Source organism: Pseudophryne corroboree, chromosome 1 (genome assembly GCF_028390025.1).
Source record: "Pseudophryne corroboree isolate aPseCor3 chromosome 1, aPseCor3.hap2, whole genome shotgun sequence".
NCBI lineage: Eukaryota > Metazoa > Chordata > Amphibia > Anura > Myobatrachidae > Pseudophryne > Pseudophryne corroboree.
In genome coordinates, this window is record NC_086444.1 from 597,294,136 (window position 1) to 597,355,083 (window position 60,948).

Below are 60,948 nucleotides of genomic sequence, written 5' to 3' on the forward strand. Positions count from 1 at the left end.
GAAATCCTGGCCTGCAAGACTACTAATAAACATAAAATAGGAATGAACCACTACCTGTGGTTCATAACAGTATCCCCTCCTTAAGGGTGAGCTCCGAGCACCCCATGACACCCACGGGGAACATGAACAGAAGAATAACATAAAATACCTAACTGACATGCAAAACAGGAATGAGCCACAGCCGTGGCTCATAACAATGATAGCTTCCAGCAGTAGTGCACTTTCTGCCTGAGAAGCTAGTAAGCCTGATTTGAATAATCAGTGAGGCGGGAATACTAGAAACTCTAGTCTACACCCCTGGACATTACTGAATCTCTTTAATCTCGCTCCCACCTGCCTGATCCCCAGGCAGTGAGGTCCACCGACAAACCGAAGGGTTTGAAAAAGGCCAAATTTGAAATCCGTCCCTGGGAACCTGGCGGCGCAGGTTTTCTGGATTCCCCCAACGTCCTCTAAAGGAAGTGGTGGAATATGTGGAATCATGTTCGAAGGAATTGCAGTGTATGTGTAGGATATAATTTCCTGGTCTGTGCAGCTGCGGAAGGAAGACATACCGACTTAACCGCAGTTGACATGGATAATCACATATCCCGTGCGTCCCAACAGGGTCTTCCCTGCGAAGGGCGGACCGGTCATACCTTACTCGGATTCTGTATCCGCAGTCCATTGGTGTAGCCACCGTCCCCTGTGTGTCGAAACTGCCAGAGCAGTGGTCTCTGCGTTAATCAGGTCAATCTCCTTCATGGCGTCTAGCCGTGAAGCCTGTAGAATCCTGTATGTGACATAGAAACAAGTACAAGTCACTTCTACACATAGAATCTAAATCATCAAGTGTCAGGATTCTGTAACTTTGCCTGTCCCCGGAGGGGGCACTAGTGGGTCAGTGTAGGAGTGATAGAGGAAACGGGGAGACTGACGAAAAGTTCCGCACATGTGCGCTTGATATTTATTATCACACAGGGATAACGGATGTCAGGAACAATGAATAATAACTTAATCCGATAAATGAAGATTTCAAAAGTCACTGGTAACAAATGAGCAATGAAGATGAACTTGTAACTGGATATAAATGATAAGGCAATAATGAAATCAGATGCCGCAAACGAAACTCCGATATATAACAAATAGCAATCAAAGCACAGTCTCTGTAGAAGCACAAGTCTTTAAGCCAAGCAAGGCCCTAGCAGGAGACAGTTCTAACACAGCAAGTTGTTAAGTGCTGAATGCAATGCACAATGCTAGATGCTGGTAATCAGGTGCACAGGCTGAGTAATGGAAGAACACCTGAAGAAAGTCTCTTACTGCAAGTTGTTGTGGCAAACTGTGGCTGGAGTTCATAGCAAACTGAAGACTGAAGAATGACAACAAGGAAACCACTGGAAACAGGAACACAGGAACCAGGAGAACTTGCACACCGAATGTGACTCGTAGGAAAGCTGGAATGGATGCTGGTACTTGTAGTTCCACAGGAACACTTGAACAGGGAAACAACTTGGAGATGCCAGAAATAGGAGATCGCTGGAAACAGGGGATTGCAGACTGGAACTGGAATGGAACTGCTGGAACCTGTAGTTCCACAGGTCCAATACACTGGGGAATCTCTGCAGACAGAGGACTGAAGACAGGAGCCGCCTGTTCAAAGGATGTGACGCGTTGTCCAAGGCGATGAGACTGAGCAAGGAACTGGAGTTTATACCCCTTGGTCTGTGATGATTGGATGTTGCATCTCTGTGAGAACACCCCCGCTGGATTGGGTGTTAAGATCAGCTGTGAGTTAACTGAAGCACTGTGTACTCCAGGCTGCAGTAGACTGAAAACTGGAACAGTACTGAACTGCTGGAACCTGTAGTTCCACAATAAGTGATGCGATGGAGAATGCAGATTCCTGACATCAAGTAAGGAGCCTGACCACGTTACAATAGCCCCAGAGATTTACGCAAAAGTGGGTCACCTAGTCACACCTGCAGCAGTGTACAGTATTAGAGATTAGTCTCAATAGGTGATCAGCCTTTATGGAGGTTGTACCAGGGACAGATAAGACAACCATATCTGACAATTTAGACACTCTATAGGGATGTAGATAATAACTCTGGGTGTACTCAGGTTTTCCCAAATAAGGAGTTCAACGCCCTACACAGTGGGAAGGCATTCATTATATACATATAATAATATTCCTCATCCCTAATAGCCTCAAACATATGTTGGACCCCTCATATATATGCATTATATTGGCAAGTGTACGCTTTCTAGGGTACGGAGTTGGGGTGAGAGGCACAGCAGTGGGATTTGAAACCCCACTTTTCTCAAAACTGCAGCTTCTTTCCAGTATGGGATATATTTGAAGCGCTATATACTTAAAGTACACCTTATGGAGGCCACCCCAGGGGGATTGGTCTGAGATGTGTACAGTTTTGAGCATGGTATAGACTCCCCAGGAGAAGATATACATTCTGCAGTAGAGGACAATGGGGGTAATTCTGAGATGATCGCAGCAGGATTTTTGTTAGCAGTTGGGCAAAACCATGCGCACTGCAGGGGGGACAGATATAACATGTGCAGAGAGAGTTAGATTTGGGTGTGGTGTGTTCAATCTGCAATCTAAATTGCAGTATAAAAATAAAGCAGCCAGTATTTACCCTGCACAGAAACAAAATAACCCACCCAAATCTAACTCTCTCTGCACATGTTATATCTGCCTCCCCTGCAGTGCACATGGTTTTGCCCAACTGCTAACAAAAATCCTGCTGCGATCAACTCAGAATTACCCCAAAGTCCCTTAAACATGGTAAAGTTGATTACACATACACAGGAAAAATAAGAATTTACTCACCGGTAATTCTATTTCTCGTAGTCCGTAGTGGATGCTGGGAACTCCGTAAGGACCATGGGGAATAGACAGGCTCCGCAGGAGACTGGGCACTCTAAAAGAAAGATTAGGTACTATCTGGTGTGCACTGGCTCCTCCCTCTATGCCCCTCCTCCAGACCTCAGTTAGGGAAACTGTGCCCGGAAGAGCTGACACAACAAAGAAAGGATTTGGAAGCCAGGGTAAGACTCATACCAGCCACACCAATCACACCGTACAACTTGTGATAACCTTACCCAGTTAACAGTATGAACAACAACTGAGCCTCACTAAACGGATGGCTCATAACAATAACCCTTAGTTAAGCAATAACTATATACACGTATTGCAGAGAGTCCGCACTTGGGACGGGCGCCCAGCATCCACTACGGACTACGAGAAATAGAATTACCGGTGAGTAAATTCTTATTTTCTCTGACGTCCTAGTGGATGCTGGGAACTCCGTAAGGACCATGGGGATTATACCAAAGCTCCCAAACGGGCGGGAGAGTGCGGATGTCTCTGCAGCACCGAATGAGCAAACTCAAGGTCCTCCTCAGCCAGGGTATCAAACTTGTAGAATTTAGCAAATGTGTTTGAACCCGACCAAGTAGCAGCTCGGCAAAGCTGTAAAGCCGAGACCCCTCGGGCAGCCGCCCAAGAAGAGCCCACCTTCCTTGTGGAATGGGCGTTTACTGATTTAGGATGCGGCAGTCCAGCCGCAGAATGTGCCAGCTGAATCGTGCAACAGATCCAGCGAGCAATTGTTTGCTTTGAAGCAGGAGCACCCAGCTTGTTGGGTGCATGCAGGATAAATAGCGAGTCAGTTTTTCTGACTCCAGCCGTCCTGGAAACATAAATTTTCAAAGCCCGGACTACGTCCAGCAACTTGGAATCCTCCAAGTCCAGAGTAGCCGCAGGCACCACAATAGGTTGGTTCAAATGAAACGCTGATACCACCTTTGGGAGAAAGTGGGGACGAGTCCTCAATTCTGCCCTGTCCATATGGAAGATCAGATATGGGCTTTTACATGACAAAGCCGCCAATTCTGACACACGCCTAGCCGAAGCTAAGGCCAACAGCATGACCACCTTCCACGTGAGATACTTTAGCTCCACGGTCTTAAGTGACTCAAACCAGTGTGATTTCAGGAAATCCAACACAACGTTAAGATTCCAAGGTGCCACTGGAGGCACAAAAGGGGGCTGAATATGCAGCACTCCCTTAACAAACGTCTGAACTTCAGGCAGTGAAGCCAGTTCTTTTTGAAAGAAAATAGATAGGGCCGAAATCTGGACCTTTATGGACCCCAATTTTAGGCCCATAGACACCCCTGACTGTAGGAAGTGCAGAAATCGACCCAGCTGGAATTCCTCTGTTGGTGCTTTCCTGGCCTCACACCAAGCGACATATTTCCGCCATATGCGGTGATAATGCTTTACTGTCACATCCTTCCTAGCTTTTATCAGCGTAGGAATCACTTCATCTGGAATGCCCTTTTCCGTCAGGATCCGGCGTTCAACCGCCATGCCGTCAAACGCAGCCGCGGTAAGTCTTGGAACAGACAGGGCCCCTGTTGTAACAGGTCCTGTCTGAGAGGCAGAGGCCATGGGTCCTCTGTGCGCATTTCTTGCAGTTCCGGGTACCAAGTCCTTCTTGGCCAATCCGGAACGATGAGTATAGTTTTTACTCCTCTCTTTCTTACTATCCTCAGCACCTTGGGTATGAGAGGAAGAGGAGGAAACACATAAACCGACTGGTACACCCACGGTGTCACTAGGGCGTCCACAGCTATCGCCTGAGGGTCCCTTGACCTGGCGCAATATTTTTTTAGCTTTTTGTTGAGGCGGGACGCCATCATGTCCACCTGTGGCAGTTCCCAGCGATTTACAATCAGTGTGAAGACTTCTTGATGAAGTCCCCACTCTCCCGGGTGGAGGTCGTGCCTGCTGAGGAAGTCTGCTTCCCAGTTGTCCACTCCCGGAATGAACACTGCTGACAGTGCTAGCACGTGATTCTCCGCCCATCAAAGAATCCTTGTGGCTTCTGCCATTGCCATCCTGCTTCTCGTGCCACCCTGGCGGTTTACATGGGCGACCGCCGTGATGTTGTCTGACTGAATCAGTACTGGGTGGTTTTGAAGCAGGGGCTCTGCTTGACTCAGGGCGTTGTAAATGGCCCTTAGTTCCAGTATATTTATGTGTAGTGAAGTCTCCAGACTTGACCACTGTCCTTGGAAGTTTCTTCCCTGAGTGACTGCCCCCCCATCCTCGGAGGCTTGCATCCGTGGTCACCAGGACCCAGTCCTGTATGCCGAACCTGCGGCCCTCGAGAAGATGAGCACTCTGCAGCCACCACAGCAGAGACACCCTGGCCCTTGGGGACAGGGTGATCAACCGATGCATCTGAAGATGCGATCCTGACCATTTGTCCAACAGATCCCACTGAAAGATCCTTGCATGGAACCTGCCGAAGGGAATTGCTTCGTAAGAAGCCACCATCTTTCCCAGGACTCGCGTGCAGTGATGCACCGACACCTGTTTTGGTTTCAGGAGGTCCCTGACCAGAGAGGACAATTCCTGGGCCTTCTCCACCGGGAGAAACACCTTCTTCTGTTCTGTGTCCAGAATCATGCCCAGGAAAAGCAAACGCGTCGCAGGAATCAGCTGCGACTTTGGGATATTCAGAATCCAGCCGTGCTGTTGCAACACTTCCTGAGAGAGTGCTACGCTGACCAACAACTGCTCTCTGGACCTCGCCTTTATGAGGAGATCGTCCAATTACGGGATAATTATAACTCCCTTCTTCCGAAGGAGTATCATCATTTCGGCCATTACCTTGGTAAATATTCTCGGTACCGTGGAGAGACCAAACGGCAACGTCTGGAATTGGTAATGACAGTCTTGTACCACAAACCTGAGGTATTCCTGGTGAGGTGGGTAAATGGGGACATGCAAGTAAGCATCCTTGATGTCCAGCGACACCATAAAATCCCCCTCTTCCAGGCTTGCAATAACCGCTCTGAGCGATTCCATTTTGAACTTGAACTTCTTTATATAAGTGTTCAAGGATTTTAAATTCAGGATGGGTCTCACCGAACCGTCCGGTTTCGGTACCACAAACAGTGTGGAATAGTAACCCCTGCCCTGTTGAAGGAGGGGGACCTTGATTATCACCTGCTGGAGGTACAGCTTGTGAATTGCCGCCAGTACTACCTCCCTTTCCCTGGGAGCAGCTGGCAAGGCTGATTTGAGGTAACGGCGAGGGGGAGTCGCCTCGAACTCCAGCTTGTAGCCCAGAGATCCACTTGTGAGCGAACCCACTGGTTGCTGAAGTTTCGGAGACGCGCCCCCACCGCACCTGGCTCCGCCTGTGGAGCCCCAACGTCATGCGGTGGACTTAGTGGAAGCAGGGGAGGATTTTTGTTCCTGGGAACTGGCTGCCTGGTGCAGCTTCTTTCCTCTACCCTTGCCTCTGGCCAGAAAGGATGCTCCTCTGACCCGCTTGCCTTTCTGAGGCCGAAAGGACTGCATTTGATAATACGGTGCTTTCTTAGGCTGTGAGGGAACCTGAGGTAAAAAAGTCGACTTCCCAGCAGTTGCTGTGGATACGAGGTCCGAGAGACCGTGCCCAAACAATTCCTCACCCTTATAAGGCAAAACCTCCATGTGTTTTTTAGAATCAGCATCACCTGTCCACTGCCGAGTCCATAATACTCTCCTGGCAGAAATGGACATTGCATTAATTCTAGATGCCAGCAGGCAAATGTCCCTCTGTGCATCCCGCATATATAAGACAACGTCTTTTATATGTTCGATGGTTAGCAAAACAGTATCCCTGTCGAGGGAATCAATGTTGTCTGACAGGGTATCAGTCCATGCTGCTGCAGCACTACACATCCAGGCTGAAACAATAGCAGGTCTCAGTAGAGTACCAGAGTGTGTATACACAGACTACAGGATAGCTTCCTGCTTTCTATCCGCAGGCTCCTTTAGGGCGGCCGTATACTGAGACGGCAGTGCCACCTTTTTAGATAAGCGTGTTAGCGCCTTGTCCACCCTAGGGGATGTTTCCCAACGTAACCTATCCGTTGGCGGGAAAGGGTACGCCATCAGTAACCTCTTAGAAATCACTAGTTTCTTATCAGGGGAACTCCACGCTTCTTCACACAAATCATTTAATTCATCAGATGGGGGAAAAGTCACTGGCTGCTTTTTCTCCCCAAACATAATACCCCTCTTGGTGGTAACCGGGTTAATATCAGAAATGTGCAATACATCTTTCATTGCAGTAATCATGCATCGGATGGCTTTTGTAGACTGTACATTTGTCTCATACTCATCTACACTGGAGTCAGACTCCGTGTCGACATCTGTGTCTAACATCAGAGCTAGCGGGCGTTTATGAGCCCCTGACGGCTTCTGAGTCGCCTGGGCAGGCGCGGGCTGAGACCCCGGCTGTCCCAAGGCTGCTGCGTCATCGAACCTTTTATGTAAGGAGTTGACACTGTTGGTTAAGACCTTCCACATATCCATCCAATCAGGTGTCGGCCCCGTCGGGGGCGACACCACACTTATCTGCCTCTGCTCCGCCTCCACGTAACCCTCATCAAACATGTCGACACAGCCGTACCGACACACCGCGCACACACAGGGAATGCTCAGACTGAGGACAGGACCCCACAAAGTCCTTTGGGGAGACAGAGAGAGAGTATGCCAGCACACACCACAGCGCTATATAACACAGGGATTTACACTGCTAATAAGTGATTTTCCCAATAGCTGCTTGTCTGTATCGATTTGCGCCTAAATTTATGTGCCCCCCCTCTCTTTTTAACCCGTCTTGTACCTGGATACTGCAGGGGAGAGCCTGGGGAGCGTGCTTCCAGCGGAGCTGTGAAGGGAAAATGGCGCTGGTGTGCTGAGGAAGAAGGCCCCGCCCCCTCAGTGGCGGGCTTCTGTCCCGCGTTTTCTGTAACTTAATGGCGGGGTTTTTTACACATATACAGTTAACTGACTGTATTATGTGTATTTTATGCCAAAAGGTATTATAATTGCTGCCCAGGGTGCCCCCCCCCCCTAGCGCCCTGCACCCTACAGTGACCGGAGTGTGTGGTGTGCTGTGGGAGCAATGGCGCACAGCTGCAGTGCTGTGCGCTACCTTAATGAAGACAGGAGTCTTCTGCCGCCGATTTCATCGCTTCTTCTTCTGTCTTCTGGCTCTGCAAGGGGGACGGCGGCGTGGCTCCGGGAACGGACGATCGAGGTCAGGCCCTGTGTTCGAACCCTCTGGAGCTAATGGTGTCCAGTAGCCTAAGAAGCACAAGCTAGCTGCAAGCAGGTAGGTTTGCTTCTCTCCCCTCAGTCCCACGTAGCAGTGAGTCTGTTGCCAGCAGATCTCACTGAAAATAAAAAACCTAACAAATACTTTCTTTTCTAGCAAGCTCAGGAGAGCCCACTAGGAGCGCCCAGCTCTGGCCGGGCACAGATTCTAACGGAGGTCTGGAGGAGGGGCATAGAGGGAGGAGCCAGTGCACACCAGATAGTACCTAATCTTTCTTTTAGAGTGCCCAGTCTCCTGCGGAGCCCGTCTATTCCCCATGATCCTTACAGAGTTCCCAGCATCCACTAGGACGTCAGAGAAATGTCAACACAGTCCCCCCCCCCCCCCCCCCGAATCTCTTCAGAGTCACAGAGCACAAGAAGCCAGACACAGCGCTTTTATAATGATAAAAACCCCGCTGACAGCGCCGTACACAGTGTGCCGCTGAGCCTTCCGGAGCGCAGCTCATCAGAGCTGTGCTCCCACCGTTGTGCCGCCATTCTCGCCAGGGACCCGCTTACCGGGACTCTGGCGTCAGATTCACCACTCTTCTTTCTTCTGGCTCTGTTAGGGGGTGACGGCATGCTGCAGGAGTGAGCGGTCGCCTCGGGCGGCCAACAATCATCACCCTCAGGAGCTCAGTGTCCTGTCAGCAGAGATAGGGGCCATTAACCTCAAGGGTTGGCTCCTACACCTCCCCTAAGTCCCATGAAGCAGGGAAGCTATTGCCAGCAGCCTGCCTGTACCTAACTAAACTCAAAAAATAAAACTAGAAAAACTCCTAAGAGCTTTCCTAGCTGTGACCAGCTCCTCCGGGCACATTTTCTAAACCGAGTCTGGCAGGAGGGGCATAGAGGGAGGAGCCAGCCCACATTGTTAAACTCTTAAAGTACCAGTGGCTCCCAAAGGACCCCTCTATACCCCATGGTACTAAATGGAATCCCAGAATCCACTAGGACGTAAGTGAAATTACATTTGCAGAGAGTGTTAGATTTGGGTGGGTTATTTTGTTTCTGTGCAGGGTGAATACTGGCTGCTTTATTTTTACACAGTAATTTAGATTTCAGTTTGTACACACCCCGCCCAAATCTAACTCCCCCCCTCCCCCCCCCCCCCACAGTGCACACGGTTTTGCCCAACTGCCAACAAATTTGCTGTTGTGATCACTGTCCAGCGATTTGGTTCAGCAGTAAAACATGATTTTGTTTTACCCCTGAGGCAGAAAATAACAAACAGTACTATAACTGTAATCAGTAAAGGAGGGGAGTTGAGCAAGGTAGCGGTGTGAAATACTCAGGGTTAATGTACAGAAATGGTGTAATGGTTAGCATTACTGCCTCACAGCATTAAGGCTGTGGGTTCGATTCCCACCACGGCCCTGTGTGGAGTTTGTATATTCTCCCCGTTCTTGTGTATGTTTCCTCCTACAATCCAAAAATATACTGGTAGGTTTAATTGGCTCCCAACAAAAAAATAAGAATTTACTCACCGGTAATTCTATTTCTCGTAATCCGTAGTGGATGCTGGGACTCCGTAAGGACCATGGGGAATAGCGGCTTCGCAGGAGCCTGGGCACAACTAAAAGAAAGCTTTAGACTACTGGTGTGCACTGGCTCCTCCCACTATGACCCTCCTCCAGACTTCAGTTAGGATACTGTGCCCGGAAGAGCTGACACAATAAGGAAGGATTTTGCATCCCGGGTAAGACTCATACCAGCCACACCAATCACACTGTATAACTCGTGATACAATACCCAGTTAACAGTATGATAACAACTGAGCCTCTCAACAGATGGCTCAACAATAACCCTTTAGTTAGGCAATAACTATATACAAGTATTGCAGACAATCCGCACTTGGGATGGGCGCCCAGCATCCACTACGGACTACGAGAAATAGAATTACCGGTGAGTAAATTCTTATTTTCTCTAACGTCCTAAGTGGATGCTGGGACTCCGTAAGGACCATGGGGATTATACCAAAGCTCCCAAACGGGCGGGAGAGTGCGGATGACTCTGCAGCACCGAATGGGCAAACTCTAGGTCCTCCTCAGCCAGGGTGTCAAACTTGTAGAATTTAGCAAACGTGTTTGACCCCGACCAAGTAGCTGCTCGGCAAAGTTGTAGAGCCGAGACCCCTCGGGCAGCCGCCCAAGAAGAGCCCACCTTCCTCGTGGAATGGGCTTTTACTGATTTAGGATGCGGCAGTCCAGCCGCAGAATGTGCAAGCTGAATCGTACTACAGATCCAGCGAGCAATAGTCTGCTTTGAAGCAGGTGCACCCAACTTGTTGGGCGCATACAGGATAAATAGCGAGTCAGTCTTTCTGACTGCAGCTGTCCTGGAAACATAGATTTTCAGGGCCCTGACTACGTCCAACAACTTGGAAGCCTCCAAGTCTGTAGTAGCCGCAGGCACCACGATAGGTTGGTTCAGATGAAAAGCTGATACCACTTTAGGAAGAAACTGGGGACGAGTCCTCAATTCTGCCCTATCCATATGGAAAATCAGATAAGGGCTTTTACATGACAAAGCCGCCAATTCTGATACACGCCTGGCCGAAGCCAAGGCCAACAACATGACCACTTTCCACGTGAGATACTTCAATTCCACGGTTTTAAGTGGCTCAAACCAATGTGACTTTAGGAAATCCAACACCACGTTGAGATCCCAAGGTGCCACTGGAGGCACAAAAAGGGGCTGAATATGCAGCACTCCCTTAACAAAAGTCTGAACTTCAGTTAGTGAAGCCAGTTCTCTCTGGAAGAAAATCGATAGAGCCGAAATCTGGACCTTAATTGAACCCAATTTTAGGCCCATAGTCACCCCTGACTGTAGGAAGTGCAGGAAACGGCCCAGCTGAAATTCCTCCGTTGGGGCCTTCCTGGCCTCACACCACGCAACATATTTTCGCCATATGCGGTGATAATGATTTGCGGTTACTTCTTTCCTAGCTTTAATCAGCGTAGGAATGACTTCCTCCGGAATGCCCTTTTCCTTCAGGATCCGGTGTTCAACCGCCATGCCGTCAAACGCAGCCGCGGTAAGTCTTGGAACAGACAGGGCCCCTGCTGCAGCAGGTCCTGTCTGAGCGGCAGAGGCCATGGGTCCTCTGACATCATTTCTTGAAGTTCCGGGTACCAAGCTCTTCTTGGCCAATCCGGAACAATGAGTATAGTTCTTACTCCTCTTCTCCTTATTATCATCAGTACCTTTGGTATGAGAGGAAGAGGAGGGAACACATAAACCGACCGGTACACCCACGGTGTCACTAGAGCGTCCACAGCTATCGCCTGCGGGTCTCTTGACCTGGCGCAATATCTTTCTAGCTTTTTGTTTAGGCGGGACGCCATCATGTCCACCTGTGGCCTTTCCCAACGGTTTACAATCAGTTGGAAGACTTCTGGATGAAGTCCCCACTCTCCCGGGTGGAGGTCGTGCTTGCTGAGGAAGTCTGCTTCCCAGTTGTCCACTCCCGGAATGAACACTGCTGACAGTGCTAACACGTGATTTTCCGCCCATCGGAGAATCCTTGTGGCTTCTGCCATCGCCGTCCTGCTTCTCGTGCCGCCCTGTCAGTTTAGATGGGCGACCGCCGTGATGTTGTCTGACTGGATCAGTACCGGCTGGTTTTGAAGCAGGGGTTTTGCCTGACTTAGGGCATTGTAAATGGCCCTCAGCTCCAGAATATTTATGTGCAGGGAAGTCTCCTGACTTGACCATAGTCCTTGGAAGTTTCTTCCCTGTGTGACTGCCCCCCAGCCTCGAAGGCTGGCATCCGTGGTCACCAGGACCCAGTCCTGTATGCCGAATCTGCGGCCCTCTTGAAGATGAGCACTCTGCAGCCACCACAGCAGAGACACCCTGGTCCTTGGAGACAGGGTTATCAGCCGATGCATCTGAAGATGCGATCCGGACCACTTGTCCAACAGGTCCCACTGAAAGGTTCTTGCATGGAACCTGCCGAATGGAATCGCTTCGTAGGAAGCTACCATCTTTCCCAGGATCCGCGTGCAGTGATGCACCGACACCTGTTTTGGTTTTAGGAGGCCTCTGACTAGAGATGACAGCTCCTTGGCCTTCTCCTCCGGGAGAAACACTTTTTTCTGTTCTGTGTCCAGAACCATCCCCAGGAACAGTAGACGTGTCGTAGGGACCAGCTGTGACTTTGGAATATTTAGAATCCAGCCATGCTGTTGTAGCACCTCCCGAGGTAGTGCTACCCCGACCAACAACTGCTCCCTGGACCTCGCCTTTATCAGGAGATCGTCCAAGTACTGGATAATTAAAACTCCCTTCTTTCGAAGGAGTATCATCATTTCGGCCATTACCTTGGTAAAGACCCTCGGAGCCGTGGATAGACCGAACGGCAACGTCTGGAATTGGTAATGACAATCCTGTACCACAAATCTGAGGTACTTCTGGTGAGGATGGTAAATGGGGACATGCAGGTAAGCATCCTTGATGTCCAGTGATACCATGTAATCCCCCTCGTCCAGGCTTGCAATAACCGCCCTGAGCGATTCCATCTTGAACTTGAATTTTTTTATATATGTGTTCAAGGATTTCAAATTTAAAATGGATCTCACCGAACCGTCCGGTTTCGGTACCACAAACATTGTGGAATAGTAACCCCGTCCTTGTTGAAGTAGGGGCACCTTTACTATCACCTGTTGTGAATACAGCTTGTGAATTGCCTGTAACACTGCCCCCCTGCCTGAGGGAGTGGTTGGTAAGGCAGATTTGAGGAAACGGTGGGGGGGGAGACGTCTCGAATTCCAGCTTGTTCCCCTTAGATACCACTTAAAGGATCCAGGGATCCACCCGTGAGCAAGCCCACTGATTGCTGAAATATTTGAGACGGGCCCCCACCGTACCTGGCTCCGCCTGTGGAGCCCCAGCGTCATGCTGTGGACTTAGAGGAAGCGGGGGAGGACTTTTGCTCCTGGGAACTGGCTGTATGCTGCAGCTTTTTTCCTCTACCTCTGCCTCTGGGCAGAAAGGACGCGCCCCTAACCCGCTTGCCCCTATTGGGCCGAAAGGACTGTACCTGATAATACGGTGCTTTCTTTGGCTGTGAGGTAACATGGGGTAAAAATGTAGACTTCCCAGCTGTTGCTGTGGAAACGAGGTCCGAGAGACCATCCCCGAACAACTCCTCACCCTTATAAGGCAGAACTTCCATGTGCCTTTTAGAATCTGCATCTCCTGTCTACTGCCGAGTCCATAACCCTCTCCTGGCAGAAATGGACATTGCACTTATTTTAGATGCCAGCCGGCAAATATCCCTCTGTGCATCCCTCGTGTATAAAAGTGCGTCTTTAATATGCTCTACGGTTAGCAATATAGTGTCCCTGTCTAGGGTGTCAATATTTTCCGACAGGGAATCTGACCACGCAGCTGCAGCACTACACATCCATGCTGAAGCAATAGCTGGTCTCAGTATAACACCTGTGTGTGTATATATAGACTTCAGGATAGCCTCCTGCTATCAGCAGATTTCTTCAGGGCGGCCGTATCCGGAGACGGTAGTGCCACCTTCTTTGACAAGCGTGTGAGCGCTTTATCCACCCTAGGGGATGTTTCCCAACGTGACCTATCCTCTGGCGGGAAAGGGTACGCCATTAGTAACCTCTTAGAAATTACCAGTTTCTTATCAGGGGAAGCCCACGCTTCTTCACACACTTCATTTAACTCTTCAGATGGAGGAAAATCTACTGGTAGTTTTTTCTCTCCAAACATAATACCCTTTTTTGTGGTACCGGGGGTAACATCAGAAATGTGCAACACATTTTTCATTGCCTCAATCATGTAACGTGTGGCCCTACTGGAAGTTACATTAGTCTCATCGTCGTCGACACTGTAGTCAGTATCCGTGTCGACATCTGTGTCTGCCATCTGAGGTAGCGGGCGTTTTAGAGCCCCTGATGGCTTTTGAGACGCCTGGGCAGGCACAGGCTGAGAAGCCGGCTGTCCCACGTTTGGTATGTCGTCAAACCTTTTATGCAAGGAGTCGACACTGTCGCGTAATTCCTTCCACAGCACCATCCACTCAGGTGTCGACCCCGCAGGGGGTGACATCACATTTATCGGCATTTGCTCCGCCTCCACAAAAGCCTCCTCATCAAACATGTCGACACAGCCGTACCGACACACCGCATACACACAGGGAATGCTCTGACAGAGGACAGGACCCCACGAAGCCCTTTGGGGAGACAGAGAGAGAGTATGCCAGCACACACCAGAGCGCTATATAACACAGGGATCCCACTATAAATGAGTGTTTTTCCCTTATAGCTGCTTATATAATATATACTGCGCATAAATTTAGTGCCCCCCCTCTCTTTTTTACCCTTCTGTAGCTTGTACACTGCAGGGGAGAGCCAGGGAGCGCCCTTCCAGCGGAGCTGTGAGGGAAAAATGGCGCCAGTGTGCTGAGGGAGATGGCCCCGCCCCTTTTCCGGCGGACTTCTCCCGCTTTTTCTGGAATTCTGGCAGGGGTATTTTTACACCTATATAGCCTTCCTGACTATATATGGTGTAGATTTGCCAGCCAAGGTGTCTTATATTGCCCTCAGGGCGCCCCCCCCCAGCGCCCTGCACCCATCAGTGACCGGAGTGTGAGGTGTGCATGAGGAACAATGGCGCACAGCTGCAGTGCTGTGCGCTACCTTGTTGAAGACTGCAGTCTTCTGCCGCCGATTTTCCGAAACACTTCTTGCTTCTGGCTCTGTAAGGGGGCCGGCGGCACGGCTCCGGGAACGAACACCAAGGTCGGGTCCTGCGGTCGATCCCTCTGGAGCTAATGGTGTCCAGTAGCCTAAGAAGCCCAAACTACCACCTGTTAGGTAGGTTTGCTTCTTCTCCCCTTAATCCCTCGTAGCAGTGAGTCTGTTGCCAGCAGATCTCACTGTAAAATAAAAAACCTAAATATACTTTCTTTCTAGGAGCTCAGGAGAGCCCCTAGTGTGCACCCAGCTCAGCCGGGCACAAGAATCTAACTGAGGTCTAGAGGAGGGTCATAGTGGGAAGAGCCAGTGCACACCAGTAGTCTAAAGCTTTCTTTTAGTTGTGCCCAGTCTCCTGCGGAGCCGCTATTCCCCATGGTCCTTACGGAGTCCCAGTATCCACTTAGGACGTTAGAGAAATTAACTGTAGTGCATATGCATCTACATGTGGTAGGGAATATAGAGGCAGATGTATGAAACTGGCACGTATTGTGCCAGTATGGCTCTTCCCGCTTCGCCTCTTTACCGAGGCGAAGCGGGAAGCACTAGCACTGAGATTTAAGGACATCTGGAGATCTCTCGCATGCCCAATGTACAAACAAAGCTCATGGCAAACAGAACTAAACAAAGATGAATCAGTACAACGGACTGAGTTGCATTAACAGGTGTTGCCATCAGATGGCAGTACAGGCCTGGAGAGAGTTGCTTTAATTGCTCACAATTGAAAGAAACTGGCAGAGATCAGGGGCACAGATGGGAGATGGGCTTTGGTCACTGTAGTAGGGCCATCAATGAATGTGGTAGAACCCTATGAAGCTGCAGTTGTGAAAATATGGGTCACAAACTCATGGTTGCGAGCGACATGCAATGAGGTCACAGGAGCGACTCAAAAGTGGAAGTGATTTCCTCTATGTGAAATCACAAAAAAATAAATTAGGTGCAGGTGTTCTAGTGTAGCAATGAGCTCAACAGAACACTGCTGTGACTGCCGACATTACATGTCCTTTCTGAACCTGCACTTTCTGGAGCACTGACTAGAAAGGTGCTTTAGTCCTCCTCTGATGGTGTGTGATCATCAGTGTGTAGAGCTCCGCCATTAACTAGTTTTTGCTCAGAGGAGACGGATTAGTCCCCTCAAGGTAGGATGTCACGCGTTGTGATCTAACAACATTGGGGAGGGAGTCATTATTTAATTTTGAATAGTAATGGGGACCTATGTCTGTTCTGGAAGAGAGGCAGATTGGCCAGTCCCCTCCCTTGTAGTGCAGATAATATAAAGCCAGGACATTTTTATTAGGGCCCTGTCAAAATTACCTATGCAGAAAAGAGCAGGTTTTTGAAATGAAATTGCTGGTGTTACAGAGATTTTACTTCCACCCTCTAAAGTACGGTGTCCGGACTATAGATCTACACTAAAAAGTCAACAGGTCTACCAGTAATGGTAGACATGCATTAGGTCGAAAGGGTTAAAATGTCGACATGTAATAGGTAGACCGTTCAAGAGGTCGACAGAGTAAAAAAGTCGACACATATGGTAGATGAGGTTTTTTTTAATACATTTTTTTCAACTTTTATATACTTTACCATCCACATGGACTACGATTGGGAATAGTAACTTGTGCCAAGTGCAGCGGTAGCGAATCCAGGCACCTTGCCCGAAGCATGGCCAGTGAAGAGAGCCATACGAGGGGGTAGGTGGTACATTAATGGGGCTTGTTTGTGGCAGAAAAGTGTCAAAACACCCCAAAAAAACTGAAAATTGTGTCTACCTTTTTTGTGTCAACAATTTACATGTCAAGCTTTTGACCGTCGACCCTTCCTTCTGTCTAGATATTCTATGTCGATCTTTTGATCCTGTCGACCTAATGCATGTCTACCATTATTGGTAGGCCTAATTACCGTAGATCTAATAACCCATAACCCTAAACTACTTCTTGGAAAATCAGACAAATTTCTCCTCAAATTTGTGGCGATTTATCATACAATAATAAATTGTATAATGTAAATTGTATCAGAAGACTTTATGGGATGCACCCTCATTTAAACCCAAAAGATAACTAAGCCGATAACATACAGTAAGAATTTTTTTTTTTGAAAAATATATACCTAGTGCAGGGAGAATTTCTTTTGTCTTGTAGAACAAAACTGCTGGTGATGTTACAATGTATCAGTGATCACAAAATGACTCCTTCTATACCCCTCGGGCTTATTGCTTGGTGAATATTTATCCTCATCTGACCACCTTCGAGAATGTGATGAGTTTATACTTTTTCTCCATCATGGCTTGAACAGGCATTTTCAACATCCACAAAGGAACATCTGTGTGTGACAATTTCATCGAGATCGGGATGATATGAAATTTGCGTATCTGAAATGCCATCACTTTGGAGAGTACCTTTCTTTTCTTCAGTGAAATTGCTTTTCTCTATAAAGTAACTTACAGTCAATACAATAAACTTGATATTAAATGGCTTCACAATACAGATAGGGCTTCAGGTAGTCTCACATTCCAATGCTTTCTTAGTCTTCCTGGGCACAACATTTTGTCTAAAGACAATGTAGCAACAATCCTGCCAACCTCATTAAAATACCCCCTCCACTCTCCTGCCCTCTCAGGAACACCAGATCTGTATGTTACCAACTCAGCCAGTAGGGCGTGGAGCACTGTGCCAAAACCCGGCACCTAGCTGGGAGCCTCATAAAAAAAGCAGTGTTCAGCTAAAGAGCAGAGTGTTGGCCATTTTCCACCTCTTCTGTATTCTTAGATATTTTAAATATAATCCAGCATTTCTTTTTTTACTACTACTATCATTTCAGTTATGTTGTTTATTACATGATCCTCCCCAGCGAACACCACATCTTATGAACAAGAGTGCAGCACATTACATACAGTACAAGTACACGTATTTACACAGAAAATATTTACATGCTGTAAAACACTCACTCATTTGTACAAACTGTCTACACCCACAACACATACTAAACAGATAATCTTAAGTGGCTAAGAACATTATATATATATATATATATATATATATAAAGGGGGTCATGCCGAGTTGATTGCATGCTGCAACTTTTTGCAGCCCGTGCGATCAGATAGCCGCCGCCTATGGGGGGGTGTATTTTAGCTGTGCAAGTGTGCGATCGCATGTGCAGGGGAGCTGTCCCAAGAAGTTTTGTGTAGTTTCTGAGTGGCTCTCAACTTACTCAGCCACTGCGATCACTTCAGCCTGTCAGGTCCCGGAATTGACGTCAGACACCCGCCCTGCAAACGCCTGGACACGCCTGCGTTTTCCTCACCACTCCCAGAGAAGCTGCCATCACCGGACAACGAGGCACCTCCGCATTTGCGACCGTGCACATGCGCAGTTTGAATCCGTTCGCACGGCTGCGGAAAAAAGCAGCGTGCGAACGGGTCGGAATGACCCCCAAAGTATGCACAATTAGGGAACACTGAAACAAAATGCTTTGTATAGTTCAGTGGCATCCTATTTTTTCTGCTCCTATTATCTATCCAAGCATAATGCACAGCTGGAACAGGAAGGCAGCCAAAGCTAACGCACCTTAAAAGTACAGAAACTGTACTGTTTTGTGTTAGCAGTATAAAATGATAGAATATATGGCATTCAAGGTTAAAAATAAACAAAATCATTTATATGTTAAAGACATACTCTACCAAAAAGAAACATTTTATTTTGGCAGCTTAAATAAACGAAGTATGCTTCCTGCATTTTGTTCATGCTAATGAGCCTTGTTACAGGTTATACATGTATTTCTGGATATCAGAGTATGCACTTGTCCTATTATTCAGTTCTTTTTTTTTTTTTTTTAAATGTACCAAACACACACAAATAATGTGTAGATTAGTAAAACGTGAAGCTGCAGCGTACTTCTGTGTTGCAAGCTGCTGGAAGATCCTTACTTCACTTTTTAACCATGTTCATTCCACAGTCAGTACACCAGTTTAGCTGAAGACTGCCTCCCCTTCCCTCCCAAAATACACATTTAATTTTCTTTTCCGTGCGTACAACAGCACAGTAATACAATTATTTAGAGATATTTTCTACCAGTGTCTGTAACTTATTATACATACAGCTCTGCAAACATCTGCTCAGAAACTGGATAAACCAGTATGTACAGCCAATAATCAGATATTACAATAACTTATTTAATAGGAAACAATAAATAAAATAATAAAAAAAAGGTAAAACAGTGGTATGACACAAGTTGTTGTATTACTATTTAAGAAGTTATATACATATATAAATATTTCCTGTAACTTACATTTTAATTTTTCCCAGCTACCATTTAAAAAAGACAAGTCCTGCAAGAACAGTGTATCCAAGAACCAGAAAAAGGACTTTCAGTAAACGGTCATTTTTATCCTCCAGTTCCTTCACCAAAATTTCAAAAAATGTAACAAAGAGAAAAGTACCCCCTGCGATGCCCTGCAACAGAGCAGAGGTGATACCGCTAGCAAGGTTTTGGGCACTCTGAATTGCCATTCCAATGGCAATGCCAATAGGAATCATTACACTCACTAAAACAGCCATCTTGGCAGCATCTTTTAGCATAATGTTTATTTTTGCCATGCTTACACCAAGTGCCACAGCAACTAACGTTTCATGAATGACAACACCAATGAAAAGACTTAGCACCTTATCACCTTGCTCCTGCAGGCCAAGTGCCAGTCCCTCAAAGATGGAGTGAGCAGAGAGTGCAAACACCAAACTGAAAAGCCGAAGAGGACTTGACTTGGAGAGTTCGTGGATGTTTAGACTGTGAGAGTGGTTGCTGTGACCAATTTCATATACATTGTGCCCTCTGTTGGAGGATATAAATGGGCTTTCATATTCAGAGTCACTGCCGGCATCGGATCCTGCATTAAATGTTTCCATGTCGATGAAAGAAGGCTTCTCTTTCCGGAATGTCAGGACAGCCTGTTCCACAAAGACAGTGAGGAAAAATCCAACCAGCATAATAGTCTCTGCCAGCGGGTAATCCGTGCTAACGTTTCCCATTTTCAGAATGTCATCAAACTGAAAAATAAAATAATTTATATATTTTTTTTTTTTAAATGCATACAAAATTGTGCTGTTAGAGCAGATTTCCACAGGTGATTTTTGTAAAGAATACAAGGCTACAGATGAATTATGATGCTATCAGCTGCAAATTCAGCAATTGAAAGAGATACCTCTACAGCAGTAATGGACAGCCACATACACTTCAGGGGCTGCATGGGACCACACATTTACCTTCATTTAATTGAAAAGGTAAAACAACACACTGAAATAAGCAAAAAAAACACCTATATGTAATACATCACAAATGTTACGGCAATAAAGCAGGAAAGAGTTTGGAGCAACATGTGACGGCTAGGAAGGCCTAGTGCAGGGGCGGATTGGCCATAGGGATCACCAGGAAGATAGGTAGGCTATACCTGGTAGGCCGACATGTCTGTGGGGCCTGTTTTGTGCGTTGTCATGTGGGGCCCCACACACCACATAACAGGCAGCCCACCCCACTCAGTACACTGCATTATCCCTATTCATTCTGTTATTTCATCTCTGTAGTACAGTAACTCTGACATCCAGTGATACTGCCATGGCTACACGGCATGTTATACCACTTGTGCTGCCCATGTCAGGCCACTTCTACAAAATTTTACAGGGTCACGTTTAGTCCCCAATTTGCCCCTGGTCTTAGACACAACAGCAGCATAAGACAAAAGGAAGACCACAACTGCATAAAATCAGGCCTATGAGGAGGGATCCCAGCCCCCTCAACAGACCGCACACCCTTATCAGTCCGCATCCCCATTAGCGCTGCTTCCATTCATTTCCCAGGTTGGTTTTCCATCCCAATCCGCCCCTTGTCTAGTGCCACCTGCTGACCATCACTGTTCTACAGATAACACCATAGGGAGGAAGAAGATCGCATTTACTTGCTACTTCGCAGCTGCAAAATTATATACAATTACAATTGATATTTAGATACATTGGGGTATATGCAATTAGCGGCGAATCGCGGCAATTTTTCGGACGTTTTTCAATTCGACACAATTCAACAGTCTAATTTCGGCAAGTGGCTGCCGAAATTGACCATATTCAATAAAAAACGGATTCGACAGTCCCGCTGACGAAAAACGGCCGATTTGACGGATTTTGTTCCGTTTTTGTAAAAACGGGTAAAAACGGGAAAAACCACGGGAAAAAATGGCGTGGGGTCCCCCCTCCAAAGCATAACCAGCCTCGGGCTCTTCGAGCTGGTCCTGGTTCTAAAAATACGGGGGGAAAATGGACAGGGGATCCCCCATATTTTTAAAACCAGCACCGGCCTCTACGCCTGGTGCTGGTGCAAAAAAATACGGGGGACAAAAAGAGTAGGGGTCCCCCGTATTTTTAACACCAGCATCGGGCTCCACTAGCTGGACAGATAATGCCACAGCCGGGGGTCACTTTTATACAGCGCCCTGCGGCCGTGGCATTAAATATCCAACTAGTCACCCCTGGCCGGGGTACCCTGGGGGAGTGGGGACCCCTTCAATCAAGGCCCCCCCCCCCCAGCCACCCAAGGGCCAGGGGTGAAGCCCGAGGCTGTCCCCCCCATCCAAGGGCTGCGGATGGGGGGCTGATAGCCTTGAGAAAATGACAAGAATATTGTTTTTTCCTGTAGTACTACAAGTCCCAGCAACCCTCCCCCGCAATCTGGTACTTGGAGAACCACAAGTACCAGCATGCGGGAGAAAAATGGGCCCGCTGGTACCTGTAGTACTACTGGAAAAAAAATACCCAAATAAAAACAGGAGACACACACCTTGAGAGTAAAACTTTATTGCACACCTGCCGACACACACATACTTACCTATGTTGACCCGCCGACTGCCACGTCTCCTGATCCGACGATCCGGGGTACCTGTGAATAAAATTATACTCACCTCAATCCAGTGTCCAGATATAAATCCTCGTACTTGGCAAAACAAATAAACGAACACCCGGACCAGCGGACTGAAAGGGGTCCCATGTTTTCACATGGGACCGCTTTCCCCGAATGCCGGGACCCCACGTGAGGTTCCTGCATTCAGATTAGCGGAACTCAGACCGTGGGTGGGATGTAATGCCCCCCGAGTTCATCAGTAGTGTGGAATGGCATCGGAAATCAGACATTTTTTTAAAGGGGCAATCACTTACAAGGCAAAACCCTTCCTAGCTAGTGATTGCCCCTTTAAAAAAAATGCCCGAGTTCGGCGGCCATGCGTGATGGCAGCCGAACTTGGGCATTTTTTTACATCCCGTCACGTCTTCTGTTACAGAAACAAACAGGAAGCGATCCTGTACGGTCAGAGGTAACCTATTGTGTTATTGCTACTTCTCCTCTAGTAAACTCTGGTTGGCTGATGACCGTCACAGCATGATAAGAAATAGATAATACTAGCAATATCAGACCACACATGTTCATATAGAGATGTGTCCTCATATAGTGTCCTCATGCACTTATCCTCAAATTACGGATTTTGCAATTAAGCCACGCCATGTGACTTATTACAATGCCTTTGCAACAGCAAAAAATAAAATACTAATCCTAAGTAATTAGTACACTATTAGTGACTTAGTACACTTTTCATGTAGGATGCAAAATGAAGGAATGCATACATAATCACGATAAAAAGGCAAGGAGTTAACAAGATTTGTTCCGTTATTCATTACATTGGGCTAGTGTGTACTGGCAGTCTGGCATAGTGTGGGGCAAAAGGAAATCGGCCACATCCTAATGTGTACCGACCCTAAGACGCGCTAGGTGACTCACACCACATGGCGCAAAAGGTTAGGTGTATGAGGACACACCTGTATAATCATTGCTAAGACAGCAGGTATGGCCCAATACCTACTATACTCAATGCAACAGTAGATAGTGGGTGATGGAGAGGGAACCGGGAGAGGTGGCCATGTGAAAAAGCCGTGAAACCATTACAGGTACAATCTTAATGAAGTGTAAACATGCTGTGTGCATTCCCACATACACAGATGGGTAGTCTTCTGCTTGCCGGCGGCCGGGCTCCCGACGACCAGCATACCGGCGCCGGAATCCCGACCGCCGGCATACTGACATCTTTTCTCCCTCTTGGGGGTCCAGCGTGGCGGGCGCAGCAACCCCACAAGGGGCTCATTTGCACTCGCCCAGCTGTCGGTATGCCGGCGGTCAGGATTCCGGCACCGGTATGCTGGTCGCCGGCATACCCTACTACATCCACACAGACATGCAGTGTGAAAACAAAGACTACATAACTGCACACAATCTACTTAAATAATGCCTACAAATAATAAAATAGCCAAAAAGAAACACTGATATACCTTTTCTCTCACTGCAGGAAGCAAGGCATTGAAACAAGTAGCCAAGAACACCCCTCCAGCAAATGAATTACACAAGGAAAGGATTCTCCGAGAACGAGAAGCTTTCTCACAGTCTGCCCCAATTATCTTGACAGGTAGAAGCGATCCCAACATCATTAAAACAAACACTGCCAGCAAGCACAAGATCTTTGCCAATACTAGATTCATGGTGATGTCTGAGGTGTTTGCAGAGGACGCAGAGAATGATGCCAATGTCAGGCTGGTTCAGATGAAGGACTGAAGTGGAGAGAGTAATTTCTCCTCATGCTTTTTAGATACCTACAGTGTAAACAGAAGAAGGGGAGTACAGGTTAAATTGACATAAAAAGTTCCATGTGTAGAATACTAGAATATTCGTGTAGTTATCACAATAAGCCAGATTCACAGAAGTAGCATGCATTTCTAAATCCATTTCTAAAAATCACAATGACAAATGCACATACTCACCCTACCTACTGAGGTGTACAGCACACACATTTTCCTACATCATATACTTATCTTGGGAATCCAGGGCTGTCATTTTCCAATAACCAGCACCAGGCTTAACCAGCCGGGAGGATAATGCTCCTGTATTGCAGGGAGACACACAGTGTGACCTGCCCTAAACTGGTCCCCCAGGGCTGTAATCCCTCGGAAAATCGGTACACTCCAAAAAATTGGGTCCTCCTTCCCGATGGACAACCAGCCCAGCTCATCCATGCACCCTGTGGGATTTGTGTACGTGGGTAATAGTGATTTAATAGTCAATAACACTGTTCTTTACAGGAAGACTATAAGTCCAAGCAAAACAGCCCTGGCATGATGGCACTTATAGAACCCCAAGTGTCTCCATGCTTGGACATTAAAGGCCGGCTAGCGCTTTCTGTAAAATAATAAGAATTTACTCACCGGTAATTCTATTTCTCGTATTCCGTAGTGGATTCTGGGGACTCCGTAAGGACCATGGGGAATAGCGGGCTCCGCAGGAGACTGGGCACTCTAAAGAAAGATTTAGTACTATCTGGTGTGCACTGGCTCCTCCCTCTATGCCCCTCCTCCAGACCTCAGTTAAGGAAACTGTGCCCGGAAGAGCTGACATTACAAGGAAAGGATTTTGGAATCCAGGGTAAGACTCATACCAGTCACACCAATCACACTGTACAACTTGTGATAAACTTACCCAGTTAACAGTATGAACAACAACTGAGCATCACTCATCCGATGCTACATAACCATAACCCTTTGTTAAGCAATAACTATATACACGTATTGCAGAAAGTCCGCACTTGGGACGGGCGCCCAGCATCCACTACGGACTACGAGAAATAGATTTACCGGTGAGTAAAATCTTATTTTCTCTAACGTCCTAGTGGATGCTGGGGACTCCGTAAGGACCATGGGGATTATACCAAAGCCCCCAAACGGGCGGGAGAGTGCGGATGACTCTGCAGCACCGAATGGGCAAACACCAGGTCCTCCTCAGCCAGGGTATCAAACTTGTAGAACTTTGCAAATGTGTTTGAACCCGACCAAGTAGCAGCTCGGCAAAGCTGTAATGCCGAGGCCCCTCGGGCAGCCGCCCAAGAAGAGCCCACCTTCCTTGTGGAATGGGCTTTCACTGATTTTAGATGCGGCAATCCAGCCGCAGAATGAGCCTGCTGAATCGTGTTACAGATCCAGCGAGCAATGGTTTGCTTTGAAGCAGGAGCACCCAGCTTGTTGGATGCATACAGGATAAACAGCGAGTCAGTTTTCCTGACTCCAGCCGTCCTGGCAACATAGATCTTCAAAGCCCTGACTACATCAAGCAACTTGGAATCCTCCAAGTCACGAGTAGCCGCAGGCACCACAATGGGTTGGTTCAAATGAAAAGATGACACCACCTTTGGCAGAAACTGCGGACGAGTTCGCAATTCTGCCCTATCCATATGGAAAACCAGATAGGGGCTTTTACATGACAAAGCCGCCAATTCTGACACACGTCTAGCTGAGGCTAGGGCCAACAGCATGACCACTTTCCACGTGAGATACTTTAGCTCCACTGTCTTAAGTGGCTCAAACCAGTGGGATTTCAGGAAAGCCAAGACCACGTTAAGATCCCTAGGTGCCACTGGTGGCACAAAAGGAGGCTGAATATGCAGCACTCCCTTAACAAACGTCTGAACCTCAGGCAGTGAAGCCAGTTCTTTTTGAAAGAAAATGGATAGGGCCGAAATCTGGACCTTTATGGACCCTAATTTTAGGCCCATAGTCACACCTGACTGTAGGAAGTGCAGGAATCGACCCAGCTGGAATTCCTCTGTAGGGGCCTTCCTGGCCTCACACCAAGCAACATATTTTCGCCATATACGGTGATAATGTTTTGCTGTCACGTCCTTCCTAGCCTTTATCAGCGTAGGAATAACTGCATCCGGAATGCCCTTTTCTGCTAGGATCCGGCGTTCAACCGCCATGCCGTCAAACGCAGCCGCGGTAAGTCTTGGAACAGACAGGGCCCCTGTTGCAACAGGTCCTGTCTGAGAGGCAGAAGCCATGGGTCCTCTGAGCATTTCTTGCAGTTCCGGGTACCAAGTCCTTCTTGGCCAATCCGGAACAATGAGTATTGTTCTCACTCCTCTTTTTCTTACGATTCTCAGTACCTTGGGTATGAGAGGAAGAGGAGGAAACACATAGACCGACTGGAAAACCCACGGTGTCACCAGTGCGTCCACAGCCATCGCCTGAGGGTCCCTTGACCTGGCGCAATACCTCCTTAATTTTTTGTTGAGGCGGGACGCCATCATGTCCACCTGTGGCAGTTCCCATCGATTTACAATCTGCGTGAAGATTTCTTGATTAAGTCCCCACTCTCCCGGGTGGAGGTCGTGTCTGCTGAGGAAGTCTGCTTCCCAGTTGTCCACTCCCGGAATGAACACTGCTGACAGTGCTTGCACGTGATTCTCCGCCCAACGAAGAATCCTGGTGGCTTCCGCCATTGCCACCCTGCTTCTTGTGCCGCCCTGGCGGTTTACATGAGCGACTGCCGTGATGTTGTCTGACTGACTCAGCACTGGTTGGTCTCGAAGCAGAGGCTCCGCTTGACTCAGTGCGTTGTATATGGCCCGTAGCTCCAGGATATTTATGTGCAGACAAGTCTCCTGACTTGACCACAGCCCTTGGAAGTTTCTTCCTTGAGTGACTGCCCCCACCCTCGGAGGCTTGCATCCGTGGTCACCAGGACCCAGTCCTGTATGCCGAATCTGCGGCCCTCGAGGAGGTGAGCACTTTGTAGCCACCACAGAAGAGACACCCTGGCCCTGGGGGACAGGGTGATCATCCGATGCATCTGAAGATGCGATCCGGACCACTTGTCCAGCAGATTTCACTGAAAGATCCTCGCATGGAACCTGCCGAAGGGAATGGCTTCGTATGACGCCACCATCTTTCCCAGGACTCGTGTGCAGTGATGCACCAACACCTGTTTTGGCTTTAGGAGGTCTCTGACCAGAGTCACGAGCTCCTGAGCCTTCTCCTCCGGGAGAAACACCTTCTTCTGGTCTGTGTCCAGAATCATGCCCAGGAAGGGCAGACGCGTCGCAGGAATCAGCTGCGACTTTGGAATGTTCAGAATCCAGCCGTGCTGACGCAACACTTCCTGAGAGCGTGCTACGCTGATCAGCAACTGCTCCCTGGACCTCGCCTTTATGAGAAGATCGTCATGGGATAATTGTAACCCCTTGCTTCCGAAGGAGCACCATCATTTCCGCCATCACCTTGGTAAAAACTCTCGGTGCCGTGGACAGGCCAAACGGCAACGTCTGGAATTGGTAATGACAGTCCCGTACCACAAACCTGAGGTACTCCTGATGAGGCGGATAAATGGGGACATGCAAGTAAGCATCCTTGATGTCCAGAGACACCATAAAATCCCCCTCTTCCAGGCTTGCAATGACCGCTCTGAGCGATTCCATTTTGAACTTGAATTTCTTCAGATAAATGTTCAGGGATTTTAAATTTAAAATGGGTCTTACCGAACCGTCCGGTTTCGGTACCACAAACATAGTGGAATAGTAGCCCCTTCCCCGTTGAAGGGGGGGAACCTCTACCACCACCTGCTGGAGAAAAAGTTTGTGAATTGCCGCCAACACTATCTCCCTTTCCATGGGGGAAGTTGGTAAGGCCGATTTTAGGTAACGGTGAGGGGGCGTCACCTCGAATTCCAGCTTGTATCCCTGAGACACAACTTGTATAGCCCAAGGATCCACCTGTGAGCGAACCCACTGGTGGCTGAAATGTCGGAGACGCGCCCCCACGGCTCCTGGCTCCGCCTGTGGAGCCCCAGCGTCATGCGGTGGATTTAGTGTAAGCCGGGGAAGACTTTTGTTCCTGGGAACTAGCTGCATGTTGCAGCTTTTTTCCTCTACCCCTGCCTCTGGCAAGAAAGGACACACCTCTGACCTTCTTGCTCCTCTGAGAACGAAAGGACTGCATTTGGTAATACGGTGCTTTCTTAGGTTGTGGAGGGACATAAGGCAAGAAATTTGACTTCCCAGCCGTAGCTGTGGAAACTAGGTCCGAGAGACCGTCCCCAAACAATTCCTCACCCTTATAAGGTAAAACCTCCATGTGTTTTTTAGAGTCGGTATCCCCTGTCCATTGCCGAGTCCATAAGACCCTTCTGGCAGAAATGGACATTGCGTTAACTCTAGAGCCCAGCAGGCAAATGTCCCTCTGGGCATCCCGCATATATAGGACCACGTCCTTGATATGTGCCAGGGTCAGTAGAACAGTGTCCCTGTCCAGGGTATCTATCTCCTCAGACAGAGTATCCGTCCATGCAGCTACCGCACTACACATCCAGGCCGAAGCAATTGCTGGCCTCAGCAGTGTGCCAGAATGTGTATAAACAGACTTCAGGATAGCTTCCTGCTTTCTATCCGCAGGATCCTTTAGGGTGGCCGTATCCGGAGACGGCAGGGCCACCTTCTTAGACAAGTGTGTCAACGCCTTGTCTACCCTAGGGGAGGATTCCCAGCGTAACCTGTCCGTTGGCGGGAAAGGATACGCCATAAGTAATCTCTTGGAAACTATCACCTTCCTGTCAGGGGAATCCCACGCTTTTTCACATAATTCATTTAATTCATGTGAAGGGGGAAAAGTCACTTCATGCTTTTTCTCCCCATACATATAAATCCTCTGTCAGGGACAGGATTTTCCTCAGAAATGTGTAATACATCCTTCATTGCTACAATCATGTAGCGGATGGCTTTAGTCATTTTAGGCTGCAACTTTGCCTCATCGTCATCGACACTGGAGTCAGATTCCGTGTCGACATCAGTGTCAACTATCTGGGATAGTGTGCGCTTTTGAGACCCTGACGGCCTCTGCGCTGTAGGATCAGGCATGGGTTGAGACCCTGACTGTCCCACGGTTACAGTTTTATCCAATCTGTTATGCAAGGAGTTTACATTATCATTTAACACCTTCCACATATCCATCCAATCAGGTGTCGGCACCGTTGGCAGCGACACCACACTCAGCTGCACTTGTTCTGCCTCCACGTATCCTTCCTCATCAAACATGTCGACACAGGCGTACCGACACAGCACACACACAGGGAATGCTCTGACTGAGGACAGGACCCCACAAAGGCTTTTGGGGAGACAGAGAGAGAGTATGCCAGCACACACCCCAGCGCTATATAACCCAGGGATTACACTGTACCTTAGTGTTTACCCTGTAGCTGCTGTTAATATATCTCTGCGCCTAAATTTATGTGCCCCCCCCCCTCTCTTTTTTACCCTCTAATGCACCTGTATACTGCAGGGGAGAGCCTGGGGAGCGTCCTTCCAGCGGAGCTGTGAAGAGAAAATGGCGCTGGTGTGCTGAGGAAGAAGGCCCCGCCCCCTCAGCGGCGGGCTTCTGTCCCGCTTTAATATGTAAAAAATGGCGGGGGCTCGGGCACATATACAGTCCCAGACTGTATATATGTCTCTTTTTGCCAAAAAGGTACTTAATTGCTGCCCAGGGCGCCCCCCCCTGCGCCCTGCACCCTACAGTGACCGGAGTGTGCGGTGTGCTGTGGGAGCAATGGCGCTACCTTAAGTGAAGACAGGAGTCTTCAGCCGCCGATTTCGACGTCTTCATGCTTCTGCTGCTTCTGTTCTTCTGGCTCTGCGAGGGGGACGGCGGCGCGGCTCCGGGAACGGACGATCAAGGTTAGGTACCTGTGTTCGATCCCTCTGGAGCTAATGGTGTCCAGTAGCCTAAGAAGCGCTACCTAGCTGCCGTGAGAAGGTTTGCTTCTCTCCCCTCAGTCCCTCGTAGCAGAGAGTCTGTTGCCAGCAGAAGCTCTCTGAAAATAAAAAACCTGACAAAATACTTTCTTTCTAGCAAGCTCAGGAGAGCCCACTAGGAGCACCCAGCTCTGGCCGGGCACAGATTCTAACTGAGGTCTGGAGGAGGGGCATAGAGGGAGGAGCCAGTGCACACCAGATAGTACTAAATCTTTCTTTAAAGTGCCCAGTCTCCTGCGGAGCCCGCTATTCCCCATGGTCCTTACGGAGTCCCCAGCATCCACTAGGACGTTAGAGAAAAACGAAAATTCTAATAATTGGCCCGTAAATCAATAATCTCCCCTCTTACCCATGATATCAACGAGTGATATGTGTGCAGACGGCCTATCGCACACCTTATATACCCACCAAGTTAGCACACGACACGTGATGTACTTCATGGGCTACGCACTGCAGACATCAAATGTAGTAGATGGTGTATATGACGACAGGTTACTGCCGGTCATGCCACAGAAATGAATGGGAAAGCACTGATTGGCTAAGAGAGGCAGCTCCCACACTCTCAGCCAGGGAGCATGAGGCTGGAGCAGTGGCGCTGAGAGGGGGGGGGGGGGGGGGGTTACTAATTACTCGGGAGTGGGCCTGATGGAGGTACCTGGGTTTGCCACTCGCCCTACCGCCTTTACCTGTCAGCTCCCTTTTGTGTGTCCCCAGTCTGGCTGCAGTGAGTGAAGGGAGGCTGCTACTGCCAAGCAGCAGCAATGACTTCCACTGTCTGTGAAGTCGGAAGGGTAACAATCACATTGTTCGCGCCCCCTCCTGATCTGCTCCTTGCTGAGGGGCACAACGGCATCCATCTATAGAGCGCACGGAGCCATAAATAAGATTTTACTTACCGGTAAATCTATTTCTCGTAGTCCGTAGTGGATGCTGGGGACTCCGTAAGGACCATGGGGAATAGACGGGCTCCGCAGGAGACAGGGCACTTTAAGAAAGAATTAGGACTACTGGTGTGCACTGGCTCCTCCCTCTATGTCCCTCCTCCAGACCTCAGTTAGAGAAACTGTGCCTGGAAGAGCTGACAGTACAAGGAAAGGATTTTGGAATCCAGGGTAAGACTCATACCAGCCACACCAATCACACCGTATAACTTGTGATAAACTTACCCAGTCAACAGTATGAACAACAACAGAGCATCAGTTCAACCCTGATGCAACAATAACATAGCCCTTATTGCAACAATAACTATATACAAGTATTGCAGAAGAAGTCCGCACTTGGGACGGGCGCCCAGCATCCACTATGGACTACGAGAAATAGATTTACCGGTAAGTTAAATCTCATTTTCTCTAACGTCCTAGTGGATGCTGGGGACTCCGTAAGGACCATGGGGATTATACCAAAGCTCCCAAACGGGCGGGAGAGTGCGGATGACTCTGCAACACCGAATGAGCCAACACAAGGTCCTCCTCAGCCAGGGTATCAAACTTATAGAACTTTGCAAAAGTGTTTGAACCTGACCAAGTAGCCGCTCGGCACAGCTGTAATGCCGAGACCCCTCGGGCAGCCGCTCAAGAAGAGCCCACCTTCCTAGTGGAATGGGCCTTAACTGATTTTGGCAGCGGCAATCCAGCCGCAGAATGAGCCTGCTGAATCGTGTTACAGATCCAGCGAGCAATAGTTTGCTTTGAAGCAGGCGCACCAAGCTTGTTGGAAGCATACAGGATAAACAAAGAGTTTGTTTTCCAAACTGTAGCCGTTCTGGCTATATAAACCTTCAAAGCCCTGACCACATCAAGCAACTCGGAATCCTCCAAGTCAGTAGTAGCCACAGGCACCACAATAGGTTGGTTTATATGAAAAGATGAAACCACTTTTGGCAGGAATTGTGGACGGGTCCGCAACTCTGCTCTATCCGCATGGAAAAACAGATAGGGGCTTTTATGTGACAAAGCCGCTAATTCTGACACACGCCTGGCCGAAGCCAATGCTAGTAGCATGACCACCTTCCATGTGAGATATTTCAATTCCACCATTTTGAGTGGTTCAAACCAGTGGGATTTCAGGAAACTCAACACCACGTTAAGATCCCAAGGTGCCACCGGGGGCACAAAAGGGGGCTGAATATGCAGCACTCCCTTCACAAACGTCTGAACTTCAGGTAGAGAAGACAGCTCTTTTTGAAAGAAAATGGATAGGGCCGAAATCTGGACCTTAATGGAACCCAATTTTAGGCCCAAAGTCACTCCTGACTGTAGGAAGTGAAGGAAACGGCCCAGCTGGAATTCCTCCGTAGGGGCATTCCTGGCCTCACACCAAGCAACATATTTTCGCCATATACGGTGATAATGTTGAGCTGTCACGTCCTTCCTAGCCTTTATCAGCGTAGGAATGACCTCATCCGGAATGCCTTTTTCCGCTAGGATTTGGCGTTCAACCGCCATGCCGTCAAACGCAGCCGCGGTAAGTCTTGGAACAGACAGGGCCCTTGTTGCGACAAGTCCTGTCTTAGAGGAAGAGGCCACGGGTCCTCTGTGAGCATTTCTTGCAGATCTGGATACCAAGTCCTTCTTGGCCAATCCGGAACAATGAGTATTGTTCTCACTCCTCTTTTTCTTATGATTCTCAACACCTTGGGTATGAGAGGAAGAGGAGGAAATACATAGACCGATTGGAACACCCACGGTGTCACCAGGGCGTCTACAGCTATCGCCTGAGGGTCTCTTGACCTGGCGCAATACCTCTGTAGTTTCTTGTTGAGGCGGGATGCCATCATGTCCACCTGTGGCAGTTCCCACCGACTTGCAACCTGTGCGAAGACTTCTTGATGAAGTCCCCACTCCCCCGGGTGGAGGTCGTGCCTGCTGAGGAAGTCTGCTTCCCGGTTGTCTACCCCCGGGATTAACACTGCTGACAGTGCGCTTACGTGATTCTCCGCCCAGCAAAGAATTCTGGTGTCTTCCGCCATCGCCACCCTGCTCCTTGTGCCGCCTTGTCGGTTTACATGAGCCACAGCAGTGATGTTGTCTGACTGAATCAGGACTGGTTGACCGCGAAGCAGGGTCTCTGCTTGACGTAGGGCGTTGTAAATGGCGCTTAGTTCCAGGATGTTGATGTGAAGGCAAGTCTCCTGACTTGACCACAGACCTTGGAAATTTCTTCCCTGTGTGACTGCTCCCCACCCTCGGAGGCTTGCATCCGTGGTCACCAGGACCCAGTCCTGAATGCCGAATCTGCGGCCCTCGAGAAGGTGAGCACTCTGCAGCCACCACAGGAGAGACACCCTGGCCCTGGGGGATAGGGTGATTAACCGATGCATCTGAAGATGTGATCCGGACCATTTGTCCAGTAAGTCCCATTGAAAGGTCCTCGCATGGAACCTGCCGAAGAGAATGGCCTCGTATGATGCCACCATCTTTCCCAGGACTCGAGTGCAGTGATGCACGGACACCTGTTTTGGTTTTAATAGGTCCCTGACCAGTGTCATGAGTTCCTGAACCTTCTCTATCGGGAGATAAACCCTTTTCTGGTCTGTGTCCAGAATCATGCCCAGGAAAGGCAGACGAGTCGTAGGAACCAACTGCGACTTTGGAATATTTAGAATCCAGCTGTGTTGCCGTAACACTTCCAGAGAACGTGCTACGCTGATCAGCAACTGCTCTCTTGAACTCGCTTTTATGAGGAGATCGTCCAAGTATGGGATAATTGTGACCCCTTGCTTCCGAAGGAGTACCAGCATTTCCGCCATTACCTTGGTAAATATTCTCGGAGCCGTGGAGAGACCAAACGGCAACGTCTGAAATTGGTAATGACAATCCTGTACCACAAATCTGAGGTACGCCTGATGAGGTGGATAAATGGGGACATGAAGGTATGCATCCTTTATGTCCAGAGACACCATAAAATCCCCCCCTTCCAGGCTTGCAATGACCGCTCTCAGCGATTCCATCTTGAACCGGAACCTTTTTAGGTACATGTTCAGGGATTTTAAATTCAATATGGGTCTGACCGAACCGTACGGTTTCGGTACCACAAACATGGTCGAATAATAACCCTTTCCTTGTTGAAGGAGGGGAACCTTGACCACCACCTGTTGAAGATACAACTTGTGAATTGCAGTTAACACTATTTCCCTCTCTAAGGGGGAAGCTGGCAGGGCCGATTTGAGGTATCGGTGAGGGGGCATCTCTTCGAATTCCAGCTTGTATCCCTGAGACACAATATCTATTGCCCAGGGATCCAACTGGGAGTGAACCCACTTGTGGCTGAAATTTCGGAGACGCGCCCCCACCGGGCCTAGCTCCGCCTGTGGAGCCCCAGCGTCATGCGGTGGATTTAGTGGAAGCCGGGGAGGACTTCTGTTCCTGGGAACTAGCTGTGTTGTGCAACTTCTTTCCTCTGCCCCTGCCCCTGGCAAGAAAGGACGCACCTCGGACTTTCTTGTTTTTCTGTGACTGCATTTGGTAATACGGTGCTTTCTTAGGCTGTGAGGAAACATATGGCAAAAAATGTGACTTTCCAGCCGTAGCTGTGGAGACCAGGTCTGAGAGACCCTCCCCAAACAATTCCTCACCCTTGTAAGGTAAAACCTCCATGTGCCTTTTTGAGTCGGCATCACCTGTCCATTGCCGAGTCCACAGGACCCTTCTGGCAGAAATCGACATAGCATTTATTCTAGAACCTAGTAGGCTAATGTCTCTCTGAGCATCTCTCATATAAAGGACAGCGTCTTTAATATACCCCAGGGTCATTAATATAGTATCCTTGTCTAAGGTATCAAGTTCCTCAGATAAGGTATCCGTCCATGCTGCTACAGCACTACACACCCAAGCCGACGCGATTGCCGGCCTCAGTAAGGTACCTGAATGTGTATAAATGGACTTCAGGGTACCCTCCTGTTTTCTATCTGCAGCATCTTTGAGGGTACCGTATCCTGTGACGGCAGGGCTACCTTCTTGGATAAGCGTGTCAAAGCTTTGTCCACCCTAGGGGAGGATTCCCAGCGTAACCTGTCCGTTGGCGGGAAAGGATACGCCATAAGAATCCTTTTGGAAATCTGCAGTTTTTTATCTGGAGATTACCAAGCCTTTTCACATAACTCATTGAGCTCGTGTGAGGGGGGAAAAGTTACCTGCGGCTTCTTTTCCCCATACATATGAACCCTCCTGTCAGGGACTGGGGTTTCCTCCGTGATGTGCAACACATCCTTAATAGCTATAATCATATAATGGATGGATTTAGCCAACTTTGGCTGTAACTTTGCATCATCATAATCAACACTGGAGTCAGGTATTGGTATCCGTGTCAAGCTTCTGAGACCCTGTCGGTCTCTGCGACATAGGATCAGGCATGGGTTGGGACCCTGACTGTCCTGAGGCTTCAGCTTTTTCCAACCTTTCATGTAAGGAATTAACATTATCATTTAAAACCTTCCACATATCCATCCAATCAGGTGTCGGTGCCGTCGGCAGAGACACAACATTCATTTGCTCCCGCTCTGCTTCCACATAGCCTTTTTCATCAGACATGTCGACACAAGCGTACCGACACACCACACACACAGGGAATGCCCTTTTTGAAGACAGTTCCCCCACAAGGTCCTTTGGTGAGACAGAGAGAGAGTATGCCAGCACACACCCCAGCGCTATATAACCCAGGAATAACACAGTAACTTAATGTTAACCCAGTAGCTGCTGTATATTGTGTTTTTAGCGCCTAATTATGTGCCCCCCCCCCCCCCCCTTTCCTTTTACCCTTTTCTACCGTGATCTGCAGGGGAGAGCCTGGGGAGCTTCTTCTCAGCGGAGCTGTGGAGAAAAAATGGCGCTGGTGAGTGCTGAGGGAGAAGCCCCGCCCCCTCGACGGCGGGCTTCTGTCCCGCTAAAATACATATCTTTTTGGCGGGGGCTCATACATATATACAGTGCCCAACTGTATATATGAGTACTTTTGCCAACAGAGGTCCATATGCTGCCCAGGCGCCCCCCCCCCACCCTGCACCCTTACAGTGACCGGAGTATGTGAGGTGTGTTTGGAGCAATGGCGCACAGCTGCAGTGCTGTGCGTTACCTCATGTAAAGAACGGAGTCTTCTGCCGCTGATTTCGAAGTCTTCTTGCTTCTCATACTCACCCGGCTTCTGTCTTCCGGCTCTGCGAGGGGGACGGCGGCGCGGCTCTGGGATCGGACGACGAGGGTGAGATCCTGTGTACGATCCCTCTGGAGCTAATGGTGTCCAGTAGCCTAAGAAGCAGGACCTAGCTTCAGAGAGTAAGGCTGCTTCTCTCCCCTCTGTCCCACGATGCAGGGAGTCTGTTGCCAGCAGAGCTCCCTGAAAATAAAAAACCTAACAAAATACTTTCTTACAGCAAGCTCAGGAGAGCTCACTGAACAGCACCCAGCTCGTCCGGGCACAGATTCAAACTGAGGTCTGGAGGAGGGACATAGAGGGAGGAGCCAGAGCACACCAGAATCTAAATTCTTTCTTAAAGTGCCCATGTCTCCTGCGGAGCCCGTCTATTCCCCATGGTCCTTACGGAGTCCCCAGCATCCACTAGGACGTTAGAGAAAATACTATTTTCAATTATATATTTTTTGTAAATAGGTGTAGCCACACCCCCTTACATTAGTCCACGCCCCTCCTTATTACCTGGTCCCGGCCGCGCTGTCTACGAGCATGGGCTAGAGAGAAACAGGGACACGAGGCTGGACAGACACAGTTGGGTGTGAGGAAGACGGGACGACATGAAGCTGGATATACACAGCCAGTGTTATGAGGCAGTAGAGACACGGGAGGAGGCATGTGGGATTCTATGGGCACTGTGGCAGAGGTGATCCCATGCTGTGAGTTTTCCTGTTAGAGGGGGTCATTCAGACCTGATCGCATACTAGATTATTTCGCTGCGATCAGGTCAGAACTGTGCATGCGTATGCACCGCAATGCGCAGGTGCGTCATATGGGTGCAAAGCGGATTGTTGCTGTGCGATTGGTTTTTCAAAGAAACCATTCGCACAGCAGATCGCAAGGAGATTGCCAGGAAGAGGGCGTTTGTGGGTGTCAACTGACCATTTTCTGGTAGTGGTTGGAAAAATGCAGGAGTGTCCAAGCATTTGCAGGGCGGGTGTCTGACGTCAATTCCGGGACCTGACAGACTGAAGTGATCCCAGCGGCTGAGTAAGTCTTGGGCTACTCAGAAACTGCACAAAACTTTTTTGTAGTGCTCGGCTGCACATGCGATCGCACACTTGCAAAGCAAACATACACTGCCCTATAGGCGGCGACAATCTGATCGCAGCGCTGCAAAACATAGCTAGCGAGTGATCAGGCCTGAATAAGGCCAAGTGTGCCACCAAAACTAGTGCTAGTAGCACCAATTTCAGCAGGAACCCACACCCTGATTCTGCCATTACGTCAAGAGACATCTCTGTTGTACCACATTCTTTTGGGGGGGTTTCAGCGACATGGACCTTCAACATTGAACAGAAAAAGGGGACGGTGACAAGATTTTGTGCAATTGGCGGGTTTCTGGCAATTTTATGGTGCCTCGCACTTTTTTTGTACTTTGTAGATCAGAGGAAACCTTACATTTTTACAAAATTGGACTTCCTTCCCAAAGAGAGCTTTGTTATATGGCACGTGATCCTGCTACAAGTAGCCTATAGAAAATAGGTAGACTGAGGTCATAAAGGGATGCACACAGTTAATACTTAGATATAATGTGACATTTAAACAATAATCATTCGGTGTTAGGGGGCCTAATGTGTGACAATAAAATATTCCCTACAACACTACATCACCACCAATAGCATGAATACAAGGCAGGATGGAACCATGGATTTATGTTGTTTATGCCAATTCCTGACCCTACCATCTGCAGAAATCTATCAGACCTGGCCACGTTTTTCCAATCTTCAACACTCCAGGTTTGGTAAGCCTGTGTACACTAGTTTTAGGGATTTACTAAAACTTCCCAAACAGACAAGTGGAGGTGTTGCACATTTTCTACATTGGAGTAGAGAAATTCTAGCTAAAATCTGATTGGTTGCTATGGGCAACACCCCACTTTAGAAGCTTCCGTAAATCAACCACTTAGTTTCCTGTTTAGCTGGCAGAAAGGTAACCTGGTGTGGTATTCTGCAGCTGTCACTTCAAGATTCAGCATGCAGTGCATTCAGAGATATTCTTCATTTCATACTACTGTTGTAATGCATGGTTATTGAGTTATAGGCCCTACACACTACACGATAACACGGATAGATATGAACGATCTCGTTCATTAATGAACGAGATATCATTCATATCGTTCAGTGTGTAGGCACCAATGAACGATGCGCGGCCCCAATCTCGTCCATATTAGCATGCAGGGCTATGGGGCCGGGTGACGGGGAGAGTGAAGAAACTTTGTTAATTTATGACACTGTGATAAACTGAGCTTATATTTTTGTGGATAAAAAAAACAAAAAAAACAACCACGTCAGAATAGCATTATGTGGTACTTACCTGTGTGCAATCCTCAGAAAAGTAGTTCCAGCTTACGCAATGCAGATGAAAGTGTTTACTGGCAATGGCTGGCATTAGTGACTCATATATGTCCAATCTGGAGACAAGTGCCACTGTTATTTGTGCATGCCCAGGCTCTCCTGCATGCACATGCACTATACTTGAAGATTCTCTGGGGTCTATTTACTAAGCCTTGGATGGAGATAAAGAGCACGGAGATAAAGCAACAGCTAATCACCTTCTAACTGCCATGTCACAGGCTGGGTTTGAAAAAATAAGATTTTACTCACCGGTAAATCTATTTCTCGTAGTCCGTAGTGGATGTTGGGAACTCCGTAAGGACCATGGGGAATAGCGGCTCCGCAGGAGACTGGGCACAACTAAAGAAAGCTTTAGGTCACCTGGTGTGCACTGGCTCCTCCCACTATGACCCTCCTCCAGACCTCAGTTAGGATACTGTGCCCGGACGAGCTGACATAATAAGGAAGGATTTAGAATCCCGGGTAAGACTCATACCAGCCACACCAATCACACCGTATAACTCGTGATACTATACCCAGTTTAACAGTATGAAAACAACTGAGCCTCTCAACAGATGGCTCAACCATAACCCTTTAGTTAACAGTAACTATGTACAAGTATTGCAGACAATCCGCACTTGGGATGGGCGCCCAGCATCCACTACGGACTATAAGAAATAGAATTATCGGTAAGTAAATTCTTATTTTCTCTAACGTCCTAGTGGATGCTGGGAACTCCGTAAGGACCATGGGGATTATACCAAAGCTCCCAAACGGGCGGGAGAGTGCGGATGACTCTGCAGCACCGAATGAGAGAACTCCAGGTCCTCCTCAGCCAGGGTATCAAATCTGTAGAATTTTGCAAACGTGTTTGCCCCTGACCAAGTAGCAGCTCGGCAAAGTTGTAAAGCCGAGACCCCTCGGGCAGCCGCCCAAGATGAGCCCACTTTCCTCGTGGAATGGGCTTTTACTGATTTAGGATGCGGCAGTCCAGCCGCAGAATGCGCCTGCTGAATTGTGCTACAAATCCAGCGAGCAATAGTCTGCATAGAAGCAGGAGCACCCAGCTTGTTGGGTGCATACAGGATAAATAGCGAGTCAGTTTTCCTGACTCCAGCCGTCCTGGAAACATAAATTTTCAAGGCCCTGACTACGTCCAGCAACTTGGACTCCTCCAAGTCCCTAGTAGCCGCAGGCACCACAATAGGTTGGTTCAAGTGAAAAGCTGATACCACCTTAGGGAGAAACTGAGGACGAGTCCTCAATTCTGCCCTATCCATATGGAAAATCAGATAAGGGCTTTTACATGACAAAGCCGCCAATTCTGACACACGCCTGGCCGAAGCCAAGGCCAATAACATGACCACTTTCCACGTGAGATATTTTAGATCCACGGTTTTAAGTGGCTCAAACCAATGTGATTTTAAGAAACTCAACACCACGTTGAGATCCCAAGGTGCCACTGGAGGCACAAACGGGGGCTGAATATGCAGCACTCCCTTCACAAACGTCTGAACTTCAGGCAATGAAGCCAGTTCTTTCTGGAAGAAAAATCGACAGAGCCGAGATCTGTACCTTAATGGAGCCTAATTTCAGGCCCATAGTCACTCCTGTATGTAGGAAATGCAGAAATCGACCTAGTTGAAATTCCTCTGTTGGGGCCTTTTCGGCCTCACACCAAGCAACATATTTCCGCCATATGCGGTGATAATGCTTTGCAGTTACATCTTTCCTGGCTTTAATCAGCGTAGGAATGACTTCCTCCGGAATGCCCTTTTCCTTCAGGATCCGGCGTTCAACCGCCATGCCGTCAAACGCAGCCGCGGTAAGCCTTGGAACAGACAGGGCCCCTGCTGCAGCAGGTCCTGTCTGAGTGGCAGAGGCCATGGGTCCTCTGAGATCATCTCTTGATGTTCCGGGTACCACGCTCGTCTTGGCCAATCCGGAACCACGAGTATTGTTCTTACTCCTCGTTTTCTTATTATTCTCAGTACCCTTGGTATGAGAGGCAGAGGAGGGAACACATAAACTGACTGGTACACCCACGGTGTCACCAGAGCGTCCACAGCTATCGCCTGAGGGTCCCTTGACCTGGCGCAATATCTCTCTAGTTTTTTGTTTAGGCGGGACGCCATCATGTCCACTTGTGGACATTCCCATCGATTTACAATCAGCGTGAAGACTTCTGGATGAAGTCCCCACTCTCCCGGGTGGAGGTCGTGCCCCGGAATGAACACTGCTGACAGTGCTAGTACGTGATTTTCCGCCCATCGGAGAATCCTTGTGGCTTCTGCCATTGCCATCCTGCTTCTTGTGCCGCCCTGTCGATTTACATGGGCGACTGCCGTGACGTTGTCTGACTGGATCAGTACCGGCTGGTTTTGAAGCAGAGGCCTTGCCTGACTTAGGGCGTTGTAAATGGCCCTTAGTTCCAGAATATTTATGTGTAGGGAAGTCTCCTGACTCGACCATAGTCCTTGGAAGTTTCTTCCCTGTGTGACTGCCCCCCAGCACCGAAGGCTGGCATCCGTGGTCACCAGGATCCAGTCCTGTATGCCGAATCTGCGGCCCTCTAGAAGATGGGCACTCTGCAGCCACCACAGCAGAGACACCCTGGTTCTTGGAGACAGGGTTATCAGGCGATGCATCTGAAGATGCGATCCGGACCACTGGTCCAACAGGTCCCACTGAAAGATTCTGGCATGGAACCTGCCGAAAGGAATTGCTTCGTAAGAAGCCACCATCTTTCCCAGGACCCGCGTGCAGTGATGCACCGATACCTGTTTCGGTTTCAGGAGGTCTCTGACTAGAGATGACAGCTCCTTGGCTTTCTCCTCCGGGAGAAACACTTTTTTCTGGACTGTGTCCAGGATCATACCCAGGAACAGTAGACGTGTCGTCGGAACCAGCTGTGATTTTGGAATATTCAGAATCCAACCGTGCTGGTGTAGCACCTCCTGAGATAGTGCTACTCCCACCAACAACTGCTCCTTGGACCTCGCCTTTATTAGGAGATCGTCCAAGTACGGGATAATTAAAACTCCCTTTCTTCGAAGGAGTATCAGCATTTCCGCCATTACTTTGGTAAACACCCTCGGTGCCGTGGAGAGTCCAAACGGCAGCGTCTGGAATTGGTAATGGCAATCCTGTACCACAAATCTGAGGTACTCCTGGTGAGGATAGTAAATGGGGACATGCAGGTAAGCATCCTTGATGTCCAGGGATACCATGTAATCCCCCTCGTCCAGGCTTGCAATAACCGCCCTGAGCGATTCCATCTTGAACTTGAATTTTTTTATGTATGTGTTCAAGGATTTCAAATTTAAAATGGGTCTCACCGAACCGTCCGGTTTCGGTACCACAAACAGTGTGGAATAGTAACCCCGTCCTTGTTGAAGTAGGGGCACCTTGACTATCACCTGCTGGGAATACAGCTTGTGAATTGCCTCTAGCACAGCCTCCCTGCCTGAGGGAGTTGTCGGCAAGGCAGATTTTAGGAACCGGTGGGGTGGAGACGCCTCGAATTCCAGTTTGTACCCTTGAGATACTATTTGCAGGATCCAGGGATCCACCTGTGAGCGAGCCCACTGATCGCTGAAATTTTTGAGGCGGCCCCCCACCGTACCTGGCTCCGTCTGTGGAGCCCCACCGTCATGCGGCGGACTTGGAAGAAGCGGGGGAGGACTTTTGCTCCTGGGAACCTGCTGTTTGTTGCAGCTTTTTTCCCCTACCTCTGCCTCTGGACAGAAAGGACCCGCCTTTTCCACGCCTGTTTTTCTGAGTCCGAAAGGACTGTACCTGATAAAACGGCGCCTTTTTAGGCTGTGAGGGAACATGGGGTAAAAATGCTGACTTCCCAGCAGTTGCTGTGGAAACTAGGTCCGAGAGACCATCCCCAAATAACTCCTCACCCTTATAAGGCAAAACTTCCATGTGCCTTTTTGAATCTGCATCCCCTGTCCACTGGCGAGTCCATAAGCCTCTCCTAGCAGAAATGGACAGTGCACTTATTTTAGATGCCAGCCGGCAGATCTCCCTCTGTGCATCTCTCATGTATAAGACTGAGTCTTTTATATGCTCTATGGTTAGCAGAATAGTGTCCCTGTCTAGGGTGTCAATATTTTCTGACAGGGAATCTGACCACGCAGCGGCAGCACTGCACATCCATGCTGACGCAATAGCTGGTCTAAGTATAATGCCTGAGTGTGTATATACAGACTTCAGGATCGCCTCCTGCTTTCTATCAGCAGGTTCCTTGAGGGCGGCCGTATCCGGAGACGGTAGTGCCACCTTTTTAGACAAACGTGTGAGCGCTTTATCCACCCTAGGTGGTGTCTCCCAACGTGACCTATCCTCTGGCGGGAAAGGGAACGCCATTAGTAACTTCTTAGAGATTACCAATCTTTTATCAGGGAAAGCCCACGCTTCTTCACACACTTCATTTAATTCTTCTGATGGGGGAAAGACTACGGGTAGTTTTTTCTCCCCAAACATAATACCCTTTTTAGTGGTACCTGGGTTTATATCAGAAATGTGTAACACCTCTTTCATTGCTTCAATCATGCAACAAATGGCCTTAGTGGACATTAGACTAGACTCATCGTCGTCGACACTGGTGTCAGTATCCGTGTCGACATCCGCGTCTGCCATCTGAGGTAGCGGGCGTTTTAGAGCCCCCCTTTGAGAAACCTGGACAGGCACGAGCTGAGAAGCCGGCTGTCCCGCATTCGGCATGTCGTCAAATTTTTTGTGTAAGGAGTCGACGCGTGCACGCAATTCCTTCCATAAGTCCATCCACTCAGGTGTCTGCCCCGCAGGGGGTGACATCCCTTCTATATGCAACTGCTCCGCCTCCACCTCATTATCCTCATCAAACATGTCGACACAGCCGTACCGACACACCGCACACACACAGGGAATGCTCTAACAGAGGACAGGACCCACAAAAGCCCTTTGGGGAGACAGAGTGAGAGTATGCCAGCACACACCAGAGCGCTATATAATGCAGGGACTAACTGAATTATGTCCCCTATAGCTGCTGTTATATATACTGCGCCTAAATTTAGTGCCCCCCCTCTCTTTTTTACCCTTTTCTGTAGTGTAGACTGCAGGGGAGAGCCAGGGAGCTTCCTTCCAGCGGAGCTGTGAGGGAGAAATGGCGCCAGTGTGCTGAAGGATAGCTCCGCCCCTTTTTCGCGGACTATTCTCCCGCTTTTTTCTGGATTCTGGCAGGGGTAATTATCACATATATAGCCTCTGGGGCTATATATTGTGGTATTTTTGCCAGCCAAGGTCTTTTTATTGCTGCTCAGGGCGCCCCCCCCTAGCGCCCTGCACCCTCAGTGACCGGAGTGTGAAGTGTGTATGAGGAGCAATGGCGCACAGCTGCAGTGCTGTGCGCTACCTTGGTGAAGACAGATGTCTTCTGCCGCCGATTTTCCGGACCTCTTCTTACTTCTGGCTCTGTAAGGGGGACGGCGGCGCGGCTCCTGGACCGAACACCAAGGCCAGTTCCATGCGGTCGGTCCCTCTGGAGCTAATGTGTCCAGTAGCCTAAGAAGCCCAAGCTAGCTGCAAGCAGGTAGGTTTGCTTCTTCTCCCCTTAGTCCCTCGCTGCAGTGAGCCTGTTGCCAGCAGGTCTCACTGTAAAATAAAAAACCTAAATATATACTTTCTTTCTAGAAGCTCAGGAAAGCCCCTAGTGTGCATCCAACCTCGGCCGGGCACAAAATCTAACTGAGGCTTGGAGGAGGGTCATAGTGGGAGGAGCCAGTGCACACCAGGTGACCTAAAGCTTTCTTTAGTTGTGCCCAGTCTCCTGCGGAGCCGCTATTCCCCATGGTCCTTACGGAGTTCCCAGCATCCACTAGGACGTCAGAGAAATGACAGTTAGGAATTGATTGGCTGGTACTTTATCTCCATCAAAGGCTTAGTAAATAGACCCGTCTGTGAGCAGTGAAAAGTCCTACACTGGAGCATTACACTATCGGTGAGGGCTTGATAGAAGTTGCCAGGGGACCAGATATCTGTTATCACCACCATGCAGAATGTATGTGAAGAAACTTCACTCCCCCCTGTCACCTCCCCCCCACTGCTGGGTCGCCCACCGGCCGTATCAGCCATCAGGCACCTCGGCGGCCAATCGCCAGGTGTGTAGGGCTCATTACTGTCTCCTTCTGGTCTATCATTAACAAGGAGCTATCCACAGGTAGCAACATTTTTTTTAGAGATGTGAAACAAAAACCTAGTGTAATCAGGATTTTGGTACTTACCGATAAATCCCTTTCTCCGATTCCACAGGGGCCACTGGAGCGTAGTTACTGGTTCACTTGGGTTTAGCTGAAGAATTTTTTCTTTTTTCTTTATTATTTTATTTTTCTTTCACACACTCACAGACTGGCAGCTCTGCCACTGCCAGTCTGCACCGCGGGAGCTGCCGGCGGGGTCCCATCGCAGCTGCGTGCGGCTCGGGATGGGCCCCGGCTGAGGGAGACACTGAGCTCTCCTGAGTTGGCCGGACACCGCTGCGTTACACCGCTGAAGCTCCGCCCCCCACATAATGGCGCCAATTTCAAATTAGTAAGCCTTTTATGCACTCCAGCCTGTCTGACTGGAGAGTATAGGGGAGCCTGTCCATCCATGTATTAAAACACTGAAACTGAAAAATGTAAAAACATACATCAGTCTGGAGGGGGAGGGGGGGAGATTGTACTCACCGCTTCCTTCCGTCAGGCGTTTCGACCCAGCGGCCCCGACACGCGCCGCACGCAGCGGTGTCCGGCCATTTTTGATACTAGAAATACAAGAATAGTGGACCACTGCGCTCACAGCGGCTGCAGTTTTGTAGAACCCTGGTGTCACTCAACACCATATACCCTGAACATTAGCTAACAAAGAATGGGAACTACCAAACTGCGCACAGCTTATAAAAATCCACTAAAAAGTGAATATGTCAGTCAATAATAATAGCGAGGAGGTCAAGGACCAGTGTTCCTCTCTTCTTCTCTTTTTCCTTCTCAATTCCAAGGAATCCCCTTCTGATCTGTCGAATGTCCCTCAAAAACAAGGAAAGAACAATGTTGTGTAGTAGGTCCTGGATTTGAGTGATTTTCTGAGTTATCTGGTTTGACAAGATGGGTCGTACCGTACTCACGTCTAAAACGGAGGGGTTCACACACATAAAGGTTTCTTTCTGGAAAAAACTTCTCCTGACTGGATGGATGATTAGTCGTACTCTCTCAAATCCTCACCAAGTGGTGTCCCAACATGAGAAATACCGGGGAGAAGAATACCTTAATTAGTAAATACCCCACGGTCGAATATATTCAGTCAATCACACTGTAGACCGGAGAGATGGACTAGCGTACCGTACTCACACTCTAAGTGTATTCAATATACCCATAAAGGTATCTTTAAGTGTAATTCATACTCCAACAGATAAAATGAAAATCATACTCCAACAGATAAAATGAAAAGACGTAGATGGGCAGGCGTACCCCACTTACAATCTTCTATGGTGTTGTCTGGCCCGTAGCGGTTTCTTTTTCCACTTTCTTCCCAGGAAGTGGAACTCCACTATCGAATGCTCCCAATCTCGGTATAAAAATGTATATCGAAAATGGAAGTTTAATAAAAGAAATTTATTGAATTCAAACAGTAAAAAAGACAGCAATGGGGCAGAAAAAACTCTAATAGGCCGACCGGAAGATGTTAATACCATCCAAAAAAGGTGAAATAGATCCGGATTATCTCACCTCAATAAATGGTAGTCTGGAAGGTCTGTAGGTGATGTCTGGCCCTCACACCAACGCGTTTCGACCAGGAGGTCTTTTTCAAGGTCTTTTTTTGATACTCACCGCTGCCATGCTGCCGGAATCTTCTGCTGGATGGAGTGGCCCCGACACGCGCCGCACGCAGCGGTATCCGGCCAACTCAGGAGAGCTCAGTGTCTCCCTCAGCCGGGGCCCATCCCGAGCCGCACGCAGCTGCGATGGGACCCCGCCGGCAGCTCCCGCGGTGCAGACTGGCAGTGGCAGAGCTGCCAGTCTGTGAGTGTGTGAAAGAAAAATAAAATAATAAAGAAAAAAGAAAAAATTCTTCAGCTAAACCCAAGTGAACCAGTAACTACGCTCCAGTGGCCCCTAGTGGATGAAGGAGAAACATATTTTGCACCACTTACCTATATCTGGTAAGGAACATCACTGTTTGCGGGATTCTTCCCACCCCCCACCAGGTCAAATGGGATGTAGTTATGTGACCGGCGTTCAGGAGTCCGCCGGTCACAACACCTCCACCTACATACCACCCGCTCACTAGCCCGAGAGTCGGCATGCCGACCAACAGGGACTATTCTACGACACCATAGAGAGTGGGAATAGAATCCGGTCGCCACCGAGCCCACAAGGGGCTTCTTGCACTCGCCCCTTCCGGCGTAGGGGATTGTGACCGTCCGGATCCCGGCCACAGGTAACGTGATAGACACCCGGTCAAATATCTATGTGAATGTGCAGATGATAGTTGTACATAGTAACATAGTAACATAGTATCTGAGGTTGAAAAAAGACAATTGTCCATCGAGTTCAACCTATTTGTGGTGTCCTATGCATGATGATTTGACTAAAATTTCTGACTGATGCTGCTGTCAGCCATTGCATTTTATCCCTATTTATAGTAACTATAATGCATGACTATGCACCATACCCCTGGATATCCTTATCCAATAGGAATTTATCTAACCCATTCTTAAAGGTGTTGACAGATTCCGCCATTACAACTCCCTCGGGCAGGGAATTCCAAACACGTATTGTCCTTACCGTGAAAAAGCCTTTACGCCGTATTGTGCGGAATCTCCTTTCCTCTAACCTGAGCGAGTGTCCACGAGTCCTCTGTGTTGATCTAACCCAGTGGTTCTCAAACTCGGTCCTCAGGACCCCACACAGTGCATGTTTTGCAGGTAACCCAGCAGGTGCACAGGTGTAGTAATTACTCACTGACACATTTTAAAAGGTCCACAGGTGGAGATAATTATTTCACTTGTGATTCTGTGAGGAGACCTGCAAAACATGCACTGTGTGGGGTCCTGAGGACCGAGTTTGAGAACCTGTGATCTAACCAAAAACAGGTCCCGCGCAAGCTCTGTGTATTGTCCCCTTATATATTTGTAGATGTTGATCATATCCCCTCTTAGTCTCCGCTTTTCCAATGTAAACATGCCTAGTCTTTCAAGCCTTTCCTTGTATTCCATCGTCTGCATGCCCTTAATTAGTTTGGTCGCCCTCCTCTGTACCTTTTCAAGCTCCAGGATATCCTTTTTGTAGTACGGTGCCCAGAACCGTACACAGTATTCAAGGTGTGGCCTCACTAGTGATTTATATAACGGGAGTATAATACTCTCGTCCCTAGCATCAATACCCCGTTTTATGCATGCTAATATCTTATTAGCCTTATTATCTTATTACATACTCATATCCCTTCTTTCTTTTGCTGAAAGCAGTAGGCTACCAGCAAATTACCCACTTATCGCTATAAGTGGCAATACTTTGTTAATTACATCAGCACTATAATAAACAAATGCTAAAAGCAGTTGTAAATGTTGCACAAAATTACTGACCATGTCTTCAGAAGCTCTCCGACTGTGGATTCTATTAAATAGACATTGTTCTGTTACAGCAGTACATTCTGCATGGTGGTGATAACAGATACCTGGTCCCCTGGCAACTGCTAACAAGCCCTCACCGATAGTGTAATGCTCCAATGTAGGACGTTTCACTGCTCACAGACGGGTCTATTTACTAAGCCTTGGATGGAGATAAAGTACCAACCAATCAACTCCTGTCATTTTTCAAACCCAGCCTGTGACATGACAGTTAGGAGGCGATTGGCTGGTGCTTTTCCTCTGTGCACTTTGGGGGTCATTCAAAATTGATCGCTCGCTAGCAACTTTTTGCAGCGCTGCGATCAGGTTAAATCTCTGCAAAACTGCGCATGTGTATGCACCGCAATGTGCAGGCACGTCATATGGGTACAAAGAGGATCAGTGATGGGCGATGGATTTAACGAAGAATTCATCTGCACAGTCGATCGCAAGGTGATTGACAGAAAGAGGGCGTTTGTGGGTGTCAACTGACCGTTTTCTGGGAGTTTTTGGAAAAACGCAGGCGTGTCCAAGCGTTTGCAGGGCGGGTGTCTGACCTCAATTCCGGGACCAAAAAGACTGAAGTGATCGCAGCGGCTGAGTAAGTCCAGAGCTACTTAGAAACTGCAAAAAACTTTTTTGTGCCGTAGGTTGCAAAAGCGTTCGCACACTTGCAAAGCGAAAATACACTTCCCCACAGGCGGCGACTATCCGATCGCAGCGCTGCAAAAAGTTGTTAGCGAGCGATCAACTCGGAATGGCCCCCTTTATCTCCATCCAAGGCTTAGTAAATAGACTCCAGAGAATCTTCAAGTATAGTGCATGTGCATACAGGAGAGCCTGGGCATGCACAATTAACAGTGGCACTTGTCTCCAGATTGGACATATATGAGTCACTAATGCCAGCCATTTCCATTAAACACTTTCATCTGCATTGCATAAGCTGGTACTACTTTTCTGAGGATTGCACCCAGGTAAGTACCACATAATGCTATTCTGACGTGGTTGTTTTGTTTTTTTTATCCACAAAAATATAAGCTCAGTTTATCACAGTGTCATAAATTAACAATGCATCGCAGTCTCCATACCAGGCTATGGGGATGCGATGTGATGCCACATTACAGGAACCGCAGGAGAACCCAATGTGGTTAACCGGTTGTTCAAGAAGCTGTGATAACCCCTTTCCCACCAGAAAACCGAGGAAAAAGGAGTTATCACAGCTTGATAAATGGATGCCCATAAGTCAATATGTAAGCTCAAGGCTTCCTTGCTTAGCTAGGTACTTCTCTGTACTATCCCATAATTGCTCAGCCCGCGGCTGCAAGTCCTCATCATTATGTACAGCACACACAGATTCCGACACACGGTCTGGACCAAACCCCCAGATACGTCACCTCTGTCTCCTCTGTGGCACCGACTCGATTCTTCCTGTTGCCGGTGATGACGTCGCTGCCGTCATTCCGGTCACATGGCAACTCTCCCCCGCGACACAATACCGCCGCCTCCAGCCAGCTTCCGGAACACAGCTGCGATCGGCAGCAGCCCACATAGACGCTCTCCGTCCTGATTGGCTAGAGGTGACGCAGAAGAGAAAGCCCTTGATTTGATTGGTTAAATTAGAACAAACGCCAGTTTGGAACCTCTAATGTAGGAGGTCGTAGTCCTGCACTGTGCAACCTAATTACCCAGGCTGACTCTGTGGCGCCTGCTATTGTTCCGGCTCATGTTGTGTCACACGGGGCGCTGTCCGGGCACTCAGTGCTGAAAGCAAACTTTTAAATTCCAACATCAACTGCTCATCCCTAACACATCTATAGAAACAAGATGTCTCATTTTAGTCATTTTTTTTTTCATTCTATAGGCGCTAGAAATACTTTGGGATGCTTGTTTAGGCACCGTTAGCTATTTCAGCTTTACACTACTGCAACTATGACCCAGACTTCTTTGCAATATTGCTCCAAATGAACCAGGATAAAATTAATTACAGTATTGAACAGGTTCTCAATGATATGTCTGCAATTTTACTGGTCTCATCAAAGGTGTTGATTTTTGTATTTTGAAGTTGCTCCACCATGGTGGGTTTTGCTGCATGCTTTGGGGCCACGCCCTTTAAAACTACACATCGGGGGTAATTCCAAGTTGATCGCAGCAGGATTTTTGTTAGCAATTGGGCAAAACCATGTGCACTGCAGGGGAGGCAGATATAACATGTGCAGAGAGAGTTAGATTTGGGTGGGGTGTGTTCAATCTGCAATCTAATTTGCAGTGTAAAAATAATTCAGCCAGTATTTAGCCTGCACAGAAACAAAATAACTCACCCAAATCTAACTCTTTCTGCACATGTTAAATCTGCCTCCCCTGCAGTGCACATGGTTTTGCCCAATTGCTAAAAAAAAACCCTGCTGCGATCAACTTGGAATTACCCCCATCATCTTCTAAATAAAATGCCCCTCGCAAACTGCTGCAGGTATTTGTTTTGCTCCATCAATTTTGTCCTGTTTCCTGACATTTTTTGTAGTGCTTGTAGTCTCCCACTATAATCACAGTAAAGATATGGGGGTAATTCCAAGTTGATCGCAGCAGGAAATTTTTTAGCAGTTGGGCAAACCCATGTGCACTGCAGGGGAGGCAGATATAACATGTGCAGAGAGAGATAGATTTGGGTGTGGTGAGTTCAATCTGCAATCTAAATTGCAGTGTAAAAATAAAGCAGCCAGTATTTACCCTGCACAGAAACAAAATAACCCACCCAAATCTAACTCTCTCTGCAAATGTTATATCTGCCCCCCCTGGAGTGCACATGGTTTTGCCCAACTGCTAAAATATTTCCTGCTGCGATCAACTTGGAATTACCCCCATTTTGTTATCACAAATATGGGCCTGTGCCAAATTTGGCACCCAGGAATTTGGCCATAAAATGTACAAAATTTAATGTAAATGTTCTTCAACAATTTTTTGGTCCATTCTCGTGAAAAGAGTGGTTCTGTAATCACAAACCAAAGGTGTTGTAATTCTCTTACACAACTATGGCGGTAACATACCTGCCAACATGACCCTTTCCAGGAGGGACACAATGCTCTGCTTCTGGACTTCCCTCTTAATTTATGATTGTCATCACCTGTGTTGCAACACCTTTCTTATCCATTAACCTGTTCAACACAGGTGCAGACAATCATACATTAAGAGAAAAGTCCAGAAGCAGAGCATTGTGTCCCTCCTGGAGAGGGTCATGTTGGGAGGTATGCGGTAATTCAGAGTTGACCGCAGCAGCAAATTTGTTAGCAGTTGGGCAAAACCATGTGCACTGCAGGGGGGGGCAGATATAACATTTGCAGAGTTAGATTTGGGTGGGTTATTTTGTTTCTGTGCAGGGTAAATACTGGATGCTTTATTTTTATACTGCAATTTAGATTTCAGTTTGAACACACCCCACCCAAATCTAACTCTCTCTGCACGTTATATCTGCCCCCCCCCCCCCCTGCAGTGCACATGGTTTTGTCCAAATGCTAACAAATTTGCTGCTGCGATCAACTCTGAATTACTCCCTATGCCCGTTTCAATTGAGTCTATGCATGCTGACCCACAGGGATGTTATCTTTTCCTAGTGGGCAGTACTAATGGGACCACCGTCTCTATAGCCAATGTATATACTACCAAAATGACCCAGGGGCTTTTTTTCACACGTTTTTCTCTGAACTATTCTGGCTAGCTGGGAGAAAAATTTCTCATAAGTCCTGGGAATCCTAGTACCATGGGGTATAGACGGGTCCATTTGGAGCCATGGGGACTAGAGAAGTTTGATAACGTGTGCTGGCTCCTCCCCCTATGCCCCTCCTACCAGACTCAGTTTAGAAAATGTGCCCAACGGAGCCGGTCACATCTCTGGAAGCTCCTGAAGAGTTTTCTCCGTTTATTTTTAAAGTTTATTTTCAGGCAGGACTGGGTGGCACCAGCCTGCCTGCTTCGTTGGACTTAAGTGGGGAATGGCCGAACCCTACTACGGGTTAATGGTCCCGCTCCCCGCTGACAGGACACTAGCTCCTGAGGGAACTATTCGCAAGGCCCACCACGGTGTGCGTACATTTCCGCAGCACGCCACCACCCTAACAGAGCCAGAAGAAAGAAGAGTGGTGAGTGAGAGGCAGGCGTCCCGGCCAGCGGGTCGCTGGCCATTATGGTGGCATTAGGGTACAAAGACGCACGGCTTCTAACAGGGCAGACCGAGTCTCCAGACTTAGTACACTGTACGTGTACATGGTACCCAGACTGGCAATACAGGCTTAAAAGGGGGCTTACTCCATGTTATGCATTAGAGACAACAGCCAGTATAAAGAAGAGCGGGAAGACCGCGCGCCATTGAAGGGGCTGGGCTTCACTACGAGCGGATCCAGTAGCTCACAGGCACCATTTTACCTCACTGCATCAACACATACACTGACTGCAGGGACGCGCAGATCCTCTGTAGATCCTCCAGATTGCCTCATCGGTACCGGGGGCCATATTAGGGGGGAGATTTATACTTGTGTACTAATTCCCTAATCTAGGTACTTAGGGGGTAATTCAGAGTTGATTGCAGCAGCAAATTCGTTAGCAGTTGGGCAAAACCATGGGGGTGATTCCGAGTTGTTCGCTCGCTAGCTGCTTTTAGCAGCATTGCACACGCTAAGCCGCCGCCCTCTGGGAGTGTATCTTAGCTTAGCAGAATTGCGAACGAAAGATTAGCAGAATTGCGAATAGAAATTTCTTAGCAGTTTCTGAGTAGCTCCAGACTTACTCAGCCATTGCGACCAGCTCAGTCCTTTTCGTTCCTGGTTTGACGTCACAAACATACCCAGCGTTTGCCCAACCACTCCCCCGTTTCTCCAGCCACTCCTGCGTTTTGCAACTCGAACGCCTGCGTTTTTCTGCACACTCCCATAAAACGGCCAGTTTCCGCCCAGAAACACCCACTTCCTGTCAATCACACTACGATCAGCACAGCGATGAAAAAGCTTTGTTATGCCGTTAGTAAAATACCTAACTTTTGTGTAAAATAACTAAGCGCATGCGCTCTGCGAACCTTGCGCATGCGCAGTAAGCGACTAATCGCAGTATAGCGAAAATCGGCTACGAGCGAACAACTCGGAATGACCCCCCATGTGCAGTGCAGGGTTGACAGATATAACATGTGCAGAGAGAGTTAGATTTGGGTGGGTTATATTGTTTCTGTGCAGGGTAAATACTGGCTGCTTTATTTTTACACTGCAATTTAGATTTTCAGTTTGAACACACCCCACCCAAATACTAACTCTCTCTGCACATGTTACATCTGCCCCCCCCCCCCCCCCCTGCAGTGCACATGATTTTGCCCAACTGCTAACAAATTTGCTGCTGCGATCTACTCTGAATTAGGCCCTTAGTCTGCGACCCCGCTAAGCTTGGCTTTAACGATAAGGGCGCTGTGTGCTGGTTCTCTCTCTGTGTCTCTTGGGAAGGGCTCTTTGTAGGTTAATTATGCATTTAACTGTTTCCTGTGTGTGTGTGCTGTTACTGCTGCAGTATGTCAGGCAAAGAGTGTGTAGCATGCAAGACACAGTGGGGGTCATTCTGAGTTGATCGCTCGCTGCTGATTTTCGCAGCGCAGCGATCAGGTGAAAAAACGGCATTTCTGCGCATGCGTATGCCCCGCAATGCGCACGCGCGACGTACGGGTACAAAGCCCTTGTGGTTGTGCTCAGGTTCTAGCAAAGTTTTCCTTCGCACTGGCGGCCGCTAGAAGATTGACAGGATGGGGGCATTTCTGGGTGTCAACTGACCGTTTTCAGGGAGTGTTTGCAAAAACGCAGGCGTGGCTGGGCGTTCGCTGGGCGGGTGTATGACGTCAAATCCGGACACAAATAGGCTGAAGTGATCGCAAGCGCTGAGTAGGTTCTGAGCTACTCAGGAACTGCACAAACTGTTTTCTCTAACGTCCTAAGTGGATGCTGGGGACTCCGTAAGGACCATGGGGATTAGCGGCTCCGCAGGAGACTGGGCACAACTAAAGAAAGCTTTAGGACTACCTGGTGTGCACTGGCTCCTCCCACTAAGACCCTCCTCCAGACCTCAGTTAGATTCTTGTGCCCGGCTGAGCTGGATGCACACTAGGGGCTCTCCTGAGCTCCTAGAAAGAAAGTATATTTAGGTTTTTTATTTTACAGTGAGATCTGCTGGCAACAGACTCACTGCAGCGAGGGACTAAGGGGAGAAGAAGCGAACCTACCTAACAGGTGGTAGTTTGGGCTTCTTAGGCTACTGGACACCATTAGCTCCAGAGGGATCGACCGCAGGACCCGACCTTGGTGTTCGTTCCCGGAGCCGCGCCGCCGTCCCCCTTACAGAGCCAGAAGCATGAAGAGTCCGGAAAATCGGCGGCAGAAGACTTCGGTCTTCACCAAGGTAGCGCACAGCACTGCAGCTGTGCGCCATTGCTCCTCATGTACACCTCACACTCCGGTCACTGATGGGTGCAGGGCGCTGGGGGGGGCGCCCTGAGGGCAATATATGACACCTTGGCTGGCAAATCTACATCATATATAGTCCTAGAGGCTATATAGATGTAAAATTACCCCTGCCAGTATTCCAGAAAAAGCGGGAGAAAGTCCACCGAAAAAGGGGCGGGGCTTCTCCCTCAGCACACGCGCCATTTTCTCTTCACAGTGCAGCTGGAAGACAGCTCCCCAGGCTCTCCCCTGTAGTTTTCAGGCTCAAAGGGTTAAAAAGAGAGGGGGGGCACTATAGGCGCAATATATGTATACAAGCAGCTATTTGGGGAAAAATCACTCAGTTATAGTGTTAATCCCTGCATTATATAGCGCTCTGGTGTGTGCTGGCATACTCTCTCTCGGTCTCCCCAAAGGACTTTGTGGGGTCCTGTCCTCAGTCAGAGCATTCCCTGTGTGTGTGCGGTGTGTCGGTACGGCTGTGTCGACATGTTGGATGAGGAAGGTTACGTGGAGGCGGAGCAGAGGCCGATAAATAGGATGTCGCCCCCTGTGGGGCCGACACCAGAGTGGATGGATAGGTGGAAGGTATTAACCGACAGTGTCAACTCCTTACATAAAAGGCTGGATGACGTAACAGCTGTGGGACAGCCGGCTTCTCAGCCCGCGCCTGCCCTGGCGTCTCAAAGGCCATCAGGGGCTCAAAAAACACCCGTTACCTCAGATGGCAGACACAGATGTCGACACGGAGTCTGACTCCAGTGTCGACGAGGTTGAGACATATACACAATCCACTAGGAACATCCGTTACATGATCTCGGCAATGAAAAATGTGTTACGCATTTTCTGACATGAACCCAAGTACCACATAAAAGGGGTTTTATTTTTGGGGAGAAAAAGCAGCCAGTGTTTTGTTCCCCCATCAGATGAATGAATGAAGTGTGTAAAGAAGCGTGATTTCCCCCGATAAGAAACTGGTAATTTCTAAAAAGTTACTGATGGCGTACCCTTTCCCGCCAGAGGATAGGTCACGTTGGGAGATATCCCTTAGGGTGGATAAGGCGCTCACACGTTTGTCAAAAGGTGGCACTGCCGTCTTAGGATACGGCCACCTTGAAGGAACCTGCTGATAAAAAGCAGGAGGCGATCCTGAAGTCTGTATTTACACACTCAGGTTATATACTGAAACCTGCAATTGCCTCAGCATAAATAGTGCTGCTGCAGCGTGGTCTGATACCCTGTCAGATAATATTAATACGCTAAGACAGGGATAATATTTTGCTAACATTGAGCATATTTAAGACGTTGTCTTATATATAAAGGATGCACAGAGGGATATTTGCCGGCTGGCATCCAGAATTAATGCAATGTCCATTCTGCCAGGAGGGTATTAGAAACCCGGCAGTGGACAGGTGATGCTGCCTTTAAAAGGCACATGGAGATTCTGCCTTATAAGGGTGAGGAATTGTTTGGGGATGGTCTCTGGGACCTCGTATCCACAGCAACAGCTGGGAAGAAAATTTTTTACCTCAGGTTTCCTCACAAAAGCCTAAGAAAGCACCGTATTTTCAGGTACAGTCCTTTCGGCTTCAGAAAAGCAAGCGGGTCAAAGGCGCTTCCTTTCTGCACAGAGACAAGGGAAGAAGGAAAAAGCTGCACCAGTCAGCCAGTTCCCAGGATAAAATATCTTCCCTCGCTTCCTCTGAGTCCACAGCATGACGCGGGGGCTCCACAGGTGGAGACAGGTGTGGTGGAGGCGTGTCTCGGGAACTGCAGGGACCAGTGGGCTTGCCCACAGGTGGATCCCTAGGTTCTGCAAGTAGTATCACTGGGATACAGGCTGGAGTTCGAGGCGACTCCCCCTCGCCGTTGCCTCACATCAGCCTTGCCTGCTGCCCTCGGAGAAAGGTAGTACTGGCGGCAATTCACAAGCTGTACTTCCAGCAGGTGAAATCAAGGTACCCCTCCTTCAACAAGGCCGGAGTTACTATTCCAAAATGTTGTGGTACCGAAACCAGTCGGTTCGGTGAGACCCATTCTAAAATTGAAATCCTTGAACACTTATATACGAAGGTTCAAGTTCAAAATGGAATCGCTCAGGGCGATTATTGCAAGCCTGGAAAATTTCAGGGTATCACTGGACATCAAGGATGCTTACCTGCATGTCCCTATTTACCCTGTTCACCAGGTGTACCTCAAAATTGTGGTACAGGATTGTCATTACCAATTCCAGACGTTGCCGTTGGTCTGTCCCCGGCACCGAGGGTATTTACCAAGGTAATGGCCGAAGTACTTATCCCGTACTTGGACGATCTCCTTATAAAGGCGAGGTCCAGGGAGCAGTTGTTCGTCGGAATAGCACTATCTCGGGAAGTGCTACAACAGCACGGCTGGATTCTGAATATTCCAAAGTCGCAGCTGGTTCCTACGACGCGTCTACTGTTCCTGGGTATGGTTCTGGACACAGAACAGGATAAAAAGGGTTTCTCCCGGAAGAGAAGTCCAAGGAGTTGGCGTCTCTAGACGGAGACCTCCTAATACAAATACAGGTGTCGGTGCATCAATGCACGCGAGCCTTGGGAAAGATGGTAGCTTCTTACGAAGAATTTCCATTCGCCAGGTCCCATGCAAGGATCTTCCAGTGGGATCTGTTGGACAAGTGGTCTGGGTCGCATCGGCGGATAACCCTGTCTCCAAGGGCCAGGGTGTCGCTGTGGTGGTGACTGCAGAGTGCTCATCTTCTAGGGGGCCGCAGATTCGGCATACAGGACTGGGTCCTGGTGACCACGGATGCCAGCCTTCAAGGCTGGGGGGGCAGTCACACAGGGAAGAAACTTCCAAGGCATATGGAAAAGTCAGGAGACTTCCCTACACATAAATGTTCTGGAACTATGGGCCATTTACAATGCCCTAAGTCAGGCTAGACCCCTGCTTCAACACCGGCCGGTGCTGATTCAGTCAGACAACATCACGGCGGTCGCTCATGTAAACCGACAGGGCGGCACAAGAAGCAGGATGGCAATGGCAGAAGCCACAAGGATTCTCCGATGGGCGGAAAATCATGTGTTAGCACTGTCAGCAGTGTTCATTCCCGGAGTGGACAACTGAGAAGCAGAAAAGCTACAAAGATATTGCGCCAGGTCAAGGGACCCTCAGGCGATAGCTGTGGACGCTCTGGTAACACCGTGGGTGTACCAGTCGGTGTATGTGTTCCCTTCTCTGCCTCTCATACCCAGGGTAATGAGAATAATAAGAAGGAGAGGAGTAAGAACTATACTCATTGTTCCGGGTGGCCAAGAAGAGCTTGGTACCCAGAACTCCAAGAAATGATCTCAGAGGACCCATGGCCTCTGCCGCTCAGACAGGACCTGCTGCAGCAGGGGGCCTGTCTGTTCCAAGACGTACCGCGGCTGCGTTTGACGGCATGGCGGTTGAACGCCGGATCCTGAAGGAAAAGGGCATTCCGGAGAAAGTTATCCCTACGCTATTTAAAGCTAGGAAAGAAGTGAACGCAAACCATTATCACCGCATATGGCGGAAATATGTTGCGTGCTGTGAGGCCAGTAAGGCCCCAAAGGAGGAATTTCAGCTAGGTCGATTTCTGCACTTCCTACAAGTCAGAGGTGACTATGGGCCTAAAATTGGGTTCCATTACGGTCCAGATTTCGGCTCTATCGATTTTCTTCCAAAATAGAACTGGCTTCACTGCCTGAAGTTCAGACTTTTGTTAAGGGAGTGCTGCATAGTCAGCCCCCGTTTGTGCCTCCAGTGGCACCGTGGGATCTCAACGTAGTGTTGGATTTCCTGAAGTCGCATTGAGTTGAGCCACTTAAATCTGTGGAGCTACAATACCTCACGTGGAAAGTGGTCATGCTGTGGGCCTTGGCGTCGGCCAGGCGTGTATCAGAATTGGCGGCTTTGTCATGCAAAAGCCTTATCTGTATTTTATATGGATAAGGCGGAATTGAGGACTCGTTCCCAATTCCTTCCTAAGGTGATAACAGTTTTTCATGTGAACCAACCTATTGTGGTGCCTGCGGCTACTTGGGACTTGGAGGATTCCAAGTTTTCTGGACGTAGTCAGGGCCCTGAAAAGTATATGTTTCCAGGACGGCTGGAGTCAGGAAAACTGACTCGCTATTTATCCTGTATGCACCCAACAAGCTGGGTGCTCCTGCTTCTAAGCAGACTATTGCTCGCTGGATCTGTAGCACGATTCAACTTGCACATTCTGCGGCTGGACTGCCGCACCCTAAATCTGTGAAAGCCCATTCCACGAGGAAAGTGGGCTCTTCTTGGGCGGCTGCCCGAGGGGTCTCGGCTTTACAAATTTGCCGAGCTGTTACTTGGTCGGTTTCAAACACTCTTGCAAGAGTCTACAAGTTTGATACCATGGCTGAGGAGGACCTAGAGTTTGCTCATTCGGTGCTGCAGAGTCATCCGCACTCTCCCGCCCGTTTGGGATCTTTGGTATAATCCCCATGGTCCTTACGGAGTCCCCAGCATCCACTTAGGACGTTAGAGAAAATAAGATTTTACTCACCGGTAAATCTATTTCTCGTAGTCCGTAGTGGATGCTGGGCGCCCATCCCAAGTGCGGATTGTCTGCAATACTTGTATATAGTTATTGTCTAACTAAAGGGTTATTGTTGAGCCATCTGTTGAGAGGCTCAGTTGTTATCATACTGTTAACTGGGTATAGTATCACGAGTTATACGGTGTGATTGGTGTGGCTGGTATGAGTCTTACCCGGGATTCAAAATCCTTCCTTATTGTGTCAGCTCTTCCGGGCACAGTATCCTAACTGAGGTCTGGAGGAGGGTCTTAGTGGGAGGAGCCAGTGCACACCAGGTAGTCCTAAAGCTTTCTTTAGTTGTGCCCAGTCTCCTGCGGAGCCGCTAATCCCCATGGTCCTTACGGAGTCCCCAGCATCCACTACGGACTACGAGAAATAGATTTACCGGTGAGTAAAATCTTATTTTTGTAGAGCTCGGCTGCACATGCGTTCGCACTTCTGCTAAGCTAAAATACACTCCCCAGTGGGCGGCGGCATACCGTGTGCACGGCTGCTAAAACTAGCTAGCCAGCGATCAACTCGGAATGACCCCCAGTGTTCCTTTTCTCCAGGGGGTTCACTAGTGTGTTCTCAGTGTACTATACCTTCTAAGACAAGTGCAGCTGTGGAGCCAGCATGGCTAGACTCCATTATAATGAGCAGAAGATACAATATTTAAGAAAGTCTATGACAGAGTTTATGCAAAAGGATTTAGTCAGACCGGCGTCTCAGTCCTCTACCATTGGTCCGCAAAAACGTACTTTGGCCCATGTCCTACAATCTGACTCTGATAATGATGGGACAGAATTGGAGGACGGTGAGGTGGACATAGAGGTAGGGGAGGGTACTCTGTCACAGGGTGTAGAGGCTCTCATAGACTCCATTAGAGAAGTCCTAATTATCCCTGATAAGGTGACAGAGGTGTGTGAGGAATCTTACTTTAATGTAAAGAAAAAATCCTCAGCAACTTTTCCTGTGTCAAAGGAACTCAGTACCCTGTGATAATGCTGATTTATATACAGCAATGAAAAGCTATACTATATACACACTTTAAATACACTTTACCATGGAGCTGCTGCGGCCGCTAAACTTAATACACACTCTACGCACCTTTTACGCTGTTAGCGTACAGAGTCATGTACTGTGTACGGACTTTGCGTACAAACGCCGCGCTGACGGTACAAAGTACACACAGCGCGTACACACCCAATGAATACACTTTAAACCAGGGCTGGCCAAACCGGTCCTCGAGATCTACCAACAGTTCATGTTTTCCAGGCCTCCTGGAGATCTGTAGAATTGTCAGTTAGGAATGAATGCAGCACATCTTAATTAGTAATGACTACACCTGTGCACCAGCTAGGTGGTCTGGAAAATGTGAACTGTTGGTAGATCTCGAGGACTGGTTTGGCCAGCCCTGCTTTAAACCTTATGCAGCAATGCAGTGCGATGCTATTACACTTTAAACCTTAGCAGGGAAAGAAAGACACGACACCAGTCTGTAGTTAAACCACTGAGTTCCAACACCACAGCGTATTATTGCTGAAAGGGGGTTACAATATAAACAATACAATACAACAGAATAATGGCTACATTCAATGGTACATATGTGATTGGATTCGCCGCGCTACCCGGTCCTCGGTCATCTAATAGATAACTTTGTGAGTCTTGTGTCTGACCAGGCCTGCAGCAGGCTCTCTTTATACAATTCATCCAAAACTTAACACAATGGATACTGTAATCTCTTTGTCCATTGGACACAGGGATGGTCATTTACAGTACAGGAGAGGTCATAGGTCGGTTTGAATAGGTGGGCGATGTCTGTTCCAACAGCATACATAATGTACAGTAAATACAGTTTATTTCTCCTTCATCCACTAGGGGCCACTGGAGCGTAGTTACAATGGGGAAATAGTAGGCAGTAATTGGGAGCTGGCACTTTAAAATTCTCACACTGTGGCTAGCTCCTCCCCTCCAAGCCAGTCTTAGTTTAGTGCCCGAGGTAGCTGGTTCACTTGGGTTTAGCTGAAGAATTTTTTCTTTTTTCTTTATTATTTTATTTTTCTTTCACACACTCACAGACTGGCAGCTCTGCCACTGCCAGTCTGCACCGCGGGAGCTGCCGGCGGGGTCCCATCGCAGCTGCGTGCGGCTCGGGATGGGCCCCGGCTGAGGGAGACACTGAGCTCTCCTGAGTTGGCCGGACACCGCTGCGTGCGGCGCGTGTCGGGGCCGCGCCA

The 60,948-nt window shown here is 48.5% G+C and overlaps 1 protein-coding gene across 1 annotated transcript; it reads right to left on the reverse strand.

The window, feature by feature from the left end:
- Positions 1–17,706: 17,706 nt before the first annotated feature.
- Positions 17,707–49,270, reverse strand: SLC39A3 (solute carrier family 39 member 3). The gene is made up of 3 exons (XM_063914286.1): positions 49,087–49,270; positions 23,247–23,564; positions 17,707–19,934 (listed from the first exon to the last, which is right to left on the reverse strand). The coding sequence occupies exons 2-3, from the start codon at positions 23,451–23,453 to the stop codon at positions 19,197–19,199; spliced, it is 945 nt and encodes a 314-aa protein (XP_063770356.1). The 5' UTR covers positions 23,454–23,564; positions 49,087–49,270; the 3' UTR covers positions 17,707–19,196.
- Positions 49,271–60,948: the final 11,678 nt, after the last annotated feature.

Bases quoted from the DNA above. Each gene is read 5' to 3' on its own strand.
- SLC39A3 (XM_063914286.1), bottom strand. From the start codon at position 23,453: ATGAATCTAGTATTGGCAAAGATCTTGTGCTTGCTGGCAGTGTTTGTT. The intron at 19,935-23,246 runs GTATATCAGTGT...TTTATTTTTCAG, and splicing joins TTCCTGCAGTGAGAGAAAAG to TTTGATGACATTCTGAAAAT.